The sequence below is a fragment of the Monodelphis domestica genome, chromosome 3, assembly GCF_027887165.1.
Source record: "Monodelphis domestica isolate mMonDom1 chromosome 3, mMonDom1.pri, whole genome shotgun sequence".
Classification (NCBI taxonomy): domain Eukaryota; kingdom Metazoa; phylum Chordata; class Mammalia; order Didelphimorphia; family Didelphidae; genus Monodelphis; species Monodelphis domestica.
In genome coordinates, this window is record NC_077229.1 from 146,574,920 (window position 1) to 146,647,008 (window position 72,089).

The following is a 72,089-nucleotide window of genomic DNA, read 5'->3' on the forward strand; positions in this document are numbered from 1 at the left end:
ATTCTGCGATAGCACTAGAAACACAATGTTCCTGAGGCCTTTCTACCTTACAGGGTTGAAGTGTGGATGAATAGCTTTGAGATTCATTTTTTAAGTGAGCAAAATGCTTTGGGAATTTTTGTTTGCTTTGGGGAGGGAGGGTGAACTCGGTATAAACCAGTAAATAAAGAATATTTTTAAGGATCTCATATGCTTTAAGTGCTGAGTTGGCTTTACCATGGAGCTGCTTTTTGCTGTTAAATTTTCTCAAAAGAATTTCTTCTTTGTACTTTCTGTATTTGTCTTCACACAACTAAGGATTTTTGTAAAAGGCTTTGCTTGGGAGACAAAGTTAAAAAAGCAACCAGGGCTGATGAGATAGCAATTTTTCAACTTAATAACAGCATGCCTCCAGCACACATAAATACAGGCGTTATAGCTTAAATTGGTGTTTCAGTGTTGTCAGATAAGGGACTATTCATTAAATATAAGTGTACAAACAACTTTTCAACCAAAATATGCTCATGGTTATTCTAAGGATAAAAGCTAGTTAGCTATTTCTTGCCTTTTATTGTACATTCAGTTGCTGGATGCACAAGGTTAGCAGGGCATTTTTCTCCCTATTCAAATGACCACAAAAAAAAATTTTTTTAAGGCATTAGCTTAGAGATAGGAGCTAAGAACTTCTGGCCCAGGCCATTCCCTGAATGATATTATCCCAGCTGTTTAGCATTTTAGACTTGGTTTCCTCCTCAGGGGGAAAAAAAAAAAGGTTCTAGGAGATTTGAAGTCCTTCTCTGTCTCAATCTCTCTCTGTCTTTCTGTCTCTATTTCTCTTCCCATTTCTGTCTCTCTTTCACCCCTTCCCTTTCTCTCTTCTTATTCCTCTCCCTCTCTCTCTGCTACTCCCTCTCTTCCTCTCTCCCTCTCCTACCTCTCCGTCTCCTCACTCCTCTTCTCTCCTTTCTTTATGTCCTTCTTTTCCTCTCCCTCTCCTTTCTCTCACTTTGCCTTACTCTTCCTCTCTTCCTTTTTAGCTTCTTCCTTTCTCTCTTTTCTCTCTCTCCCTCCTCTCACTCTACTTCTTCCTCTCTGCCTCTCCCTCTCTTTTTCCCTCTCTTCCTCTACCCACTCCATAGACTGAAAGTGTAGAGGCTATTCATCGCCCCAATCCCACTGCTGATTGTCACAAAGGAGAGTTTTTGCTCTTTCCAATCTGGACCAGTTCACCCCTCCTTAGATCGTTTAGTAGTTCCCCTCTCAGGGGATTGGTCCTGGGCTTACTGCAGATACTCAATCAATTTCAGCCAGTCTGAATTTTAGAATTTCCTTGTTCAAAAAATCCACTAATTATACTCTCCTCAAGAGCAGGTAAGCACCCCACACACACACCTATTGTGATGAGAAGTTCTGAAGTAAGCTTCTTCACCTTTATTTTCAAAAACAGATTTTGTTAGTCTAAATATCAGGCTAGACTTCAGGCAAGTATTTGCTATAAAAGGGCCATCTTGATATTTACCACACTTTAAACCACATCTCCACTGCATCTTATTTCAAAGCTCTTTCCACTCAGAAGTGACTTCAATAAAAAACTGGTAGAGATGGCAAAATCTAGAACACTAGGATGTGATTGATTGGGTCCTTCTTTAATAAAGCCCATTCAACTAAGTTTCTAAAGAAATCCATTTCTTATTTTTACAGTTTTGAAGTAGGAAAAAATAAAGATTTATAAAAGAATGTGGAAATCAGTAAATCAATAAATATTTATTAAATCCCTACTCTATACTTGGCACTGTATTAAAGCATTGTAATACAAAAAAGATAAAAAGGCTATATTCAGGACAAATTGGAAATAATCAATAGAAGGAAGTCAATAGAATTAAGGATTAGGAAAGGTTTCCTATATAAAGTAGCATTTTACTTGAAGGAAGTCAAGGAAGTCAAGAAATGGAGATGAGAAGGAAGAGCATTCCATGCAGAAGATCTAGATTACCTGAATCCAGTACAACTCCAAGAGACTCATAATGAAAAAGGTTATCCATTGACATAGAAGTGATAGATGGAGTCTAAATGCAGACTGAAATATACCATTCTTCATTTTATTTCCTCCATGAATTTTTCCTTACTGTAAGCAATATGTATTTTGTTTCACAAAATGATAAACAGGGAAGTATATATAATATGATATTTTATGTACAATCTATGTCATATTACCTTCCTTCTTAAGGAAAGTGCTGGGGAGGAAAGAGACCTGGGTTTTTGAACGTAGTTAATATGTATGGTCAAGGATCCAAGTTAATATGTATGGTCAAGGTCCAAGATGGAAGCTTAGCAGCAGGGAAAGCTGAAACCACTCTGACAATCCTTCCCAATCAATCATTTAAAAGTGTCTCAAAAGGACAGGAGTCAAAAACAAATAGTAACACAGAGTGAGGGGGCTCTCCCTCTTAACACAACTTGAAAGGTAGGCAGAAAGCATTGATTTTTGTGGGATAAGGGGGAAACTGGAAGCAAAACAGCCCAGTGTTAGCCAACCACCACCACCAATATCACCCCCCACAATTGCACCAGGTTTCCTGCCTAGGCATAGCCAACTTTGAAATCCCAGGACCTGGGCTACACCAACAAAAAAGCACCTCAAACCCACCCCTTTAAGTCCCAGGTCCTGGCGCCAGCCCACAGTGAAGCCCAAAAGTCCATAGCACTGAGCCCTTTCAATCCTGCATAGATGCAGTAAAGACCTAGCCCCAGAGCAAAATAGCTCACAATGCTGAGCCCTGTAATCCAGCAGCAGAGGAGACAGAATCATCAATTTTCAGAATTCCCAATCTACAGGGGGAAAGGCTAAAAAAAAAGAGCAAATAGCAAAAGAAACTTCTAACCCTCAAAAATGTCTATGATGGAAAAGAGCAAAACACAGAATTAATAGGGGACAGTGAGATCCAAGCAACCACATGCAAAACTTCAAAGAAAAAATGGAAATTTGTCTCGAGCATGGGAAGAACTCAAAAAAGAATTCAAGAGTCAAATAAGAAAAGTTGAAGAGAAATGGGTGGTGTGTAATTAAAGTAATGTAAAAAAAATAGTTTAAAAAGCAAAACTGGTCATCTGAAAAAAGAGGCAAAAAAATCCAATGAAGAAAAGAGTTAAAAAAAAGAAAGAAAGAATTGACCTACTGGGGAAAGAGACAAAAAAAAAATCCAATGACAAAAAGAGTTCAATGAAAAAGTAGAATGGTCCAAATAGAAAAGGAGGATCAAAAGGTCATGGAAGAAGTTCAGTCTTTGAAAATTAGAATTGGTCAAATGGAAGCTAATGACTTCAGGAGACCTCAAGAAAGAATAACACAAAATAAAAAGAAGAAAAGAAGAAAATATTAAATATCTCATTTGAAAAAACAACTGACCTGGAAAATAGATCCAGGAGAGATAATCTAAGAATTATTAGACTACCTGAAAAGTCACAACCAACAAAAAAAAAAGAGCTTAGACTTCATATTATAAGAAATTATCCAAGAAAATTGCCCTGATATTCGTAGAGTGTAAAATAAAAATTGAAAGAATCCACAGATCACCTCCTGTAATAAATAACCAAATGACAACTCTCAGGAATGTTATAGCCAAGTTTAAGAGTTCCCAGGTCAAGGAGAAAACACTGTAAGTAGTCAGAAAGAAATAATTCAAATACTATAGAGCTCCAGTCAGGATTATACAGGATCTGGCAGTTTCTGCATTGAAGGCTTGGAATATGATATTCCAGAAGGCAAGGGGCATAGCTAACATGTGAATTTGTTCTCTTGGATAAACATATTTATTATAACATAACAAATAATATATGTCATATTACTGTTATGGTAATATTATGTTATGTTAAATATTTTTAAATGGTAACCAAAATAAAATTATTTGCTTTCAAGGAAAGAAAAACAGTAGTAATACACAGTATAGAAAATTACTTTACTGTCATCCAGGTTCAAGGGTTAAGCTCAAAGCAGTCTCAAGAGAGATGGTTGGGGGCAGCTGGGTAACTCGATGGAATGAGAGCAAGTCCTAGAGACAAGAGGTCCTAGATTCAAATCTGGCCTCAGACATGATCCTGGGCAAGTCACTTAACCCCCATTACTTAGCCCTTACCACTCTTCTGCCTTAGAACCAATATCGAGTATTGGTTCAAAGACAGAAGGTAAGGGTTTTTCAAATAAATAAATGAATGGATGGATGAATGAATAAAAAAGAGAGATGGGTATAGGGATCCAAAATGAGCAAATTTTCTGATTTTAGTTTGTTTACACCTTATTGAAACAGTATTTGGAATTCATTATGTGGAGGGAAACATTCTTCATTCCTGAAGAGTTTTGGTTAAAATAAAATTTGAAATATATGTATATAGCTATAGATGACAAACATGTACATGTGTATTTGGAAATAGACAATATAGGTAGAAATTAAATAGATAGTCATGTCAGCTGGTCCCAGCCTGATATATCCTACTATTCTATTTTTCCAGTTAGCTCTTGTCATCCCAACACATTTTATTTTCATTTTCTATTTTAGTTGGCTCTTCAGTAGCTAAAAGGCAATATTTTAGAGTAAACATACAAAAGGGCATTATTTCCCAGCTGTGGAACACTGGATAACTCTCTTACCTTTTCTGATTTTTCTTTGCCTATCTATTAAAGGGATAATAATAGCACCTGCCTTACAGAAATGTTTGAGTCTCCAATGAGACCATATGCATGCTAGCCCATGGTCAGTTTGTTGAGTGGCATCAGGGTGGGGGTTAAGAATGGGTTCTCCTGCCCACCCCTGCTATGCATTATACATAAAGCACTTCATATATCTTAAGCATTCTACAAATTAATATATTATTATTATCAGCTGCTTCTTCAGGAGCTCCTATGCAAGCAAACTCTCATTTAAATTAAAGTTTTAGACATGAAATAATGATAAAAGCAATCTGATATTTTATTCATGATGCTGATGGTTGTTTTAAATGTTTTAATTACTGCATTGGTGCCCCAAGGCTGGTTAACAGAAGGAAGCAATTTTACATATAAAAGTAACAATCATACTAATAAAAAAGGAGAAAAAAAACATTTTTTCCTTTTTTTTTTTGGTCTGGACCTGTTATTTTCTTCATACGGAGAACTAGTATAGAAATACTCTCCACCAAAGTGAACAGACAACTCGATCATAATTCATAGGCTTATCCAGTTTCCCAGGGGCACTGAAGAGGCAGGATTTCAACTCTGGATATCGTGATAAAAAACTTATTCTTTTTTCTACTATGTCACCCAATCTAACTGAAAAATTCCACTAAACATTCTGAATTCCATAGAAGTTTTAACTGTAAATTCAGAGCTGGGGACTACAAAATACCAGTTAAAAACTTGAGAATAACCTAATTTACAACTGAGATATTAAAGTTAAATAAAGCAAAGTAGAAGCCTATAAAATTGATTTGGTTTTGTGGCATTGACTATGGATTATGAAGCTATCTAGGGAAAAAGTAATTATAGTCACTCTCAAGAACCAGCTATAAACTGTAGTTGATTTTTTTTTAAATGGGACATCTTCATGCTATAGATTATTTCACAGTCATTTTTAAAAGCATATTCAAGGAAGAACTGAGCAGATATTTGGAAGTTGGGCTTGAAGTTTAGATACCCAATCTCAATTTAGTTCTCTGATAGCAATGGATTGATGACTCATAGGAATGATGAGGCTAGGAGAGCTGGCAGACAATCACAGAGAGTGGATTAGAAAATCTGGCCCTAAATAATAAAACTCTGTACCAAGAGATAGTATTGTCTGCTCCCTTTAAATAACAACACTCATTTCTCTCTGGCATATGAATTTCATCTTCAATAATTGATCAGGGTGACAGAAAATCTGTTGCTGGCGATGTGTGTTTAAAATTACATTATTCAATCTTCCTCATCTTGGAGGCACTTTTCATCTGCTCTTCAAATCCAAGGCACATGGAAAAATACAGGTCTGTTTCATGGAGTAACTGATGGTGTGATTTTTTTGAAATTCATTTTATTTGAAAAGAACAAAGTCTGCCTTCCCTGTGAGCTCCCTGCTGCCTCTTTGTTGTACTTTAGTATTGAATTAAACACCGAGTCAAAATGACATCTGGTTTTGGGTGTTGTGTCTAATAGCCAGGAGCTCATTTAAACAATGACAATGTCCTGGCAAGAGTAGAACATCAGTAACAATCTGTTTATTTTGCAGGGTGGAAACAGAGAAACACAATAAAACGGAGTGGCTTATAGGGAAGGACCAAGAAGAGTAGGGGATTGGTGAAGTAGCCTGACGATACTCTGTCCTTTTCCATCGCTGGTCTTTTTGTGCCAAGGATCTAGAGTGAAACGTGTCCAAGTGGACCAAGTGACATATTCATCTGAAAGAAAGATGGAGGAAGTGGTAGGAATAAAAATAGACTTGATAACTCTGAAAATGCCTGATGATCCTGCCATAGGTAGGGCAAAAATCCCTCTGGAAATAAAGGAACTTCTTTGAGAGGCAGTATGGATGGTAGAAATGCAAAAAGGAATGAATGAATGTTTATTCAGCAACCACTTTGTTCCAGGCACTGTGCTAGGTGCTGAGGGTACAAATACAACAGTGAGAGAATCTCTACCCTCAAAAAAACGTTCATTCATTATAATAGGGAAGATAGCACAGATAGGGGAAGAATGACCAGGGAAAGGACTTTTGGCTAGAGGAGTCACCAGGGAGGGAAAGAGACCTATGGGGCAGAGAGTGAGATGTCCTAGTGGAGAGATGCTAATTATGGGTCTGGGCCAGTTAAATACAGTGGATTTGGTGAATTGGCACTGCCTTGCCAAACAGTTCAGCCCTAGGGTAGGAATTTCAAAGCTAAACAGATCCATTCCCCCAGGGAATAGAGCTGGGTTTCTGGATGTCCCATTCAGAGGGTGCTGTTCCAGATGGAGAGAGGGTTTTAAGGAGCAGGGCAGATAGTAAGAACTCCAAGATGGAAAGAGGCTAAATTCAAAATCAAAATATTTGAATTACAATTGCACTTTGGTTTTTGTTTCCCTGTATGACTGACCAAATCAAATCATCTCTGGACCAAAAGAAATGAAAAAGGGAAGTTGGGGAAGTGTGGACTGAATGGTCTTTTTTAAGGTCCTCGCAGCTCCTGACTATTTGATTTTTATAAAAATTTACCATTTAATAGATACACTTCAAAAAATTTCTAGAATTACAGGATGAGAATTTCAAGTATCAAACTCCATATTTTATATATGGGGAAACTGAGGTTTAGAGAGGTTAAGTGGAAAACAAATATAAAAGTGGGGGTTTCTACCATCACCATAATTAAGGTAACCACAGAAGACCTGGGGAACTAAATTTAACCATTTAATTAAAACTGTGAATTAGGTGTGGATAATTTCATAATTTGAGAGAAATAAAGGGATTGATCATTTCATAAAGAAAATTATGTAACACAGGAATATCTTATGATTGACTGGGTGATTCAGATGCACTCCTAGACCTATCTATAACAAAACAAGCCAGGGAGGCACCTGGATTTCCAGCAGTCAGACCAGTCTAGTGGTGGAAGAATTATAGCCAATAGTTCTCCAATTACCAACCGAGTTGAATTGGGAAGCTGGGAACCTGGGAATTGAAGGGAAATTGATGGGGGCAAGGAGAAATTGCCTTTCCTCCTCTATCCTACTCCTCTGGATGAACATGTGACCCTGTGAATTTGGGAAATTCCTCAGAGTCATTAGAAGTCCCATCAATAAATAGAATTAGTAGCAGAGACCACTAGAGCAAGTAACTTCCATTCAGGCTTTACTCTCTATCAGTATCATCAATCAATAAACATTTATTAAAAACCTACTCTATGCTAAACATTTCAAGTACAAAAAGAGCAAAAAGACAGTTGTCTTCAAAGAGCATACAATTTAATGAAAAAAGATTGATGGATCCCATGCACATATGAACATGAGTTTGGAAGTTATAGGAAATGGCACATTGGTAGGTGGGAAGGAATGTCAAACTACCCCTTCTCAACCTATGGGTTGGCAATGTTGCTGGATCCTGAGATCTTATGTTTTTTTTTTATTTAATTGATTAATTAAGAAAATTTTTTTCATGGTTACATGATTTATGTTCTTTCCCTCCTCTCTTCCAACTCCCCTCCTATAGGCAATGCACAATTCCACAGGGTTTTACATGTGTCATTGATCAAGACCTATTTCCATATTATTAATATGTGCACTAGGGTGATCATTTAGAGTCTATATCCCCAATTATATCCCCATCAACCCATGTGATCAAGCAGTTGTTTTTCTTCTGTATTTCTACTCCCACAGTTCTTTCTCTGGATGTAGATAGCATTCTTTGTCCTAAGTCCTTCAGAAATGTCTTGGATCATTGCTTTGCTGCTAGTAGAGAAGTCCACTACATTCAACTGTGCCACAGTGTATCCATCTCTGTGTATAAGGTTTTCCTGGTTCTGCTCCTTTCAATCTGCATCAATTCCTGGAGGTCATCCCAGTTCACAGGAATTCCTCCAGTTCATTATTCCTTTCAGCACAATAATATTCCATCACCATCATATACTACAATTTGTTTAGCCATTCCCCAATGGAAAGTTATGCCCTCATTTTCCAATTTTTTGTCACCATAAAGAGCCCAGCTATAAATATTTTTTGACATAGTTCCAAATTGCCATCCAGAATGGTTGGACCAATTCACAACTTCACCAGCAGTGGATTAATGTCCCAACTTTGCCACATCCTCTCCAGCATTCATTACTTTGCTGTCATATTAGCCAATCTGTTAGGTGTGAGATGGTATCTCAGAGTTGTTTTGATCTGAATTTCTCTAATTATAAGAGATTTAGAACATTTTTATGTGCTTATTGATAGTATTGATTTCTTTACTGAGATCTTGAGTTCTAACCAGACCCTGCATACTTGGATGATACCATATAGACACTTAGCAGCAGCTACTTGATACTTCTCTCTCTAGAGGAGTCACTCAGACAGTACCCACAGTACCCACTAGTGAGGCAACTGACTGAACTAGCCAGATGTTTGCTGGGGGGGGGGGCTATTAGGGGGAAGGAAATGTGCTAAAATTCTGTTGTTTTTACATTAGGGAAGACTTAAAGTCTTTTGTGAGCCTGCTAAATTTCCATGCCATGAGGCAAAAATCCAGTCTCCCCAACCTAGTTATCTCTTTGACCTGTCTATATCTTGGAGTCCCTTCACCTGGAGATGACACTTGACCCTATAAGAAAGGATCAAAATTCTGAAACTTCTCAGGAATACCCACTCCAAGGAAGCATTGGATAGATGATGAGCCAAGTGAACCTCAATATGAATTGTCAGTCAAATGGAAAGGACACCCAAAGAAAGAACACTGTCATAGAAGCCATATGAGGAAAGGTACCCAAGAAGAGGGGCTGGTTGACAGTGGCAAAATTGCAGAGAAGTAAGAAAAGGGCTGAGAAGACTTTGAAATAGAATTAGTAACTATGAAAATTTTGATTACAATGGAAAGAGCAATTTCTGCCAAGTGATGGAAGCAGAAGACCAAATGCAAAGTGGTGAGAAGTGAATAGGCATAGTTGTTGTTCAATCATTTTTCTGGTGTGTTCTACTCTTCATAAATCCATTTGGGATTTCCTTGGCAAAAATACTAGAATAGTTTGCCATTTCCTTCTCCAGCTCATTTTGTAGATGAGGAAACTGAGGCAGAGTTAAGTGACTTGACCAGGTTCATACAGGTAGTTAAGTGTTTGAAGGAACTCAGGAAGAGAAGTCTTCCTGATTCCAGGCACTCTATCCACTGCATCAATTAGCTGCCCAAATAGGTATAAAACAAATATAAATGATGTGCCTCTTTTTATCTAGGACTTCGTGAAAAGGAAGAGATTAATTAATTCAGTGGAAACTGACTTCCTACTTTGAACTCCCACATCACTATCTCTCCCCACTCATTTGACATTTGCCATTCCATGCCTTTTTTTCCATCATCTTTACCCATGGATATGCCATATGCCCAAGGAGACTAAAAGGACAGGGATGTGTTCCAAATCTCTTCATTTCCCCATTCCTATACAATGCTTTGTAGATGATAAATACTTAATAAAGCTTTCTTGACTGTTTCTTTCTGCTAGGAAGTCTTTCAAAAGGGAAATAGGCTGGGGAGGGAGACAAGCATTCTTAACTATATTCTATCATCCTTAATTGAATCCCTTTGCACCCTATCTAAGTAATTCCCCTCCCTTAGGTAGTGTTTACACCTTCCAAGCATTGTAATTGTAGACTATTATGATAGTCACTTCATAGAAGCATCGGCATTCTGCTCCTTTAATCTTTTTCAGAAACTAATCATCCTTCTTCATGGCTCTTTTCTGAACCTCCTCCAATAGCATAAATCTTTCTGCTGCTAAGGTAACAAAATTGAATATTATTTCCCCTAGAACCATATCACCCAAGTACAGAGAGACTATCACCTCCCTAGCTCATGACTCAGCGAGTCTTTGTGTACCATCCAAAAATGCCTCTTCATTTTCCCCTCACAGATCCTATTACAGTCTCAGTCTCTGCCTCACTGCCCATGAGTCCCTTGTCTCTCCTCCCGACAGCGTTCAAGGTTTCTTCTGCCCTCTTAGCATGTGCTCCAGATTGCCTTTCCACAGATGTTTTTGTTTTCCAAGCTGAGTCTTAACATTCTCTCCCTGCTTCCAACCCCATGAAGCTCTGCCTAACATTCTGAATTTTGTGGTTATCTGGGCATTTGATAAGACTCTCTATATCTTGTAACCCTACTAAGCTAAGATAGGTGTTCTAAAACTTCATCTTTCTAGTGTCCATACTTAGAAGAACTGAGAATCCTGAGTTCAAATTTGCTCTCAGACACTTCTAGCTGTGTGACCCTAGGCAAGTCACTTAACCCCTATTTCCTAACTCTAACTGCTCTTCCACCTTGAAACCAATACTTAGTATTGGTAAGGTTGTTGGGGGGAGGAGGTTATCAGAAAAATACATAAAATATTTTTTTATTTATGTTTTAAATCTGGGCCATTTTCCCAAGCAAGTGAAGTCTCATGGTAGTTTGTGCAATCATGCTTAAGTAGTGTTGGTGTGACTCATTACGTTGTTTTGCACCAAAAATTAGCCCCCACATCAGTCTTTTCCCAAAGTTTTCACTTGTAATGAATTGTGTCTGTTCCAGGACTGTGCTTCTCTTTGCTTCACTAGCACAATTTAGTTATTAATAATGGCCCCAAAGTACAAAAGTAGTGATGCTGGTAGCTCTGATAATTCTGAGAAAAGTCATAAAGTGTCTCAATATGTTCACATAAGAAATACATATTAAATAATGAGATTCTCTATTTTGCAAGAATTTCAAATTATAGGAAGGGTCTTAGAACATATCGGTCACATAAAATGAGGTTCTACTGCATTTTCCATTTTACCTTTCAAGCAATTTACTTGGAATGTAGTTCTCCTGGGACGAAGTAGAAGGGGTAGTGAAGGGAGGTGGCTTTCTGAACACTTGATCTTGATGATAATGATGCCTCAGAGAAGCAGCATGCCTTACTGATGTAATTCTACCCCAAACCACCCAAGCTTGGGCAGAAGCAGGGTTATAATGGTCAGAAAGCAGACTGTGCAATGGGGAAGGTTGAGGTTTAAGTCTCGCCTCTGACACATACTGGTTCTATTGACCTTGGCAAGTAATTTAAACTTTCAGTGTCCCAGTACAGTCTAAGATCCTAAATAATGGAAAAGTTGTTGATCTGTATTGGTAACAGAAGTAACTTATTCGGGGCTTCCTATGCCAATATAATTACACGTCTGGTAAAAATAATAATCCATATTTAAATAATATACTGTTGAACTTCTATAAGATTTTTTTCTCACAACAAACTTATTAGCATAAGGATTTTTCTCCTATTTTACCAATAAACAGAGACTCAAAATGGTAATCACAGGGTGGTTATTGAGTACTAAGGAGGAAAATGATGAAAGTATTGCTAAGAGTTGTCCATTTATATCACTGTCTTTCTCTTAAATAATCAAGCTTGCTGCTCATAATAAAATAGTTCATTGAGTTTCTCATTGTTTAATTTATTCTCCTCTTCTTCTCTAGTCTTGTAAATCCATATGATCCTGGAATTTTTCATCCCTTGGGAGCTTATTTATGACCAGCACTATTTATCTTTCTGAGATTCTTTTGTTTAGATTATCTATTTACTGTTCTATTAATTAAGGTCATTAAGATTATTGTGGATATTTGGGGGGGTTCAGGTTTATTGGCATTTCATTGAGTAGTTTCTGATACATTGCTTTATATTGTCTATTCATTGAGAATTCCCTTGTAATTTTTAATTTTGATCATTCATATTTCTTTTCTTATAAAAATCAAATTACCTAATGATTTGATCATTTCATAGGTCTTTCAAAAAGAGTTTATCTTGTTCAATTTTATTTCCAATTATTTTAATTTTTAATTTTTTTCAATTGTCTTAAAATCTCACTTTTTGTTTTTAAGATTTTTAAGATTTAAGATTTTTAAGATTTAAGATTCTTCTTAGAAACGTGTTTTGAAATTATTTTGAGATAATTCAGTTGTTGAGTTTCCACTATTTTTTGCTGGATTCTCATTAGTTTTCTGTTTTCCGCTTTTGTTAATATGTTAAGTGGCATAAATTTGCTTCTAAAGATTATAGTGTATGTAATAAATTTGTGACTACTGTACCATTATCATTTTTATTACTTCTATGATTTGGTCTTTGACTCATTTATTAGAATATCTTTGTTTAATTTCCATTTAGGTCTGTATCCGTTCACGTGTCCTTTATTAATTACCATTTTATTATGTTATATTTATAAAAAGTGTGTTCATGATTTCTGCATTTCTGAATAAATTATTTATGTCCTAAAGTATTATTTGCTATTTTGAAACAATGCATATGAAACTCAAAAATTATCACAATGTCTAAGATTATTATTCAATATTCTCATGATTCAGTTAAATTCAATTTCTCTTTAATTTTTTGTTTTGTTGTCTATAATTTGCTTCTCATATATCTTTCTATTACACTTGTCAAATTCCAAAATAATAATAATATTAAAGTCTCCTACTATTAATGCTTAGATCTTTCTTTGCATTTCAATTAATTCTTCAAAAACTTACTAGAAATGTGATCCTAGGCAAGTCACTTAATTTCTCTTGGCCTCAGGCGATTCATCTGTAAAATGCAAGGATTGGAGTCAATGTCTTCTAAAATTCCTTTGAGTCCTGAATGTATGCTCCCATGCTCCTTTCACTTAGTTTTTATTCTATTCAGTGAATATTATTCTTATTGACATTTCTGGTGGTCTATGGTGTCTTTAAATATAAGCATAGGTTAATAGACTCAATGTTGGAAAACACCTTGGGATTTATCTAGTCTTAACTCTTTCCATACCACCTGTTATAGATGTGGTAAAGTCCCAGAAAGTCCAAACAATTTGTGCAAAATCACATATGTAGTAAGTGATAGAGTCAGAATTTGAATCTACATCCTCCAACTCCAAATCATTTTTTCCAAAATTCATTTTTTTACTATTGCCTTATTTAAATTCATGCCTGCAACAAATTGGAACTATGTCCAAAGGGCACTAAAAGACTGTCTGCCCTTTCTTTGATCCAGCCATAGCATTGCTGGGTTTGTACCCCAAAGAGATAATGAAAAATACATGTACAAGAATATTCATAGCTGCGCTCTTTGTGGTGGCAAAAAATGGAAAAATGAGGGGATGCCCTTCAATTGGGGAATGGCTGAACGAATTGTGGTATATGTTGGTGATGAAATACTATTGTGCTAAAAGGAATAATAAAGTGGAGGAATTCCATGGAGACTGGAACAACCTCCAGGAATTGATGCAGAGTGAAAGGAGCAGAACCAGGAGAACATTGTACACAGAAACTGCTACACTGTGGTAGAATTGAACGTAATGGACTTCTCCATTAGTGTTAATGCAGTGTTCCAGAACAACCCAGAGGGATGTGTGAGAAAGAACACTATCCACATGCAGAGGAAAAACTGTGGGAGTAGAAACACAGAAGAAAAACAACTGCTTGAATACATGGGTCGAGGTGGATATGACTGGGGAGGTAGACTCTAAATGAACATCCCAGTGCAAACATCAACAACATGGAAATAGGTTCTGATCAAGAACACACGTAATACCCACTGGAATTGCGCATCAGCTATGGGAAGGACGGGGAGAGCGGAGAGAGGAATAGAATATGATTTTTGTAACCAAGGAATAATGTTTGAAATTGGCCAAATAAAAAATTGGGGAAAAAAAATAAAAAGTTTTAAAGACCTTAATAAAAAAGTAAATAATAAATTCATGCCTGAAACCCCTATTTTTAAATTCAGCTAAAATGTTATAAAATCCCTCACTTTAAATCAACTTCTGTTCTTATGTTTTAAGTATGTTTCCTACAAACAATTTATCATTAGTTAAAGTTTTCTAATCAATTCTTCAAAGCGGTTCTATTTTATAAACTTAATTAGTTTACATTCATGGTTATAATTTTATTCCTCCCCTTCAATCAATACTAGCATAATATTTTAATAGTTATATTTTATCAATAATAGATAATACATGTTTTGCTTTTATTAATTCAATCCTAGATTCTACCCAAATACTGAAATATAGGTGACTCTGTTCCACACAATATACAGATTTTAGAATTCTACTCTTTCTGAATTTGTAGATTTCACACACATAAACATATCTACACCCACATTTAAATTCCCTATCCATTTCGGAGAGAAATACAGTTTACAAATCACCTTTTATTTCTGTCCCTACAAACTTTATATTAATTTGATTGAAATGTAATGATCAAACTAAGGAGAAAAGAATTTACTCCTCCTGCTTTAACTACTTCCTAATCATCTCCTTTCATTATCTCTTCAATTCCCATGCTTTTTACCCTCAATGACATTTTTTATTGCTGGGGTATCAAAGAGACAATGTAATTATTCAGTCATCACTTATTAATTTCATTTTGTAAAGGCTTGTTTACTTTGTTATGGTTCTGTCTCATGGTGGATTTGTACATCAAAAGCCCTCATGAGCTCTGTATATTTTTTTTAGGGTAAAAATGAAAGTCTCTGATTTTATTTTTAAAACATCTTTTTTATGAATAAGTATGTTCAGTTTTGCAGACTAGACAATTTAGGAGTTAAAGCTGCTTTCTCTTGCTTTTCAGTACACATATTTCAATTTTATTTTGTTGAGTACATGATTATCTTCTTCCTGCCTACTTGTAACACACCTTTACATTGAAATTCTAAATTCATGACTGTATTTCTGGATGAGTTAAACTCAGGGATCCTATTTGATGGTAGCCTATGATTTCTCACAAGCTGTATTTTGTCCTCTGTTTCAATTTACTTGTGTGATTAACTGGAATATACTATTCAGACTCTTTTTTTACCAAAGTTTTTCTCAGAGATCAATAATTTCCATATTATCTTGACAAGTTCTATGCTTTAGATTTTGCTTTGATTCATAGGTATCAAAAAATATTTTTCTGATGGTTTTGTGTTTTGTATTTGTTTTATTACTTCTTGTACCATGTCTGCATTTTTGTTCTGCATCTGGAATATTCTGTTTCTCAAAGAAATTACTTCTTTATTTCAGTTTTTCATTAACTATTCCAAGCTATCAAGTTTTGTGCTTGTTTCTAGTTTTCTTCCTTCAAAAATCTTAGAGCCATTTTAATAGATATCATATTTTCCTCTACAACTATTAGTGTGCTTTAATTTCTATGTAGGTTACTGCAATAAATCTATTTTCTCTTCACTGGGATCCATTTGTAATTGTTGAATTATTCTTTTTCTGGAGATTTCTTCACATTTTCTTATAACTCAGAATGTTCATTTGATTTATTTAGATCTCTTTTTTACTTATTTGTTTCTTATTTTTTTTAATTATCCTTCTGAAGACTTCTTTTCTTTCTCCTTTCTTTTTGATATTATTCTGTTACTGTATTTGGCAAACATTTTTTATGTCTTGAGAATATGAAGGGAAACTGGATTTACTCACAATTTCTTATTCAATCATTCTGCTAAATCTCTGTTGGACCCTAATGTATGTGACCTGATTAGTAGTGGGAAGAATATAATGAACAGTGATATGGGAACTTTTCTCTACCTGTTGTATTAGAGGCTACAGCAGTCTTCATCATCTCTCCTGTCTGAGCATCTGACAAGAAAGTCATAACTTTTCATACTCTGTCACCAATATTTCCCAAGGGTATAATGCATCTTTGCAGAAGCTATCATATAGTTGATCTTTGAGGACCTGAATTCTGGAACTTCTGAATTTCTTGCTTTCTTTATTACAACACTCTATGAAGAAAATGCAGAAGATTCTGGAGAGAACAAGTTTGAAAGGGGAGGAGTCAAAGTGCATATTAATCTCCATTATTGCTGATAACAGAGCACCAGATATTCTGATAAAGGACTAGATTGATGAAAAGAGTTTTTGTAAACACTCATGAATTGGGCATCAGAATAAGCTTTTCACCTCTCCCTCTTCTTTCTCTTACAGAGCCCTACTTCTCTTCTGCACCATGATCTCCAATCCCTTTACCCCTCAGTTCTCTCTCAGATCATTTCCCTTTCCCTAGCAACTCTCTCCTCTTGACTCTACCTTGATTCCTTGGTGAAACAATTCAACTCTAGACACTGTCCTCCTCTCTTGAATCCTCTTTATCATATTTAATATTCATTTTTTCCTGCTAAGCCTCAGCCTTGGATCACTTCCATCATTCACCATTCTTATTCCTAAACACATACTGCTGAACAAAGGTAAAGAAAATTACCCAATTGTTCTCATGGGGCCGAATACAAATTTATGTTGCACAATCTCAACTGGGTCCTCACTGCTACTAGGCAATTGTGCTATATTTCCCCTGTCAATTCACTATGTCCACAGTGATTCTTCCAAATCTTTTCATCTTTTATACAACTTCCCATGGTTCCTCTTCCCACTACTTCTTAACTGAGATCTGTTTCATAGGGAAAAGTGAGGCTATTTGTCATTAATTTCTTTTGCTCCCATCTTCCTCATCTCCTGATCACTCAGATGCTTTTCATTAGTATCTCCTTCTTCATTTCAGTATCTCATGATAAAGATGCCTTACTCCTTAGTAAGGCCAACCCCACAACTTGTTCCAGTTATCCTATTCCTTCTGCTCTTCTCCAAAACATTGATCCCTCTGGCATCCCTTCTCTTTCACTTTAAATCTCTCCCTGTCTACTGCCTCATTCCTTACTACCTACAACATGTCCATCTCTCCTATCCTGAAAAAAACAAAAACTCACTTGATGCTTCCATTTCCACTATCACCCTGTATCTTTTCTGCCCTTTACAGCTAAATTCCTTGAAAAGGCTCTCTAAAATAGGTACCTCCACTTTCTCTCCTCCCATTCTCTTCTTTTTTAGAAAAAGTTATTTATATAGAATATTTTTCCATGGCTACATGATTCATGATCTTTTTCTCCCCTTTACTGTAGCTGACAAGCAATTCCACTGGGCTTTACATGTATCATTGTTCAAAACCTATTTCCATATTATTAATATTTGCAATAGAGTAATCTTTTAACCTCAATCATATTCCCATCAAACTATGTGATTAATCATATGTTTTCTTCTGCGTTTCTGTTCCCACAGTTCTTTCTCTAGATGTGGATAACATTCCTTTTCTGGATTGTCCTGGGTCATTTCATTGCTGCTAATAGAAAAGTCTATTGCATTCAATTGTGTCATAAGATATCAGTCTCTGCGTCTGCTGGTTCTGCTCCTTTCACTCTGCATCAATTCCTGGAGGTCTTTCCAGTTCACATAGAAATCCTCCAGTTCATCATTCCTTTCAGCACATTAGTACTCCATCACCATCAGATACCCCAATTTGTTCAGCCATTTCCAAATCGATGGATACCTCCCTCATTTTCCAATTTTTTGCCATCACAAAGAACATGGCTACAAATATTTTTACATGTGTTTTTCCTTATTATCTCTTTGGGGTACAAACCCAACAGTGGTACTCCTATTCTGCCTGCTTTAAGATTTTGCCCACTCCAATCCATCCTATATTAACCCATTAAAGTGATTTTCCTAACTTCCAATCATATCACATCACATCACACAACATAACCCCAACTCCAGTGGCTCCCATATTGCCTCCAGCAACAAATCGAAAATATTGCTTGGCATACAAAGCCCTTCAAAACCTAGATCCACCCTACCTTTCCAGTCTTCTTGTACCTTACTCCATGCCTGATACTCTTTAATTCAATGATATTAGCCTCCTGGCTGTTTCACAAACAAGACACTCCATTTCTTAGTTCTCAGCATTTTCTCTGGCTTTCATTCATGGAACACTTTTCCTCTTCTGCTCCAACTACTTACTGACTTCTCTGTCTTCCTTTAAGTTCCAACTAAAATTCCACCATTTATTGGAAATCATCCCCATGCCTTCATAATTCTTTTTTTTTTATTTTTTTTTAACCCTTACCTTCCATCTTGGAGTCAATACTGTGTATTGGCTCCAAGGCAGAAGAGTGGTAAGGGTAGGCAATGGGGGTCAAGTGACTTGCCCAGGGTCACACAGCTGGGAAGTGTCTGAGGCCAGATTTGAACCTAGGACCTCCCATCTCTAGGGCTAGCTCTCAATTCACTGAGCTACCCAGCTGCCCCCTGCCTTCATAATTCTAATGATTTCCCACTGTTAATTATTTCCTATTGTTCCCATATCTACATTGATTTGTTGTCTCACAGTTTAGATTGTTAGCTCCATGAGAGCAGACTATCTTTTACTTCTTTTTGTATCCCCTATGTTTAGCACAGTATTTGGCACATGGTAGGTACTTTTAAAATGTTTGGTGGTTATTATTAAACCTCTACTTTAGATAAACAAGAAAACAGAAATTTATTTTTATCTCTCATTGTTTATGTTACTCGTCCTGTAGATTTCCTAACAACTGTACCTGTGCTCAGCAAATCTGATTTTCAAAAAATAAGAATTGACCATGTCAAAGACAGAAAGTCATTGAGCTATCAAAATATTTATAAGAACACTTGCTGTGATAACAATAAACTGGACACAAATGGATGTCTATTAGTTGTGGGATGACTGAACAAAGTGTGGTATATGAATTAAGATTGGAATTTTCATGTACCATACATTATAAAAGGTAATTATGAATAATTCAGAAAAATGTAGCATGAAATTAAGAAAAGTGAAATGAATAGAACCAAGAGAACATTATAAACAGTTACAGAACTAAAGTTTAAAGAATAACTTGTCAATGTTTTCCTCTAGTGAAAGAATTGATAAATGTAAAAACAAAAGACAGTTTTTATTTATGTTTTTTTTTGTTAAGTGATATCATCTCTGATATGAGTAGGGAAAGGAAGAAAGTGAGAAAAGAAGGGAGAAGAAAGAAAGAAAGAAAGAAAGAAAGAAAGAAAGAAAGAAAGAAAGAAAGAAAGAAAGAAAGAAAGAAAGAAAGAAAGAAAGAAAGAAAGAAAGAAAGAAAGAAAGAAAGAAAGAAAGAAAGAAAGAAAGAAAGAAAGAAAGAAAGAAAGAAAGAAAGAAAGAAAGAAAGAAAGAAAGAAAGAAAGAAAGAAAGAAAGAAAAAAGAAAGAAAGAAAGAAAGAAAGAAAGAGAGAGAGAGAGAGAAAGAAAGAAAGAAAGAAAGAAAGAAAGAAAGAAAGAAAGAAAGAAAGAAAGAAAGAAAGAAAGAAAGAAAGAAAGAAAGAAAGAAAGAAAGAAAGAAAGAAAGAAAGAAAGAAAGAAAAAAGAAAGAAAGAAAGAAAGAGAGAAAGAGAGAGAGAGAGAGAAAGAAAGAAAGAAAGAAAGAAAGAAAGAAAGAAAGAAAGAAAGAAAGAAAGAAAGAAAGAAAGAAAGAAAGAAAGAAAGAAAGAAAGAAAGAAAGAAAGAAGGAAAGAAAGAAAGAAAGAAAGAAAGAAAGAAAGAAAGAAAGAAAGAAAGAAAGAAAGAAAGAAAGAAAGAAAGAAAGAAAGAAAGAAAGAAAGAAAGAAAGAAAGAAAGAAAGAAAGAAAGAAAGAGAGAAAGAGAGAGGGAGGAAGGAAGGAAGGAAGGAAGGAAGGAAGGAAGGAAGGAAGGAAGGAAGGAAGGAAGGAAGGAAGGAAGGAAGGAAGGAAGGAAGGAAGGAAGGAAGGAAGGAGGGAAGGAAGGAAGGAAGGAAGGAAGGAAGGAAGGAGGGAAGGAGGGAAGGAAGGAGGAAGGAAGGAGGGAAGGAAGGAAGGAAGAAAAGAAAGAAGGAACAAAGGAAGGAAAGAAGGAACAAAGGAAGGAAAAAAGAAAACTGGAATGAAAGTGGAATTAGGAGAACAATATAAATCATGATGACAATAATGTAAATATAATAAAAAACTAAAAGTTGTCAAATTCATATTAAATACTAAAAGTATTGATACAAATACAAAAATACTGAGGGGAGAAGACAAATGATAAAACAACCTCCCTACTCTGGAAAGAGAAGGTTGTATCTACTGATGCCATATTTTGCAAATTCTGCCTGACATGACAGCTAGGCAGTTGGTTCCTTTATAACAACTATTCTTTGTTATATGATCTTCCTCTTTGGATATGGAAAGTAAGAGATAAATAACTGATAAAAAGTGGAGCTGGGAATCAATAAAACTTAAGGAAGGAAGAGCATAAGAGAGGAAAAGAGAAAGGGTTAAGGTGTATTTTATGTTGTCAAGTCTGTCAGTTTCCAGTGACAAGGATAGAATCTCAGCCCCACACAAAGTAGTTGTTTATATCAGATATAACAGCAACAAACATTTGGGTCTGTTTTAGGACTTTCAAAGTGCTTTACAGTTATCCCATTTGATGCTCATCACATCCTTGAAAGGTAGGTGCTCTTACTATCTTCATTTTACACATGAGGAAACTAGAGCCAAAAGAGATTAAGAGACTTACCCAGATTTGTTCACATACACAGTTAGCAAGTGTCTAAAACAGGATTGGAACTCGGGTCTTTCTCATTCCAAAATCCTATCCTTTCCAACACTTAGCAGCCAATAAAGAAATATTACTATGTCCCAAGGGAAATGTTCATTTATGACATTTGCTTTACAGAAAGTTTCTAAATTAGATAATGATTAAATTGGGGGGGGGGGTTACACTGGGCACCAAAAAGAGCAATGGCAAGTCGAAATAGTCATGTGATTCATTCACAGAACTTCAGTTATCATTACCTGGAATTAATTTTCAGAGAAGTTCTATGTCTATTCCTATAGGTAGGAATTCCTGTACAAGTCTGAATACTGAATACAGTCCTGGAGTCAGGAACTCTTCCTAGTTGTGTAACCTTAGGCAAGTCACTTAACCCTAATTGCCTAGCCCTAACTGCTCTTCTGTCTTAGCATCCATTTAAATATGGATGCTAAGATAGGAGGTAAGGGATTTTTATTTTTTTATTTTATTAAATTTTATTAAATTATTTTATTAATTTTATGAATTATTTTTATTTTATTAATTATGTCTTAAATATAAGATACTGTTTCTTAATTACATGGGTCTCTTGCAAAAGCGTGGTGTTGGGGATAAAAAGAGGAAAGCAGAAATCAGGAGAGGGAACTTCTAGCAGGGAAGGACCTTGGAACCTTTTATTTTACCCCTTAACTATCAGGAATAACGATCCAAAGCAGGCCAGCTTAAGTACAGCAGAACAGGAAGTACTCCTGGAGAAACCAATGGGGACCCAGACTTTTATTTTCAGTGGAAAAATAGTGGCCAAGGGAAAGTACATAGACTGAGGGTGACCATTTTTCTCTGCTGAGCATAATGGGAAGCATAATGTTCCCTGATTCTAACATAGAAGGTTGGGTTGATTTAGCCCAACAGGGACAAACATTTACCAACACACAGGATGCCCAGGGATAAACACAAAAGTGGCCAGTCAGCTTGTAGGGGCTGCTGCTTCTGGTAACTCTCTAATGTTATTCACTAAGAGCATAATGACAGCATCAGACCAGTGGTAACTGGGTGGCTCAATGAATTGAGAGCCAGGGCTAGATAGGGGAGGTCCCTGGGTTCAAATCTGACCTTAGACACTTCCTAGCTGTGTGACCCTGGACAAGTCACTTGACCCCCATTGCCTAGCCCTTACCACTCTTCTGCCTTGGAACGAATACGCAGTATTGATTCTAAGACAGAAGGTAAGGTTTTTAAGGAAGAGAATGCAAAAAGACAGCATCAGAGCAGAGGTTAATGGTGGTGATTAGCAGACTAGCCTGTCTGGTTCTGGGGAAGTCAGAGAAACATTCTACATAGCACAGCAGAGCTCAATATAGCTCAACAGAACAAGATAATGATCTGAAATCCAGGGGGGATTTTATCTCAAAGTAGTCATATGATCCCATCATTATTCATCCTTATTTATAATTTAGCATAATTCCCTGGGATTTTTTCCCATTGTGTTTGGAGCTAAGCGATTGGTCCTATGTCAGCTTTGACAGAAACTGTGGCAGAAAGAAATTTGTTCTATCTTATCTATGAATTGTGGGAGCAAGATGAGGGAGAGGGGTCTAATTTTCTAGGGTCACAGGGAGAATCAGCTCTGTTAATGCCATTAATGATTAAAATATGCCATTGGAGACTTTCCCTTTCATCACTAAAAAGGGGTCTATGAAACTAAGGTGAAAGCTTAGTGTAAGGAACAGCTAGGTGGTACAACAGATAGAAGAGCACTAGACTTGGACTCGGGAAGACCTGAATTCAAATTCATCTTCAGACATTTACTATCTGGGTGACTCTGAGCAAGTTACTAAACCTGTTTGCCTCAGTTTCCTTAATTTTTAAATGAGGATAATAAAATCACCTATCTCACAAGACTGTTGTGAGGATCAAATGAGATAATATTTGTAAAGTGTTTAGCACAGTAGGCACTATGTGAATTTTATTTCCACCCTTTTCCCGTCCTTCCTCCAGCTTTCTCTCCCCTTTAAAACAAAAGACAATCAGTGGCTATCTATTCCCCAGTCAAATTCTTGTGATTCAGAGATAGTCTAAGTTATTTCTGGATGGTACACACTATCAACCCCAAACTGCATGGACATTTCTTGACATAATATTTGAAAGAAGCACTTAGTGTAATACCTGGCATAGAGTGGATGCTCTATACAAAGAGTTCTTCCCTTCCCTGCCCAGGACATGGGGGGAGAGGAGAAGAGAGAAGGGGAAATAAAAATATAGGAAGTAAAGTCATTTACATTCATTTTCAGTTTTCTGTTTAAGTTGTCCAAACCTATCCTACTATTATTTGACTTTGTGCCATCATTGACAGCATCACAGCAATAACAACAATAACAATATATTATGTTTATAGAGGTGTCATATACCTTACAAAGTGCCTGCATGTCCATTAATCTTATTTGATCACCAGACCAGCCCTGGGAGGCAGGCAGAGCAGTGACCAGCCAGGAATCACAGAATCTCAGGGAGGAGATTCTACCATTCAGTTAGTCCAACTTAAAACTAATAGGAGTATCTTCTAACACATATCTGACAAATAGTCATCTGTTTTCTCTTCAGAATTTGTTCCTTAGGAGCTTTTTCTAGATGGAGTAATTTCCCTTTTAGGTGGGATTCACTCCACTCAAACCCTGTACAAGGGGCTTTGGGGACTATTAACTATCCTTTCAATGAAGCCTTTGAAATCTGTTATTTAAAAATCTGTGGTTCTCTATGCCTGGTCTCCTGTCCTTTGTCCCAAATACTAAGATGGAGTGGTCACTTCTCCCCCTCCTGTCCCACCCCACAAAGTTCCCATAGTTTCTGCTTAAACAATTGATCCCTCTGTGGTTGATAAGTAACAGATCCAAAACAGTGATCCCTTAATCTTTTAAAAGATGAAATTATAATAAATGGGGGTAGGGAGGGCAGGTAGAAGGGGACATACAACTAGGCAGCTCAGTGAATAAAATAGCTAGGTTTGATGTCCAGAGGACCTGGGTTCAATTCAAGTCTCAGATACTTCCTAGCTGTTTAACCCTGGGAAAATCACTTAACTACAACTGTCTAGTCTTTACTGATAGTATTGATTCTAAGACAGAAGGAAAGAGTTAAAAAATTATAACAAGTTACTAGCTTCTTTGTCATAAAGTATCGAATATCTAGATAAATATCTAGTAGCTAGTAAATAATTGTTTCTCATTAGTACTATATAATCCTCTTTACCCAGGCTTGTGATTTGTTTCTAGAATCCCTCATCTATATCTTCTTTCTGTCCAAGTGGTCTGATGACAATAGCAGTTCTATATCCTCTCCTCTTCCTCATAGGACCATAGATTTAGAGCTGGAAGAGATGTCCAAAGCCATGTAATCCAAGCATCTTATTTTCTAGATGAGAAAAATGAGGCTCAGATTGGCAAATTAATTTGCCCAAGGATAGTAAGTAGTGGAGACAGATCTTTAGCCCAGGTCTTCTGACTGCAAATCTAGCATCCTTTCTCTGTGCCATGCTGCTTCCCTCATCCAATTGGAGATTATCAAACTGGCATGGGCCAGAGTACATAAGTCACACCGGATGAGAGATAAGAGAAGATGGATGGTTTGCAATAATCTGCCTTAATAGAGGGAATGCCCACATCATTGAAATCAAAGTATCAGATACTAAAAAGTATCTAAAAAGTGTCATTTTAAAAAAAATCTCTAACCAGCATATTAGAATCAGTACTATAGATTAGTTCCAAGGCAAAAGAGCATAAGGGTTAGGGAACAGGAATTAAGTGACTTGCCCAAGATCACACAGCTAAGAAGTATCTAAGGGCAGATTTAAACCCAGGATCTCCCCTCTCTAGACCTAGCTCTCAATCCACTGACCTCTTAGCTGTCCACTAAAAAGGGTTATCAGAACTATATAGCTCTTTTACTCTCTGGCCAGCAGAATTTTTCCAGAAAAAGAGCTATCTAAAAAAGTTTGGAGGTTTTACTACAGATATAGCCCAAGGGCAAATAATGAGACTACTTCTGTACTAGCATCTAATCCAAATCTTTCCATTTTACCCACAAGTAATTATAATTAAATGTATCACTATAATTGAAGGAGTCTATGGACCATTGTTTACATGGTATAAATCCTCAGATACTTCATGGCAGTTAACCTATTTCAGTAATTGACTCAAACTATTGATTCTTTTAAAGATGACCATATTTTTTCCTCTTAGTGGAACCTATTACTAGTTTACTGACTCTCCAAAGCCTGGCATATTATGATTCATAAGTGTGGGAAACCCAAATGTCTTCAATGCTTAGATTTGGTGTAGCTAGATTATATTTTCAGACCCTTAATGAAAATATAATAATAATAATGATGATTTACATAGCACTTTATGAATACAGTTTTGTTTCAAATGATCCTCACAATAATTTTGAGACATAGGTGCTATTATTATCCCTATTTTACAGATAAGGAAATTGAGGCAGACAGATATTAGATGACTTACTCGAGGTCAGGCTAGTAACTCTCTTGCCCAGGTTAATAAATGTCTGAGTTCAAAATATTTGCCAAGTACTCTATCTACTATACCATTTAGTGGGCATTAAACCCCAATTTCCTCCTCTGCAATATCGAGATGATAGTTCTGATATTTGTAAGGAAAGCATTTATAAACTTTTAACTACTTTACAAATGTATCAGGAGTCGAGAGGACCTGAGTTCAAATCAAGCTTCAGACACTTCCTAACTATGGAGCCCTGGACAAGTCACATAACCCCTCTTTCATAACTGGGATGTGCCACACAAGAACACCTCCCACATTCCTGGAGCCAGGTGTTTGTACTTCAAGCTTCACTGCTACAGGGATCCTGGAGAAAGAAAGACAAAAGGGAGAAAAGTCCCTTTTCCACTTATAGAATCCCAAGGAAAAGAAAATCTTGGAAAAGAAGGTGGATCTCTTTCCCTTCATTCATTTTGTGGACCATAGAGTTCCTCTCTGCAAGAGGAGAGCCTCCTGGCTTCATCTGTTGTCATTTTTAGCATCACTAGTCAGAGTCACCAATCAGGAATTCTCTGTGTCTTTCCAGAAAGACCTGACCCTCAGCAAGGAGTCAAGAGTGTAAGTCACCTTTGCTATATAAAGAAAAGCTATTGGTTTTCATTTGAATTGAGGATAAGCAGGAAAGGCTGCTAACTACAAGAAGAAGGAAAATCATGTCCCATATAATGTTTATCTACAACTTTGCCCCTAAAACAGTGACTTACCAATTGTACTTAGCAAGAGTTTACTTAATCTTGGTTGAATTGAATTGAATTGCATCATGTAAAATGCCATTGTATATCTTGCTTTGTTAACTCGCTATGTAATCACTTTTCCCAATACTCAAATTCAGGCAGCCCTGAAATGGAAAACAACCAGCAGCTTGAATGAAGGCATCAAGGTAGGCATAAATAAACTGGTTTAAACATCTGTTGGAAAGCCTTTCTTATATTGGTTCTCAGCATTCTTTTCTGCATAAAGGATGCAGATCCTTCAACAATACTGTCTAGAAAAAATTATATATGAGGAAGAGTACCTAGCAGTTGCCATTAGCAACAGAATATTAGAGAAGTCAACAAGGATTATATGCAAAAGTTCATTCTAACTAACTAAAGACCTTAAATATAGCTCATGGAAGGGTAAGGAGAGGGAGGGATAAAGTAAAAAGTACCCTTTTCTTATTAGAGAAATAAAAGCTTTTTTTTTTTCATTTTTTCAGGAACAGAATGCTTTATGCAATTTTTTTTCTTTCTATTGAAAGAAAATTTCTATCCCTTTTTGGGCTTTTACCCTGAATAATGAGGCAAATCTCAGGAATAAGAAAATTAAAGGAGTTTGTTAAAAATACACTAAGGAAGCAACACATTGACAGGCTGATCACTGGATATCATACCAGATTTCAGGGTGGGCCAGCTTTTTTATAATAATACTTTAGACAATTTGATAGGCTCCCATCAGCAAAAGAGGTGGTTCCATGCAGCTTAGTTCCTTCCCAAATACATGATACTTTGCACAGGTAGGGTTTTTAGTATTGGACACTTTCCAAACAGGTAAGACATCCCTTCTTCCTCCTACCCAACAGTGACTGACCAGCACACCTGGGAACAATAGGTCAGAGTCAAGATATCTTTCAATACTTCCTTCTCTCTTTTTCTTAAACTGCATTGGAAGAAAGAAGAGGAAGCTTGAAAGCAGGCAGATAAAAATGGTCAAGTTCTTCTCCCTGATTAAACCCAAAAACCTAAGCTGAGAAAATAAACCACTCAGATATACCACAGGCAAATTACCTAAACTTGCTTTTTGTTCTTTGTTTTGTGACTCCAAAGTCCAAAATGAATTGGTAAGAAAAAACTTAAACTTTACATAAATGTTTAAGGTTTGCACCATGAAAATATTATGTTATTACATGGTGGTTTAGTTTATTTTAATATCTATATAGTAATGAATTATTTGACCAGAGTAGGACAAACTATCTGCTAAGGCATAAAGGAACTGCCGACTGCATCGAATGGACAGAGAACTCATGGAAACCAATTCATGGATGCTTGGAATGTTACGTTTTATTTTTTAAATATGTATTTTTAACTTAGATACAATACTGACATCTGATAATATTTATATCAGTTCTTCAAGAATACATCAATTGATGCTGAAAGGAATAATGAACTGGAGGAATTCCATGTGAACTGGAAGAACCTCCAGGAATTTATGCTGAGTGAAAGGAGCAGAACCAATTATACACAGAGACTGATACACTGTGGCACAATCGAATGTAATGGACTTCTCTACTGGCAGCAGTACAAGGATCCAGGACAATCCTGAGGGACTTGTGAGAAAGAACACTATCCACATCCAGAAAAAGAACTGTGAGAGTAGAAACACAGAAGAAAAACAACTGCTTGATCACATGGGTTGATGGGGATATGATTGGAGATGTAGACTCTAAATGATCATCCTAATGCAAATATCAATAATATGGAAATTGGTCTTGATTAATGACACATGTAAAACCCAGTAGATTTGCTCATTGGCTATGTGACGGGGGGTTGGAGGAGGGGAGAGAAAGAACATGAATCATGTAACTATGGAAAAAATATTCTAAATTAATTAAAAAATATTTTCAAATAAAAAAAGAATACATTAATTGATCAATCTTCAAACAATGGGGATTTTTTCATTATTGTTGTTGGACCTTTGTGTGAAAAAGGAGCAATTAGCTACTATGTGATGGACCCTAAGTGAAGTGCTGGAGATACAAATACAAAAATGAGAAAACTGTCCTTCCTGTTCTCAAGAAGTTTATATTCTGTTGATGTGAGAATTCACTTCACTGAAGTGGATCATATTCCCTTGATATTTTAATAAACAATCTCCATGAATTAATGGGCAAAAAGTAAAAACTCTCGAGATGGGCATTTCCAAATTTTACTTGACTGGTCCTAGGACAATTACCATGTGGTCAAGCATTAGGACCTTTAGTTTAACAGGCTAGCTCTTCCTGAGCTCCCTCTCAGAGATCCTCTCCTTTCTATTAAAAGAGATCCAAGTAGGATCTTAGTAAAAGAAATAAAAGTTTTAGAAATAATATCTAAGAGAGGCAAAAAGTTTTAGAGGATCCATTATGATAGCCAATATCCTGATCAACACAAAAATGACCTATGGAAAAAAATTTTAATGATATATGATTTCATCAATGTGAAAATTCCATCCACTAACAAAATGAAAGTTTTCTGCAATTTAGAAAATAAGTCTTGAAAATTTGTCTGAGACTACAAGTGGTTAAGTGGTTTTCCCACAGTCACATATAAATTTGAGATATGAGATTGCAACCTAAGTCTCCCTGACTCCGGGTCCAGGATTCTATCCACTATACTTCTATACTGCCTTTAAAAGATCATAGTAGATCTAATGTCTGTTACATTTATGTATAACTGCAAGAGGAATTTTTGGAAAAAAACTAAGATCACCTATGAAAATTAAAAATGAGACTAGAGCTACATTTATTTTCTTTCAGGAACAGACATCAGTACTGACTTCCAGGTAGGAATCTCACTAGCCATTTCTGAGCACATAAATGCGCATACATGACCATTAGTGTTTCTCTCATGAAAAGCAGAATATAATATTGTTTACTGATTCATAAGTTCTTCTAACCTCAGAATGGCTTTTGCAGAGTAACCACTCTCCATCTCTGCTCTGTTTTTTACTGGATGTGAGCACTGGCCAAGATGGGAGGAATTGGGGCATAGAGGATGCTTTGCAACTTTCTTCATTTGCACTAACAATGAGCTATATTCATCAGGTTTTAAATTCTGAAACTTGAAGCATAAATAGGGGGATTCAAGCTCATATCTTTAAATCTTGTTTTGCCTCATCATGTTCCACTTTGGGTCTTACACACACACACACACACACACACACACACACACACACACACATCCATGTATGCAGGCACACTCACATGCACACACATCTGTTTCTTTGTCTCTCTCTTTATCCCTGTGTCTGTCTCTCTCTCTTCTCTTATTCTTCCTTGCTTTAAGTTTTCCTTTTCTGCCTTCTTCATGAGCAAAACAGTTACTTTTCCCACTGAGATTAAAATAATAATGACTCACATAGCACTTTAAGGTTAATAAATCACTTCCCTCCATCCCCTGAGATTAGTGCTATAGCCATCATTAATGAAAATTTACAGATAAGGTAACAAAGACTTCCATGTTGCCTCCTCTAGGACTATAAACTCCTTAAGGGCATGGAATTTTTCCTTTTGTCTTTCTTTCATCTGTTCTTGGCACATAGCCCTAACTACTTATTCCTTGACTGACTGAACAAATGCTATGTGCATCAGAGGCAAAATGTGAGCCCAGGTCTTCCTGACGGAAAGTCAGGAATGAGTGGGCAATGAGAGGAAAGGCGAATGGTTCCAAGTGCAATGGGGGAGAAGCCTGGAGGCTTGGGGACTCTTCTGTGTGAGATGAGGGAAAAGTCCAGGAAGAAGGGAATACCATGCAACATATGCCAATCTCATTTACTTTTATGTTTTATCTTAGCTCCCTAGAAGTCAGTCAATAAGCATTTATCACATACTTACTCTGTGCCGGCATACTAAAAAAAGGGAAAAGACAATCCCTGCCCTTTAGAGTCTCACAATCTGATGCAATATTCATGTGAATAAAATAGCAGTGCTTAAGAAAAATCCATGGGAAGAATTAGTGATACTCACCCTATTTATTGAATGTTATTGAATGCAACTGCACATCAGTATATCCTTTCCAAGCCTGGGATACCAGATCATTCTAAATTCTCTAAGTCGTGGAAACCATGGTGACTTTTTTTAAGCTGTACATTCTGAGAATGTACAGTAGTAGCTTGTTATCACCTTCTTCCCACTGTTGACAGCTGTCTCCTTCACTTCCTTATACTTTTCAGAATTCTCCTACCTCCTTGTCAGGGCGGGAAAGGGTCCTGCCAATTAATCCAGAGTTTTGATGCCCCCTGCTTGCCTCTTTTCTGCCAATGAGAACCAGTTACTCTAATTCCCAGGGGTGGAACCTGGGAGAGGGGCCACAGGAGCTGGGCCAGCTCCCCCTACTCTTGGTACTTGCTCTTCCTAATAGGTTAGCAATGACCTGAACCTGTTGGAGATTCCTCGAAGGTCACAGTCATCCTTTCTGCCATGGGAATTTGTGGTCCTAGTGAGTTCCTTCCCAATCCCCCCCCCCAATGACTTAAAAATAAACCTGAGAAGGAGCTGGTTCAGCCTCCAAGGTGAGAGGTTGCTTATTTTCAGCTGGGAGGAAAGGTGTTTTGATTGTTTCGTGAGAAATGCTATTGAAAAGGACAAATAGGTTTTCGGGAGGAATTTGAAAGAAGATGGTGACCTATTTAGTAGACAGAAAGGAAGTACTATTTGAGGAGCAGAAAGAACTAATAAAGAATAAGGAGACGGATGACACAAAAGCTCTGTGACTGACAAAACATTCCCAGTCTTTGGAGAAATGGGCAGCCGACCATGCCAAATTGCATCTGCATTTTTTAAAAAGTGCAAAAATGAACATTTTTCTAGTGCAGCCACAATAGTGGTTATTGAAATGCAGTAAAATGATCCAGAAATCAAAAGATTTCAATCAATCACAGCAGCAGGAATAAAATGCCAGACACTACACAGCTCTCACATCATACATAAATGTCAGCGACCATATATTTCATGTCCAGAGTTACTGTTAAATTTAATGGGAATTTTATATGCACAAGGACTCTAGAGTTTGGATACATAAAAGGAAGAGGAATTTAAATTGCTAATTTTTTTTTAAAAATAGGTCAGAATGGCCCCAAATGTCCTTGGGAAAGGAGGGTATTTTTTATGGTAGATTGTAAGGATGTTCTCAGTTAGGTTGCCTTGTTTGTATTCCCTAAATGTGGACACAGGCAAAAACTGCTTTTGTGGATGAGTCTCAAAAGAAAATATTGATGAATAAAGGGAATGACATAAGAAGTGAGGAAGGGAAAAGAAAATGATGCAGACTGGTTTAAGGGAGGAACCTACATGTCTAAGAACTCTGATATGAGCTGTGAGGGCAACTACATGGCAGTTCTTTTGCAATTTTATTGGGTGGAGCCTCTGAAATCTTGGTTAGAGGATATAGTCTTACATAAATGAACTGAAAGACATCCAAAGAAATTTTGTAACCCCAAGTGAGATAGTGGCTAAGATAGTTGCTTGGGTCAATAGCCTGAGAAAGAGCAGAAAGTCAAAAGGATCTATTTAATCGTGTCTGCTTAGGCATCTACATAGATCTGGAAGCATATAGAGTGTTGGACATGGAATCAGGAAGACCTAATTTTGATCCCTGCCTCAGACACGTATTATCTCTGTGTCCTTGGACAATTCAATCTCTGTTCGCTTCAGTTTCTTTATCTATAAAATGGGTGATAATTGGTGATAATAATGGGTGATAAACAGATGATCAAACTAAAAAATATATGTTAAGGTGTTAAATAAAAGCTAACTACTGTTATTATCTGCTGGATTTCTAGCTGCAGCTGTTATGGCCTTTAGTACTTTAGAATAAAAGAATTTTAGCCCTCCCCTGTGAGAAGCTTACTAACCATTGAACCTTTAATACATGGTACTTAAAATTTGTGTCACCTGGAGTAAGATCCTTAATTTCTCCAGGACTCATTTCATCATTTTTTAAATGCTAAGGTTTAGACTAGATAACTTTAAGAGTCCTTCCTAAAGTAAAGATAACATAATCAATATCTTTTGCATTAAACTAATGTAGCCTTGCCAGTTGGTATATGAAAAGGAACACATCACTGGTGGCATATGGACTCTAACTTTGAGTGCATGCTGTCCCACAGAGTAAGTACCTTGAAACCAAAATACCTTTTGGGCTCCCAACATGTGAGGAAAGACCTGAGTGCTTCATCAGAAATATTATCATTGTTTTGGTAAATTAGCAAGCTTAAGTTCATAAAAGTTCAGTTATTTGTCCAAGGGGACATAACTAGAAAACTTCAAAGTAGAATCAAGATCCAAGCTTTTCTTCCTATCCTGCTATTTTTTCTTTCTTAATATTCATATACCTCTTCAAAGGTTACAGAGTAGTTCACCTAAAGAAACTCTATGAAATAAGTTGTATAAGTATCATTATCCCTCATTATCCATGAGGAAACTGAGACTCAGGGAGACTATGACTGGAAAGTAATTCAATTCTCTACCCTCTACTCACTCACACACATACACAGAGTGATGGAGTAAACTGGTTTAGTCAAGCTAATTGGAACTAGGTGTTTCACTCTTTCAGAAAATAATCAAACTTAGGTTAAAATTATTAGAGAATTGTAAGTCAAAACAGAATTCATTGTAATTGACTACTTAAATTAGCAGGAAAATATATATATATGTATATATATATATATACATATATATATATTCCTCAATTTTAAGGAGAAAGTCAAGGTCATACAATGAAGATTCTTCCATAGCCTAATTAGACTGATGGACTTATGTGACTTATTGGACCCTTCTTAAAAGACTGCTTTCTGGTGTTATCAGCGGGGAACTCAGATGTTCCACAAGGTGATTAAAAGGGGGAAAAAAGCTCTTGAATAATTGGTTTATTTCATTTATATCCTCAAATATAGGTGGAGACAAAAACAAAGAAGATAAAAAATTTCTCCAATCCTTTTAAAAATTATAGATCTTGAGAAGAAAAAGAAGAAAGAGAATAGGAAGAAAAAAGAGACAGATACATTGATGAAAAACCAAGTTTGATTGTAGGATGAAAAAAGGAGAGAAAAATGAAATGAAAATAAGGAGAAAAACATGAAAGTGTGTGTCTATCTGAAGTCCAAACTGAGACATATAAGAAGGAGAAAATGAATGTGCTACTCGAAAACACATTAGGGCATAAGGGAAACCAGCAATGGACTCAGGAAGACCTGGAATCTGGGCAAAGGAAAAAAAAAAGGAATTAGGTTCACAAGAGATTTGACAATGTTGGTTCCATATTGACCATCATAGACAGTGCAATGGATAGAGTGCTAGACCTGGAATCAGAAAGAACTGGCTTCAAATCCTATTTAAAACATGAAATTAGGGGGAACAAGGTGACTCAGTAAACAGAGTGCCAAGTCTGAAGACAGGCAGTCCTGGGTTCAGGTCTGCTTTCAGACATTTTCTAACTGTGTGACTCTAGGCAAGTCACTTAACTGCAATTTCCCAACCCTTTCCTGTTCTTCAGCCCTAGATCCAATACTTAATATCCATTCTAAGACAGAAGATAAGGAAAAAATAAATTGATGTGAACCTAAGCAAATAATTTTTACTTTCTCATGCTTTAATTTCATCATCTTAAATAGAAACTATGGTACTTACCTTAGAGAGTTGTCTGGATTTATTTTGTTTGGGGTTTGTTTGTTTTTAAACAGATTTGTGATTTCATTGATTGAGTGAACTCTCTTCATGCTACTCTACGCTGTAACATAGAGTCCAGAGGAGTTGCTCAGAAGATTTCAAGGGTCAGTGACTTGGACTAGATAGCATGGACCATGTATATCAAAGGCAGAACTTGACGCCAACTCTTCCAGATTCTAAGACCATGTTTCCTACCAGGCTACCACACCTCCACAAGGTTGCTGTGAGACTAAAATGCAAAGAGTATAGAGTGTTTCACTAATGTTGTAATCTATTAAACATCAAGAATTATTACAGATTATAGCATTAAACAAAATGGCTTAATAAATTCTTGTTGACTGGACTTGTAATGTGCTTTAATTTCAAAAGTATGAATTTTACCCTCATATTCTCTAGCAGGGATGCAGGTCTCCTCATCAATATTTTCATATTTCAACTACTGTAATCTAGACCTACTTAAGCTAAAGGTTCTACTTAAACTGATAAATGGCCATCAGTCGCATTTAATTTAGTGCCTCTTATCTAATCCAAACTTAAGTTAGAAAAGAAATATGAAATGCAGCTCTAACCCTCAAGGATCCTAGAGTCTCGTGGGGAGACAAAATACAATATAAGAATATAAAACATGGTGTAGTTAAGTAACCTCTGTGTAGAGTTCAGACAGTAGGTACTACAGAAAAATAGCTTTTAAAAAGTTACATACTAGATTTTTTTTCAAAAAAGAAGCCCCTAAGGCAGCTGGGTGGGTCAACAGAAAGACTTGGAGACAGAAGGTCCTAGGTTCAAATCTGGCCTCAGACACTTCTTAACTGTGTCCTAATTGGGCAAGTCAGTTAACCCCCTTTGGCTAGCCCTTGCCACTCTTCTGCCTTGGAACCAATTCACAGTATTAATTGTAAGACCAAGGTTTAGCCAAGAAAATTATAAAAATGCATAGCATTATTAAGGTTATACTGTACAGTTATCACAATATTTTTTAAATCTCCTGGACTCCAGGTTAGGAAAACCCCAGCCCTAATGGTAAAAACCCAAAACAATGGATAGAAGTGGGAGAGAAATATTTTGGAAATACTTCCAAATAATGAGAACTATCAGTGAATGGGATGGGCTGACCTGAGATATAATGGGTTTCCCTTCATTAGAGGTCTTCCAGAAAAGCTTGGATGTCCTCTTGTCAGGTCCATTATAGAAGGGATTCTTTTCTGGGGATGAATCAGACTAGATGCCACTGAAACCCCTTCCAATTCATAAAATCTCTGATTCTGTGAAGTCTTCAGTGGCTGGCACCCTTCCACCATAGTCTCCAAGAGGCCAGAGTCTCCCCCACCTCTAGATGTGGCATTAGAGTAGGAACTGAGCCAAAGGAGTAGCTATTACAAGTATTTTCAGTTATCCATCATTTCCCACAGAAAGACAAGTCTAAGGGAGTTGTCTTGCCCTCATTTGCCTGCTGCTGCTCTTGGGCAGTGAGGCTCTCTTTTTCTATACTAGGCTCTGTCCCACAAGAGCTGACTCTTAGAACCCCTGAAGGAAAAATGGCACAGATGGCAGAAATTGGGTTCACATATAGTTTACAGCAATTCCTCCTGTTAATAGATAGAAATGTAATATTCATTAAACAGAATTCAAACTTCAGTCATTCTAATGATCATGAGGACTTCCTTCATCAATGCATAATAGAACAAAAGGCTGATTTTCATTAGGCATTAGTTTCAGCACTTTTTACTTTCTTTTATAAGGCACAACTTCTTCCAAAGAGTGTTGGGAGGCCCAAGCTCTCTCCAACCTGCTTGAAAATGGCAATTCTACACTTAGCCTGTGCCGTGTCAAGTAGTTACTTTATTGTCTGGAAAAATTTAGTCTTTCAGAAAATCTTCTTCAATTTGATGACATCTTAAGATTCAGCCTCTATCTCACTAAAATACCAGGAGAAAAGACCTTTGATATTTCGAAAGTAATTATTCTTTTCAATTCTTTCCTTTGTAGGTGGCAGAAAGGAAAGTGGAGACAGGGAGATGATTGGCTCTAAAATCATTCTGGCCAAATTATTTAGCTTTTCAAAAGTCAGACAGTGATCCTCTAACATTTACAAAGTGCCAATAGTGGTACTGGACAGATGGAGACACAGTCTAATATAATTAGAGAAAGTACTTATCCATGGGTCTCTCCAAGCTCAAATCAGCAAATTAATTGGAGAATGAGAAGTCTGTGTAAGGAAGGAGGAGTTCAGGACAGAGTGAGGAGCATTGAATCAAAATACCTTAAAATATGCCTAATCCCAAATCACTTGCACCATGGAAGGAGGATTGAGGCAAAGGAGGATTTGTGTGTCTAAGTCAACATTTAAGCACTAATTATGTATTGGACACTGTGCTAAGTTCTAGGAATAGAAATATAAACAGAAAGACTGCCCCTTCCCTAATGGAAGCTACATTCTAATGGAATACAATAAGTAGAAGGAACCTGAAAAGTGGAGGGGGGTTAGGAAAGGGGAAAATATCATTGTTTCAGGAAATAGTAGAGAAATCCAGGATAGTAAGGAGTACAAAATGGAGAAGAAAAAAGACTTAACTGGCCTAGGCATCCTTCTTAAATTGGAAATTCTAGGAGGAATTAGAGGAAGAGACCAAAGGGGTAGAAGGTATTTCTGATGCATGTAATCCAAGATGGAATGAGTTTTGAGGATGGGGAAATTTCTGGGGCATGTAAAGAAAGTCCAAAAAGTCTAAAGAAGAGTCCCAGAAATTGTGGTCACAGTCACACAAATATGAACATCATTTTAAAAGTTGAAATAGATTGTTTAAAAATTAGTCTATACTCTAAATGATCACTCTGATGGCAAATATTAATGATATGGAAATAGGTCTTGATCAATGATACATGCAAAACCTAGTTAAATTGCCTGTTAATTATGGGAGGGGGAAGAATAAGGGGAGGGAAAGAATATGAATCATGTAACCATGGAAAAATATTCTAAATTAAGTTAATTAAATAAATAAATTTTTAAAAAACTCATCTATATATTTATTATTTTAAATTTCTGAGCAAGAATTGAGGGAGAGATGATACATGACTAATAAACCCCAAAGTCTATGGGAAATCTCAGGAGAATATTACAAATTAACCACCTGGATGAGCCGGACAAATTTGGATAATGTTGGTCTCCCTCTTGACTGAGCACTTGCTTTCTGATAGAAGCTGACAACTAGAGGAGCAGCATGATAGAGTAGAAAATGAACTAGTTTTAGATCCAGAAGATCTGCATTCTGATCTTTCCTGTCATTTACTATCCATATGACCTTGGAAAAGTCACTTAACATTTCTGGGTCTTGGTTTTCCCATCTGTAAAATGAGGTGATTGAACTAGTTGGTCTTTAAGATCCCTTCTGGATCCTAACCTTTCCTTTTATGATCTATTATAGAATTTTCCATATAACATTCTTTCAAATACTTGAAGACAGATTATACTCTATTCCTTGAGTTTTCTCTTTTCTGAGCTAAACTTCATCAGTTCTTGCTATCCATCCTCATATGGCAAGAACTCAAGCCTTTTAAATCATCTGGGCTACTCTTCTCCCTGAACTTGCCACTTTATCTGGTCTAATCCTCTTCGAAATACATGAATGCCCCCTAAAACCTCCCTGACAAATGGTTAGACAGTTTCTGTTTGAGTCATAGTAGTAATAAGAAACACATTTCCTCACAACACAGCCCGTTTGATAGTTTTTAAGAGCACTTATTATTAGTAAGCATTTATTAAACACTTAATAGGTTTCAGGTACTATGCCAAGCTCTATGTACATAAAGAAAAAATAGAACCTGCCTTTACAGAGCTTACATTCTAATTAAATGAACAAATACAAATCATACAGAGCAAATGGAAGGTAACCTTACATGCAGTAGTGGAAAAGACCAGGTGGTCCTTGGATTTTTAAAGGAATCTAGGGATTCTATGAGTTAGAGATGAAAGGGGAGAACATCCCAGACAAAGAAAGAAAGATGGAATATCACATTTAAGGAATACCATGTAGGTGATTGATAGGTCACAGAGTGTGGGAAAGGGAATAATGGGTTAAAAGACAAGAAAACTAGAAAGAGCACAGGTTCTGAAGAGTGTTAAGTGCCAAACAGAGAAGTTTCAAATATAGCAGGGAGACAGAAATTATTGACTGGTAGGATGGTTAGATCTGCATTTCAGGAAAATCGCTTTGGCAGTAGCATGAAGAATGGATTGGAGTGGGGAGAGATATGAGGCAGGGATTCTAATTATAAAGCTATTGCAATAGCCCAGGAGACACGTGATGAGGGCCTGAATTAGCGTGGTAATTATGTGAGTGCAGAAAAGGGATAACATGAGAGACATAGAGAAAGAAATGAGATTTGGCAACTGACTGGATATGTAGTAACTGGGTGGGGGGATGAATCAGGAGGATAGTCAGGTTGTGGGTGACTAGAAAAATGATGGCACCCTCAAGTGTTTAGCTAGGTCTCAGTGAGAATGAATCCCCTGAAGTGGTAGCATTATTCGAACTTTACCTACACATATATTTCCATTGACCTAGACCAATTACCTTATTTTACATAATTATGAGTTAAAATAGTACAAATTCAAAAACAGTTGACCACTTCTAGGGATTCATTTTTTGTACTAATGATGTTGTAGCTGTCATAGGGAAGTTCGGAAAAGGGGAAAGAAAATACGTTCTCTTATGTATATGTCGATTATGAAGTGCCACAGGAAATCTAGTTCCAAATGTCCAATGGTGTCCAAAAAATACTTGATGATATGGGACTAGAGCTCAGGAAAGAGAGACCAGGGTTGATAAATGAAACTGAGGATTATATTCAAAGTGAAGATAACAGAGTCCACAAGAGCTGATGAGATCATCAAGTGAGTATAAACAGTTATCAAAAAGTTCATATATTAAATTGAAATCTGCCTACAACTTCCACCGAATAGTCTTAGTTCTACACTTAGGAACCAAGCAAAAGAAGAATAATTCCTCTTCCAAATGACAGTCTTTCTAAGATTGAAAATAGCTATTGCAATCCCATCCTCCCAAGTCTTCTTTTTTTCAGACAAAACAGCCTCAGGTTTTTCAACTGGTCCTTGTGTGGCCTATTTTCAGGTACCCTTATCATTCTAGCTTGTTTTTCACTGGACACACTCCAATTTGAAAATATTTCTTTTAAAATATGAGACTCAGAAAGAATATAATGCTACATTTATGGTCTGACCAAGGGAAGAGGACAGTAGACCTATTACCTCCACCATTTTCCCAAACACTCCTCTTATGAATATAATTTTGAATATAATTTATATATGAATATATTTTCCATTAACTTTGCACATGTTTTTGAGATATTGATCATGGGGAAGGAACAAATGATGAATAAAAAGAAACCCAGGAAACAGCCTCCTATCCTATCACCAAGAAGTTGTTTGGTTCCATGAGGAGAAAGGGGAAGGATATGCTGAGGGACTGATTATTAGAGGAAGGGGAAGCTGAAAGGTTAACGGGATTTTAATAGTCCCCTGTCTTGTAGCACATCTCTTTTGACCAGTCCCAGACCCCACATTCAAGGAGGTTTTCCTTTTCTTAAATGATTTCATTTAAAATTCATTCTTTCTATATTTAAAGACCAATAATGAAGCATGTTACCCATCTCTTGACAGAAGAGGTGGACTCATAGTTCAGAATGAGGTATTCATTTTTTGCATAGATACATGAGGGAATTTGTTTTATATAACTATATATATATATATATATTTATATCTGTTAGAAGGGTTTTACTTTTCTTCTCTTTTTTTATTGGGAGGAGAGGCAATAATTTGGGGAGGTAGAAGTTTCTACAGTGGTTAGAACATCAGGCTTGGAATCAGGAAGACCTGAGTTCAAATGTTGCCTCAGAACTAGCTATGTGACCCTGGGAAGATCACAACCTTAATTGTCTCAGTTTTCTCATCTGGAAAGAGTTGGAGGAAGAAATGGAAAACTATTCCCGTGTCTTTGCCAAGAAAACCCTAAACATTGTCATGAAAAGTCAAATATAACTGAAATAACTGAAAAAAACAAAGAGGAAAAGAAAATAAAATTTTGTTCAATAAAAAAATTAAATGATATCTTAAATCCATTGTGACTCATACTTTTCAGTAACTAGAAAAATGTCAGCAGCAGTAGGATGGGTCTTTGACCTTTTTCTATATTTATATCCAGATTGGGGGTAGCATCAGGCATGGGAGAAAGAGGGGGAATGCATCCTATTACTTAGATGGTATCTCCTCTACCATCAACTATTATCATCTCAACTCTAAATGATGTTAACATCTTGGCAGAAATCAATAGTCAACTGAGAGATAGAGTAGATCACAGGGTTGACTCCTAATGAACCTTAAGGAAGAGAAGAGCACCAGAAAGGAGAAGAATGCCATGGAGGTAGCAGGGCAGTCTATTCTTGATTTTATTATTAGGTCATTATAATAATAGCTTGCAGGGATAAGGCATTTTGCAAAGATTTTTCCTCAAAAAAATATTATGAGGTCGATAATAGTTTATATTTCTATTACTCTTCAAAGTTTGCAAAAAGCTCTTTAAGGCAGATTTTTATTTGTTACTTTTTTTTTTCATGTAGACCTTGATTTCACCTTTAGAGGATTTGAAAGTCCTCTGCTAATGTAGATCAGCAACACATCTGAAATTTATAGTCTTACTTGCCTTTGTCAATGTCTAAGCATTGACATTTGTCCGTAGTTATTCCAATAATCTATAATGTGTTTTAGGGTCAGGATTTGAACCCAGATCCTTTTAATTCAAGGTCTGGCTAGCCCTTTATCTACAATTCACTCTGCCACTAGATAATATAATGTGAGGAAGAGGCAAGTGATGTTTTCCCCATCTTATAGACATGGAAAAGGAAGTTTAGTATGAACCTTCACTATGACTGTATAGCAAGTTTCAGAGAAAGACTACCTTTTAAATGAGTATTCTCATACAACAATAACCAATATGGAAGTATGTTTTTGAAACATATTATACACATGTTTAATAACCCAGATCGAATTGCTTTGCATCTCTGAGATAAGGAGGGAAGGGAGGAAAGAAAAAAAATTGGACCTTATAATTTCTGAAAATGTTTGTTGAAAATTGATGTTACATTTAATTGAGAAAATTTTTTAAAAGATCCTAACAATTTTTTTAAAAGTCTAGCTTTTTATTAGTATAGCATTGTTAAGTCCTGCATGCTCTTCCCACTAAACCAACAATGCTTCTCTATATTCCTGTCCAAGTTTCACTTTTCAGTTAAAAGAAACTACCAAATCCAAACTGGCCTGGGAAGACAGACTAGTAACACTGCCTTTGTCTGTGAAAGACTGCATGTACCATTTTTTGTAAACATGGAAATTATCAGAGCTTGTTAGGTCAGATTTTTACTTGTAGCATCATATAAGTCTTAAATATAGAGGAGGACACTGTGAAGGTAGCATCTTTAATATCTCACCCAGTAACAAAGTCTCCTTTAAAATGAATAATCCCCAGAATACATTTTTATGTATGCCATGATTATTTCTTCTGAGAAGAGCCTCATTTTATAGTTGGTTCTTATTTTTAGGAATTATTTTCAGTGTGAAAATAAAGAAGCATCAGCACAGGATATAGATTTTTCCTGTTAAGTTCCATTTATCAGTTATGACAAAGTTGTAAAAATCCTCATCTTCTGTCTGACACTACTGACTAGATTTGTGCCTTCAGTGTATGCGTGTATGTATGAGTGGGCTCTGTATGTGCTTATATATGTTGTTTTAGGGTATTCAGAGGCTTACTGGAAATATTCAAGTGATCAGATTATTGCATCAATTTTCCCCATCATTAAGCTGGATATGCTTTCTAAATGAGTATTGATGTGGTAAGTCAGCAGCAAGCAGGGGGGCTGAAAAAAGAGTTACCATTAAATCTGTGTTTGTGCCCCCACATTTAAAAGGGATAAAAGGAAGGACTGATAAATGTTTAAATGATTTAAAGATCTTATTTTTCTATTTGGTGCTCTATGAGTGAACAATCAATTCAAGGTGGCAAAGCAAGTAGCTTTCAAGTAACTTCAATCACAAATGACAAGATCTAATTTAAATGGCAAAAGACTTGTCAATTTCTGCTATTCTTTCCATTGGTTATAACAACAAAAAAGACACTGGCTGTGGCATCTGAGCCAAAGAGAGGGCCTGCTGAGTAAAAACCTAAGAGATAAGAGCTGTAAAGAAATCTTCTAAATCATTACAGACGCAGCAAGCGTCAATTGCAATCTGATGGTGAGAGAAGCCGGAAGCACAAGGCGGGCGTTAAGATGAAGGTACTTGAAAATGAAGTTCATTTGGAACATATTCTTGTTTCCAAAATTTATTCTGAAATAAAAGAACAGAGATAAAGGCATGAAGAGCTGAGCTACCTAAAAAAGAATTGCTATAAAATATTTGGAAGTTTGATGGGGAAAGGGAATATTTTCCTTTAAAATATTTCTTTCTCAGTTTTTGATGGCTGGAGAGTATAGGTGGTAAAAGAAAGACATAACTGAGTAGACAGGGGATTTAAATCAAATCAGATTTGGGAAAAGCAAAATTGTCTCCAAGAGCTAGCAAGGAACAAAAGAGAACGAAAAAGTTTTATATAGTGCGTTAGGAGAACATTATTTACTTTTCTCGGGGGTGCTGACAAGGCTACCAAGGTAATGCAGTTTTTATTGCATATTTGCTGCTAGCTCCTTTTGTTTGTCTGCATCTGTATTTTGGTCATCTTCATGTATCTTTCATGTTCTTTGGGTTGTGTGTTTCCGTAATCTCCAGTGAACCAAACTTCTCTGACCCAGCTTCCCTAAAGCTGTCTTGCAGAATATGCACTCCCAGGCGACCTTCCCCAGCCCTTGCTGCTTTTTTTCTTTCTCCACTCGGATAATGTCCAAAAATCCTTTGCTTTGCTCATTCAGACTGTCTCCTATGAACCTTAGATCGACTTGCTCTAACTTTGCAAATGGGTCCCCAGTCTCCTCTTTTGCTGCTGACATAAAGACACCATGATAGTATCTATAATATGTCAAGTTGACAGGTTTTCCATTTCCCAGCTCTTGCCACCATATTGACTCAGTTAGTATCTTCTGCTATAAAGACTTACTCATTTTTATCTTATTAATGGAACTTCTCTTTTCAAATATTCTTCATAGTTATCATTTATAAACTTAATAGCTCATATGTGCATGGCATTTTAAGATTTACAAACTACTTTACAATCTCTTTTGATTATCACAACAACACTATAGGCTAGGTATTATTATTATTGTCATTTTACTGATAAGAAAACTGAAATTCAGAGTGTTTAAGTCACCAAATCACAGAATTTGAACATTTAAAAGGACTTTAGTAGTCATCTAATTAAAAGAAATGGAGAAGGAATCTCCCCTGACCCCCTGCCCCTAGAAGTCATGGCAAGGGTTCTTTCAGCCTTTGCTTAACAGTTTCCAACTCTCTATACAGTACATTTTGTTTCTGGAAAGCTCTGTTAGGAAGTGTTTCCCAACATCAAGCCTAAATTTTCCTCTTTGACCCCAAAGAGCTGAACCAAAAGTAATGTGCAGAAATTGCCAACAACCCAATTCTAATCACCCTTGCACATGATAGTCCTTCAAATATTTTACACTTATCATATTTCCCCTTGAGTCTTTTCTTCTCCAGACTAAATATACCTAGTTCTTCAACCAGTCCTCAAAGGACATTGAGTCAGCTCTTTGCCATTTGGACACTCTCCAGTTAAGCAATCACTCAGAAGTAAAAACAATAATCCAGATGAGATATGGTGAGGGCAGAGTGTAGTGAGACTCTCATCTCTTTAGTCCTGGAATTTCTGATCTTCTTAATGTTGTCCAAGATTTCATTAAAGACTTTTGGCTGCCACTGCTTATTTTTGATATTGCTTATTTATATTGCTGTTACAGTCTACTAAAAAACCCTGATCATTTCCCAAAGACTGCTATCAAACTATCCTGCCCCATCAAGTAGTTGTGAAGTTGGCTTTTTGTACCCAATTGTGAAATTTTACATTTTTCCCTATTGAATTTCCTTCTAGTAGAAATACTTCAGCCTCTTGAGATCCTTTTGGATCCTAATTGTCATCCATCAAGATAGCTAGTCCTCTCAACTTTGTATCACATATAAATTTAGGGAGTATGCCATCTATGCCTTTATCCAAGTCATTGATAAAAAATATTACATAGCATGAGATCAAACATAGATCTTTAGGGGTGGAAACACTAGAGACTTCCTACTATATTGATAGTAAAATACTAATCACTCTTCTTTTAGTCTGGCCACCAACAAGCTCTGATTCCATCTGATTATGTTACTATCTAATCTACATCTCTCTATTTTCTCCACCAGATTAGGATGAGATATTACACCAAAATTTTGCTGAAATCTAGATAAACTAGATCCATAGCAATTTCCTTAAGTGCTAGCTTCATAATTCTGTCAAAAAAGGAAATTAAGTTAATCTGGCATGACCTGTCCTTGATGGTCATGCTGTCTATTTGTAATCACCTTTTGTAACATGTTGAATAAAAAGACAAATTTTTTAAAGTATTTCTAAATGTTCATCGAACTATCACTTTATTTTCCCCAGGAATAGAAATCATACTCAGTGTATTTGCCATCTCCACTTTTGTGGTCCCTCTCCTTTTCCATGATCTTTCAAATATCATTGTTAATCACTCAGCATTTATATCTGCCAATTCTTCCACTTTCCAAAGAAAGTTCATATGGACATATGAATAGAATTCATCAAGGGCAATTTAATACACTCTTTTTAAAATAACCCTTACCTCCCATCTTAGAATCCTATCAATATTATGCATTGGTTCCAAGGCAGAAGAGTGATAAGGGCTAGGCAATGGGGGTCAAGGGATGTGCCCAGGGTCACATAGCTAGGAAGTATCTGAGCTCAGATTTGAACCCAGGACCTCCCCTCTTTAGGCCTGGTTCTCAATCCACTGAGTCACTTAGCTGCCCCCTTCATGCTTTCTTACCGTGTTCTTACTATCCCAAGCAAAGATACACTGCTGGTGTGTCTAAAGAAGGATTTGAACCCAGATATTCTTGACTCTAAGTTCAACAATAGCTAGAGTTGAAAGAATGAGTTTTTCAACTGTTTCCCCACAAGAATACCAAAGTTTCTTTTGAAATGTCTTCTAAATATTCATGATCTAATCTGATGCCTGTGCATTTCACATACTCAAATCCTTTGGTTTCAATTTTTCCCCCTAACCTTTCACCCTTGAAATAAAGATTGGGATGAGACTCTGACCTCCAGTCATTTCCTAAGAATATAAGTCTGGACTTGATCCATTAGAAAGTAAGCTCCTTGATGTCAGGGACTGCCTTTGGCCTCCTTTCCTATCCCAATAATTAGCTTAATGCCTAGAACACAGTAAACACTTAATAAATATTTATATAATATATAAGCTATATATATTATATAAATAATATAATATATAATAAATATAAATTGAATTGAATTGTATTTTCTGGAAAACTACTAAACTCACAAAGAACTATTAAAATACTGGTCAGTCCATTGAAATATATAACAACAACAATAAAAATAGCTAATATATAACACTTTAATATTTATATTACTCTTTCTTCTTTCTCTCTATAATATTTTTTTACCTGATTTGATCATTATACTGCAAGATAGATGCTATTATGGTCCTCTTTATATATGGGGAAACTGAGGAAAGATTAAGTGACTTGCCCAAGGTAACACAGATAATACAAGAGGCAGAGTTTGAACTTAAGTCTTCTTGACCTCAAGTTCAATGCTGGATCTACTACCCCAACCCAGCTACAGAAGTACAATGACAACATATGAGAAGCAAAGAGTGGTCTTTTGGAATGACCTTAGGCACCCATTTCAGAGGTAGATGAGAAAAGGATTCGCTCAGCACTTGGATATGAATTTGAAAGAACAAAGAATTTGTAGGAATCGACTTTAGTTTAACTCTACTCTCCCCAGAGATCAAGACCTTAGAATGTGTCCCTAGGATATGTGGAAGAACTATCTATACTTTTATTCTTGTTCAGTCTTCTAGGTGAAGTTAGCACATTGGACAGCGCACTAGGCCTAGAGTAAGGAGGATCTAAGATCAAAACTGGCCTCAAACACTTCCTAGTGTAATAGTTAAAGGGCTTGTAGGGATTGAAGAGGTACAGGGGATAAGGAAGGTTTTGTAACAGGGAATGGAGGAGTTGAAGGGATAGAGGGAATATGGATGCTGGTGATGTAAAAGGAGAGAGATACCCCCTGCTGAGAGGCTATCTGTAAAAAATTGGGTTCTGGAGAAATGGGCCAACTATGATAGCCTGAGGGAATGTTTTCTCTATTGATTGAAGTTGAAGATACCCCAGGGAAGGTAAGAATGGACACTCCTGAGGAACAAGCCTCCCCCCTACATCCCCACACCCTTCTTACCACTACACCCTCCACCAAGGTCTCCCGGCAAGGGTCCAATAAGGCCCATTACAGTTGAATAGCTGTCCTTAGGTTCTGATCTCTCTATGTTCCCCTGAAATGATAGTCCTCTTTTCTGACTGTGGGTTATTTAACTCAAGATGAATTTAATAACAAGTTTGTACTGGGAAGGTATCAGGGATACATAGAGGGAAGAAGGATTGCCCTATACTTTGCCACAGATTGGGTTTGAGTCTTTCTCAGCTTTTGAGCTGAGGCCAGGCCTCACAGGCTAGTGGAGAGTTTCTTTTATTCCTGTCTATGCTAATCTGTGCTACTTTTCTTAAGTTCAAAGTCTTAGCAATAGACAGCAAGAGGAAGAAACGGTTCTGACTTTCAGAGCTGGTTGGGCCTGTCTCTTCAGGCTAGCATCCCTAAAGACCAGCCTTAAATTCAAGCTACTCCCCTTAAATTTCTTTGTTCAATGACACAATCCACAGGAATCCAGGTAGAGCACACAATTGGTAAAAATCCAGGAATAGAGGTACTTCTATCCAAAGTCAGGGAGAGAGCCTCCTTCCAGTCTGAGGGCCAGGAAAGAATAACCACTTGAGAGTGACTGTCACTCTCCAAGTCCCCCTTCCCCCCACCAACAGTCATCATTGTCCATCAATCTTCACTTTAACATTCCAACTGCTATCTCCTTCACCTCAATAGCAGAAATGCCAAAGCTTGATTCAGTTTTTCTTTTCATACTAGCTATGTGGCCCTGGCCAAGTCACTTAACTCCCAATGCCTAGCCCTTACCATTCTTCCATCTTATATTTGATACTAGAGCAAAAGATAAGGGGGGAGGGGTTTGTGTTCTACATAAATACGTCTTTGTAAGAGCAAACTGAGGTTAAGTGGTTAAGTGAAACTGGGGTATTAATAATCTGTACCTCACAGTGGAAGGAAACATAGTCAGTGGGTACTTAAGTCAAGGGAAGGAAAGAAGAGCCTTAAATCCCTGAAATAATAACTCACCCAATATCTGAAGGATTGTCATGTGAAAGAGGAATTAAATTTGTTCTTTTTTGGCCCTCAAGGAAAGAACCAGAAGTAATGAGTAGAAGTTTCAAAGAGACAAATTTAAACTCATTGTCAAGGCAAGGAAAAAAAGAAGAGAACTCTCCATACAGAGAATGGGCTACCTTTCAAAGTAGTGGGTTTCCCTCATTAGAGGTCCTCTAAAAGAGGCTGGGTGACTACTTATCAAATTTGTCGAACTAAAAACATTTGTTTTCAGGTATAAGTTGGACACCAAAGTCCTTTCCAACTATAAATTCTCTAATTCTATGATAAATTAATTGGCCAGGGCAACTCACAAAACAAACAAATCTAATCTGGTCTTCCTTCCTATGCAATTTTCCCTCATTTCTGCAGTAATTGTAACACTTGCTATAAGTGGAGCCAAAAGGATAAAGAAAACTGGAGTCAAATGGATGACAGGTCACAGATGCATAAAAACATTGGTACAGTTGCTTTTTTTTCACATGTCCAAAAGCACTATAAAAAATGTTGTCATGGCATACATGGTTAACTTTTCCAGAAGTCAATATTCTTGATCAAAATATCCAAAAAGATTGGCATAGAGATCATTGCAGCTCGTGCATAAGTATCTATTACAGAAGATGGAGAAATATAATAATTCTATAAAGAATATGATTAAATCTTGAAAGTAATTTACATATTCATTAATGCTTCATGGCAAATTAGATTTTATATATTCTTTAATACTTCAAAGCAGTGTTCAGTATTGGGAGAATGGTGAGAGGAAAACAAATATGCTGGAAAACATGGCTCAGGAGGAGGCATGAGAAAACATAACACCTTGTAGATTGTATAGAATCTTCATGTGACTGTTTCATAAATACTTTCTTCAAGAAAATGGGCAGCTTATCAAAACTATCTGTACTGGCTAAGAAATAGAAAGGTAGATCATTGGAACAGAACAGACATACAACAAACAACAGTAAAATATTATAGTCATCTTGTTTTTTATGAAAACATAGATCCATGTTTGAGGGGATGAGAAATCACTAGGTTAGTAAAAATTTCTGGGACAGTGGAAGCTAGTTTGATAGAAATTAGGTATAGACCAACACCTTACACCATTCACTAAAATAAGATAAAAATAAATTCATGATATAGACATAAAAGGAGGTACCACAAGTAGAAGACCAGAGATCTATTACCTTTCAGATTTTTAGAGAGGAGAGGATTTATGAAGAGAAGAGGATTTATGGAGATGGAGAGTAATGTGAAATGTAAAATGGATCATTTTGAGTACATTAAATTGAAAAGATTTTGAACAAACAAAACAAATGCTGCCAAGATTAGAAGGAAAGCAGAAAACTGAGGGGAAATTTTTATAGACAGCCTCTTGGATAGAGGTCTCATATCTAAAATATAAAAAAAAATCTTTGCCAAACTTATAAAAATATTATTGATAAATTGATAAATTTGATTTATCAATTGATAAATGAACAAAAGATAAAAACAATTTTTGGATAAAGATATAAAAGCCATTCATAGGTATATGAAAAAATGCTCAAAGTTACTACTGGATAGAGATATTAAAAACAAAACAACTCTGAGAAACAGTATCATAGTGATCAGACTGACTAAAATGACAAAAGGGCAAAATTTCAAATGTTGGAGAGAATGTGGAAAAAATAGGGACACTAATACACTGTTGCTTGAGCTGTGAACTAATCCAACCATTTTGGAGAGCAATTTCGAATTACACCAAGAGAGTTACAAAACTGTGTATGCTCTGGAATCCATTAATACCTTATTGGGTCTGTTTCCCAAAGAGATCGGGGTAAAAAGAAAAAGCATCCTTATGTTCCAAAATTTTATAGCAGCTCTCTTTGTGGTGGCAAAGAACTGGAAATTGAGGGGATGCCCATCAATTGGGGAATATTCGGCAAAATAAATTGTTGTATGTAATTGTGATAGAATACTACTGCACCATAAGAAACGATGAACAGGCTAATTTAAGGGGGAAAAAAACCTTGGAAAGAACTACACTAGATAATGAATAGTAAAATGAGTAGAACCAAGAGAACATTATACTCAGCTACAGAATGAATGCTGGAAAAATAAATTGTGAATGTTGCCTTCAGAAAGTGAACTAAAAGGTGAAAACGTGAAAGACTTCATTTAGATGAGCATGTCAGTCTCCCAGACAATATCTTTTATGATGCAGGGAGGGTGGGAAGCAACTGAGTCACTTGTGGACTGGATTTATTATGTAGACATGAAGAAAAGTAGACTAAATAAGAGATTTGTGATTTCATTTATGTACAATCCTCTTTTTCTTTGTATATGGAAATGTTTGTTTTACTTGGTTTTGTAAAATTTGGACTTTTTTTAAGAAAACAGGTGACACAGACTTGATGAACATAGAATAGCAGCCCCTAAAATGAAATAAATGTTTTAATATACAAGGGGAGCAGCTGGGTGGATCAGTGGATTAAGAACCAGGACTAAAAACAGGAGGTCCTAGGTTCAAATGTGACCTCAGACACTTCCTAGCTGTGTGACCCTGGGTAAGTCACTTAACCCCCATTGCCTGGCCCTTATCACTTTTTTGCCTGGGAACCAATATATATTATTGATTCCAAGATGGAAGGTAAGATTTTTAAAAAATAAAATAAAATCAGTTGCATGCATATAGAATCAGGCTACCATAATGTTAGATCAAATTCAAGACTAAATTAGAACCTTCTGTGATAAAGGATGAAAAGGTTTGCAATTTGGAAAACTGTTGCAAAAACTGAGAAATGCAAACCTCAGGGAATGATTGGCATTAGCATGTGACCAAGGGTCACATGGGAGCCTGAGCCTGGGGATCTGGGAAGATTCTATGCCCAACAGTTGGTCTTCTCAGTGTCTGCTCTCCTTGAAGGACCTAGTCTGCTCTTCTGGAAGACCTTGAAGAGGAGTTTGTCTGTGACCAACAGAGGAAGGAGTTTTTCTGATTCTGGCTGCTGGCAGCATCAGTCTGGACTTACTTGGACATCTAACAACATAAGATCCTGACTCTATTTGATTTGGACTCCTGGTGTGAGATTGGGATATTTGAGAAGCTAATTTAGCTAATTTAGTTTAGTAATATAGCTTAGTTAGTTATAATCTTTTAAACTGAGTAGAAGAATAAGTATATTCCTAAATCCTTATTCCTTTCCTACCCTTCCCAAACAATAAAGCAGAATTTATTTATATGTTTTCCTCTTGTTTTTCCCTTACCCCAAATCCTACCTTAACACCTCAAGATGCAAAGAAATATGGTATTGGTGCATCTCCAATTTAATCTATTTAAATGGGCTACTGAAACCAACAACTGGGATACGGAAATAAAGACTGATTTTCCAAATAGAAACTTTCCTAAGGGAATGTAGTTACATTCAGATAGAAATCAATCACTAGAATAAGAAGACCAAGAGGCCACAAAATCTTCCTTAATTAGCAAGCATTTGATCTTCTTGCCAACAACAGAAACAAAGGCAACACTCAGAATCAAGATTTATTGTAAAATCTTACTAAGGAGAATGGTGGAAGGAAGAAGTGGAGAAAGGGCAACCAAGAAAAAAATCCATGCTGTAAGCTCTTTGAGGGCAGATATTGCTTTCACCTTTTATTTGTACCCCAGTGCATAGCACAGTGAATGCTTACTATCCTTGTTGATAGATTAACTAAGGACCTACTGTATTTCCTAATTTGATAAAACGTTTATGAGAATAACCCATTCACACATCAAGAACATCCTTGATAAATGTATGAAAAGGGAGAAAACAACTTTTGCTGTTGATTTGCTCTGGGAAATCCTATATGCATGAAACCCAAGAATTTTTGTCCAGCTGTTCCCTTAGACCTGCTTCTTCCTTTGTATAACTAGCAAGAAAAGGTAAAAATGACTTTTCTAGGGTCACATAGCTAGGACTCTAAGGTAGGCTGACCTTATTCAGAGTGCTGTTGCAGTCTATTCATTTGAACTCATGCTGTATTTTTGGTGGGATTCCTCATCAAGTGTCCACAGTTTCCTGCAATCCTGAGGCCATATGAAATAGTCTGTTGATGTTTCATTTGGAATTTACTGTTCATTATTTAATCTGATGCGTATTTTTTTAGAATATTGCTAGAGTTAGTGTTTGAAGAGGGATTCAAACTCAGGGTTTCCTGATTCCAGGTCCATCACTCTATCTAATACACCACATTTCTTCCCATGGCAACAGTATGACAGTGAGCCATACAATGCTCTAGTCTCTTTTCCCCCCTTCTTCAGGAAGATCCTTGCGTGGTTTTAATAGTGTGGAAGGTTGTTGGAAAGATGTACAAAATGCTGTCAGAACTAGATGACAAATGGAGAAGTAGTCTAACGACACATGAGTAATTTTTCAAAGCACTCTAACTAAAGAAAATGCTATAATGCTAATGAACTTAGGTGAAGGCTTTTCTTCCAAATGAATTTGCTTAAAATGATAAGGTGCTTAACATATTTCCCACTGTGAGAGAGAATGATTTAAATGTTATAAATGGAATTTCCAATATCTTGAAAAATTTTTATAATATCAAGGCAATAGGAAAATATATCTTACTCCTGGTTTCTTTCCACAGTCATGTCACATTTCTGTCTGCATATCATATCTTATAGATATTTTTCAAAGAACAATTGTACCATTTTACAGTGGTTTTTTTTTTTCTGGTTTACATTCAAAAATTCAATAGTCCAATTGCGTACAAGTCTATTTCTATTACTATACTTCTTATCCTAAATGTCTTCATCAAACTTAAACTATTTTATTGTTATAGGCATCATTTTAAAAATGTTATAGCTAGCATTTCCCCATAGCATTTTGCATCTTTTTCTGTTTATTCATATCACCAACTATAATTACTGAGTTAGGCTTTTGCCTCAGCCAGGTTCTCCCCTCTCCCACACACCTTGATGGATGGATGTCTTTGATCTTATCTTGATTTTCCGGGTTCCTTTTCCTGGCTTCCATCTTCCCTGATGTCTCTACACTCAAAGTGCTGGCAGACTCTGGTTTTCTCAGAGCAGGACTCTGAGGTCAGCTGACACTATTCAGAGAGCTGTTGCAGCCTATTCATTTGAGCTCCTGTTATATTTTTTGGTGGGATCCCTCATCAAGTGTCCATGGATGCTGAGTGCCTTTTCCTGCAATCCTAGGCTATATGAAATAGTCTATTGATGTTTCATTTGGAATTTACTGCTCATTATTCAGTCTGATGCCTGTTTTTTAGAATTTTACTAGGCTAACTGTAGGCAAGCCAATGTCCCTTATGATCTCTGATACTATTTTAACAGAAAACCCCATTGCCATATTTTCAAAGAATTAAAGTAGTGGGCCAGTCAGGGGACAATGGAAAGATTCATGGTAAGTATGAATAAGTTTCATTATATTACTAATGAAGAATTATCATGAGAGCTATGAGTGACCAGAATTAAAAAATAAGCAATGGACAGGTGGAAAATCCCATTAGTATTCATGCAATATCAAGAGATATTCATGCAATATCAAGAACCTTGACAAACTGGTTGGTACCTCTCTGGAAACTCTGTGGCACAGATAAGGCATAGAAGGGTTAGATGAGCACCATTTAAAGAAGTGCCCAGTCTATGAAATTGCATGTCCATTGAAGTTAACAGACATGTTTCTCAAGTTTGTATAGACCATATATTTATTTCAGACCTCATTGCAAACATTTAGATAATAAATCTATATTTAATTTCTACTAATGTAGCCAAAAAATTAAATCTCTTCAAAAGCAATGAAGTTCAATTGGACATCCAATTACCAAAAAATAGATATAATATTTTCCAAGGTTAAAAAGTTTATTAATAAAAAATATTAATCAGCCACATAAATTACTTTCAGAAAAAAAAAAACCCTCAAAATATATGTCATCAATACTAAGAACTTTGCTTTGCTCTTGAGGGTCTTAAAGTACTTTTCCCAGGTCCACCAATGAGTCTACCTTATGATATCTTGTTCAAAGACAATTTGTAAGAGTAATGTTATAGAGTGACATCTGGACACTTAAAATAGCTTGGAGGTTTATACATATATTTACATAAGATTTGCATATGCCTAAATAAGCTTGCTATCTACTAACAGGAATTTTCCCAGTTAAAATTTCAGCATTGCTTCCAGTTTTATGAAATTATAGATAAAACTGCCATGAAAATCTTTGAACATGTAGCTTTTTTATAATATTTTAGGGTATATTCTCAACAATGGAATTATTGGGTCAAAATATTTCAGCATTGCTATTCCAAGGTATGACTTTTTTTCTTTTAGCTATTATTTTTATTTTTATAAAAACTCTTACCTTCCATCTTGGAGTCAATACTGTGTATTGGTTCCAAGGCAGAAGATTGGTAAGGGCTACGCAATGGGGGTTGTTACTTGCCCAGGGGCACACAGCTAGGAAGTGTCTGAGGCCAGATTTGAACCTAGGACCTCCCCTCCTTAGGCCTGACTCTCAATCCACTGAGCCACCCAGCTGCCCAGCTGCCCCCTTTTTATCTATTATTTCTAACCTAACTGTGATAATTGACCTAAATTCACTGTATTAGAAGTATATACCAAAGGAAGAGAAGCTACAGAGACTAGGAAAAGGTGAATACATATGACAAATATCTTTATGAGGCCCAAAATGACCCACAAATATTATTTTAACACCCTTTCATAATGTTAAAATTGGTGTTGGGAAGAGAGAATCACATTTATGTCATAGGCTTTCCATATTATTAAAATCTGGGTTTTAATCTTGCCTCTAACACTCATCAAATCAATAAGTATTTATTAAGTACCTGTTATGTGCTAGGCACTGTATCAAGTGCTAGGGATACAAATAAAGGGGGGGAAAGATAATCCTTGCTCTCAGGATGCTTACAGTCTAATCAAGGAGGCAATGTATAAGTAACTGTACAAATAAGATACTTTCAGGATAACCTGGAGATAAGACACTAGTAGCTAGTTTAATCAAGTCGATTAACCTTTCTAGACTTCATTTGTCTCTTCTACAAAATGAAGAGAATTAGAAGATCCCTAAGTGCCTTCTAGTTCTAACATTCTATGATTCTATAATAGGAAATATATCCACATTCTTAGGAGATTCAGAAGAGAGACGGGTGAATTTGGGAAGTGAACAGGTAAGAAGATGGTGCCCAAACACGGAATTTGGTTTGAGGACCACCACTTAAAAAGTAAGGTTCATGGGTTTTAGGCCAGGATGAAAAGCACCTCACAGAATCAGTAAAAAAATATTTGAAGTCTTACAACTTGTAGAAGAGCTTTAAACTGACAAAAGAGAGGAGAAAAAGGGGGCGGGGGGGGTTGTTCAGCTAGATCTATCAAGCTTGATAACATAAACTGAGAGTTCTTAAGATTCTTTTGTGTGTCATGGACCTCTGGCAATCTGATGAAGCCCATGGATACATACCAGAATAATGTTTACAAATGCATTTTAAGCTACATAGGATTACAAAAGAAACTAATTATGTCAAAATGTAAATATCAAAATATTTTTGGAAAGTTCCCAAATCCTGGGTTAATAACTCCTATCATAGAGAACAATAGTTCTGACAAGGGAAGTCTAGCAAAAGAAAGAACTGGTCATTTGCAACCAAATAAATCCAGTAAAGAAAGAAAATCTATAAACTCAAATATCTATACATCAATGCACACTATGTGCATAAAAAAATAGGGCCAAGTAGAGATCCCTATGAAAACATTTAATTATACTCCATGGGTGTTGTTGAGATGAGATGGAATGAGATTCAATAATAAATGACAACTCTATATGATTAATATATGATGTGGTAGATAGAGCACTGGACTTGAAATCAGGAAGACTTGTCTTCATGAGTTCAGATCTGACCTCAGACACTTACTAGTTGTGTGATCCTGGAAAAGTCACTTAGTCTTGTTAGTCTCACTTCCTCATCTGTAAAATAAGCTGGAGAAGGAAATTACAGCCTATTCTAGTATTTTTGCCAAGAAAATAAGCTCACAGAGAGTCAGATATGACTAAAATAACTGAAAAGCAATTTATGACTTTAAGATTCTAACTGTGTTTACATATACTATTTCAATTGATCTTCATAATAACCTAGGGAGGTAGGCACTATTGTTACAGATTAGGAAATTAGGGCTCAGAGAAATTGTGTCTTACTGAAGATTTTCCAGCTACTCGGTGTCTAAAACAGGATTTGAACTCAGATTTTCTTGATTCCAAGTCTTATACTGTCTCCACTATTTCACTCTATCTCATGACTAGGTAGGAGCTGTGGAAGGGTATATCTTATTTAAATGTAAGCAAAGAGATAGAAAGGCATGTTAAAATAACATTGAGTATCATGAAAATATATTCATATTAGAAAATCTATATCAAAGAGGGGAGATATGATAGAGAGCATTTGAGGAAGGATCGTTGGAGAGATAAATAGAAACTGTCATCTTGGGAGTACAAGCCACCTTTACAGAAGGAAGAATTAGACAAAGAGTTCAGGAAACAGCTTACAAACCTGAATGACAAACTAAAAGCTGATTGAATTAATAAATAATTGTTGAATGGAAGCATGCTGTTGTAGAGGACACAAACTATCCAAATATCTGCTAGGGCACACTATTAAAATCAGAGCAGCTGGTATATTTTTACTTGCCTTAATGATAATTTAATCCTTCAAAGGTGGAAGAGGCAACAGGGGAATGTCTATGACAGAAATGATTCTAACAAACAAGGAAGAAGCAAAAATGTTTCTGAAGGAAAAAATGATGACTACATTAACTATCCCTCTAAGCTTCATATCCTTTTCAAGTTTAATACACGTGGCATCTGTGCCATCATCCAAGTCATTTGATGCAAAAGTGTTGAAGGACTATAGACAGGTCACTAGGGGCACTACATTAAAGACTTCCCTAAGTCAGTTATTCAATAAACATTTATTATGGGCCTATTATCTACCAGGTTTTTAAGTTATTTGTATTATTTATATTAAGTTTTTAAGGTATTTAATCTCTGGGGATACAAAAAAGAAAAAGAAAGACAATCCCTGTCTTCAAGGAGTTTATAATCTAATGGAAGAAAATAGCATACAAAAGGGAGCTGAAAAGAGGGTAGGGGACACCTAGGAAAGAAGGCAAGAGAGAATGGGCAAGTCTAGGCTAAGGAATGTCATCAGTGGGAAATGTAGAGGTGGTTGATCTGGGAGACCTTTTTTTTTTTCATTTGAATAAGTTTATTTAGTCAATTTAGAACATTATTCCTTGGTTACAACAATCACATTATTTCCCTCCCTCCCCTCCACCCACTCTTCCCACAGTCAACATGCAATTTCATTGGGTATTACATGTGTCCTTGATCAGAACTCATTTCCATGTTGTTGTTTACACTAGGATGTTCATTTAGAGTTTACATCCCCAACAATATGCCTTCAACCCATGTATTCAAGCAATTGTTTTTCTTTGGTGTTTTTACTGCCACAGTGTTTCCTCTGGATGTGGATAGTGGTTTTTCTCTTAGGTTCCTCCGAGTTATTCAGGGTCATTGCATTGCCACTAATGGAGAAGTCCATTACATTCAATTGTACCACAGTGTATCAGTCTCTGTGTACAATGTTTTCCTGGTTCTCCTCTCACTCTGCATGAATTCCTGGAGGTTGTTCCAGTCTCCATGGAATTCCTCCTCTTTATTATTCCTTTTAGCAGAATAGTATTCCATCACCAACATATACCACACTTTATTCAGCCATTTCCCAATTGAAGGGCATCCCCTCATTTTCCAATTTTTTGCCACCACAAAGAGCGCAGCTATGAATATTTTTGTACAAGTCTTTTTCCTTATTATCTCTTTGGGGTACAAACCCAGCAGTGCTATGACTGGATCAAAGGGCCGACAGTCTTTTACTGCCCTTTGGGCATAGTTCCAAATTGCTCTCCAGAATGGTTGGATCAATTCACAACTCCACCAGCAATGCATTAATGTCCCAACTTTGCCACATCCCCTCCAACATTCATTACTTTCCTTTGCTGTCATGTTAGCCAATCTGCTTGGTGGGAGGTGATACCTCAGAGTTGTTTTGATTTGCATTTCTCTGATTATAAGAGATTTAGAGCACTTTTTCATGTGCTTATTAATAGTTTTGATTTCTTTAACTGAAAATTGCCTATTCATGTCCCTTGCCCATTTTTCAATTGGAGAAGGGCTTGATTTTTGTACAACTGGTTTAGCTCTTTATAAATTTGAGTAATTAGACCTTTGTCAGAGGTTTTTGTAATGAAGATTGTTTCCCAATTTGTTGCTTCCCTTCTAATTTTGGATGCATTCATTTTGTTTGTATAAAAACTTTTTAATTTGATGTAATCAAATGGGAAACCTTTTTAAATAAATGTTTGGATAGCAATCAGAGAGACAGAATTCTGAAGATACTGAAGAGATCTGCGTACCAAAACTGAGCCATTCTCATAGGATAATGAGTTTCCTGGTAAAGAAAATCTTTCCAAGTTGACATTGACCCATCAATTCTGGTTATTCTTGAACTTTTAAGTTTACCTGTTTATATTATCATCTTGTCTATATCTTTCCATAAGGCAAGAATAGCATTAGAGATGTTGAATTCTAGATATTATTTCTAAAGTATATTCCTTAACAACCAACCTATGTTTTTTGGATCATACTCATAATTTTTTGGTATGAGAATTTGGGAGGGGGGGATTTCTTCCACTGAATTAGACTGTCAAATCATTTGTAACTTTCAGTCTTAAAAAGTTGCTTGTACATCTTTCACATCAGTGTATCTTCGCTTTTATTTTGGGGTTTTGGTTATGTATGAATGTGCTCTTACAATAATGACCAATATGGAAGTGTGTTTTGCATGACAATAAAAAGGGGGGAAAAGTTGCTTATGGAAATCAGTGTTTAAACAACTTGCCTAACCTCACATGGTTAACTGTGTTAAAGGCAAAATTTAAACCCAGGTCTTTCTGATCTCCCTGATTCCATCATCTTCTTTCACCTATTTCCTTAAAACTCTCCTAACTTTTTTTAGCTTCTTTTCATGTATTGTCTTCCTTGATTAGATTGTAACTTCATTGGAGCAGTTCGGTAGCATAGAATACCAGGACTGCAGTCAGAATGATCTGGGTTCAAATTTGACTTCAGATACTTCCTAGCTGTGTGACCCTGAGCAAGGCACTTAACCCAGATTGCCTAGCCTTTGCTGCTCTTCTTTCTTAGAGTTGGTGGTTTGGGGAGATTTTTTTTACTTTTATTTTTAAAAAAAGACCATAACCTCCTTGAGTGCAGGGATTGCCTTTATTTTTCTTATCCATATCTCAAGAGCTGAGCACAGTACTTGGCATATAATAAGACACGTCCTTTTTCACTACACTATGCTGCCTTTCCATCTGTTTGTTTGTTTGGGTTTTTTTTTTTTAGGAAATAGAACCAATATGTATTGACTTGTTCATGATGATACCATGTTATTTTTAGTGATCTCTTCTTCCCTTACCAAGTAGTTACTTAGAATTCCCCTTAAAAATATATTCAATAATTTTGTCAAAAATCACAATCAAGCTCAGTGATCTATCATTTGAAGTGTAATTTCTTCCTCTTAGTCATATGACCCCTCTCTCATTCCTCCAGCACTTCCAAGATCTTATATCCCTGGAATAAAAACTAGGATTTCTGAGTCGGAATCCATTGATCTAACCAATGAGTCATCTGCTCATGAACTCCTAAACTCTAACAAAAGAAATATGGAGAAAAGTTCTGAGCTTCTAAATCAAGAAGAGAGATCAAGATGATCCTATGGTAGGTTCTGTACCTACAAGGGATTGCTTCAGTCATCATGGAAAAGAGATTGCCCATTAATTTTACCCTTAAAAGATTTTAGGACATCTATGATCTCCTTCATAGAAGAGATTTACCTGTAAAAAGGTCATGCTAAATCAGGTTGAGAGCTGCCTGTTCCAAGTTCCCAGCACAGTTTGCATTTATATAACATTTAAAGATTTGCAAAGTGTTTTAAGTGGTATGCCATCTGATCCTTACAATTCTCTGAGAAAGAGATGCATTTATTATCCATATTTTACACATGAGGAAACTGAGGCCAAAAAAGATTTAAGTGATTGCCCAATGTTATATAGCTACTAAGCAAGTAAGACAGAGTTAGAATTCAAGTCTTTCTGACTCTTAAGTCCTGCATACTATTCCCAACACCAACTTGTAATAAATCAATCATTTCAATTAAGTCTGATTCTTCATGACCCCAATTGGGTTTTCTTGGCAAAAATACTGGAGTGATTTGCCATTTCTTTCTCCAACTCATTTTACAGATGAGAAAACTGAGGCAAGCAGGATTAAAGGGACTTTCCCAGAGTCACACACCTAGTCAGTGTCTGAAAGTGATTTGAACTCAGGAAGATGAGTCTTTCTGATTCCAGGCAAGGGACTTACCACTGTGCCATCCTGTTATACCAAATAAATACCTACAATATAAAATAAAGCAGAAGAGAAACAGCCTCTGTCCTGGAAGTGACTTTTTGTTGTTGCTATTTTTTTTTCAGATTCCTCCTGACACTTCTCTGCAATCAGAATCCCCTCATTCACTCTCCCCTTCCTCACCACCCTTTTCTATGATTCTTTTTTTCCATAGGGTCTATATACCTTGTAGTACTGAGATTTAACTACCTTCTCCTCCAGTGTGCTTCATGTTTGAACTTTATTACCAATCTAACTTGGATTATGTTCCTTCAGGGCTAGAATCCTGCCTGTGCCTGTTCAGCAGAGCTCTGTCAATGCTCAATAAATAAGAATGATAATAAGCTTTAAAGTGGGTCATGTTTGCATACCCAAGCCCCATTGACAAGTTCCCAGTAATTGGAGCCTTTGAGTGTTGTTGGAATAGAGAAAGTCTGACATTCCACTTTATTCTGAATAAGATTTAAACTACAGCTATGGGCAGTCAAGACAAGGAGACAATTAGGATTCATTCTTGTGAACTTAGTCCTAAATAAGTTATACTAATCTATACTTCAATAACCATTAGGTATATAGAGAATTTTCCACTCTCTGTTCCAACATCTAAGTCTCCATGACTATGCATGAGATAGTGGATAAAGTATTAGATCTGGAATCAGGAAGGCATGGGTTCAAGTTCTGTCTCACTCTTTAGCTACCCAAGCTGACCCAATGTCCTCATCTATAAATGGTGCATAATAATATCTATAGATTCATAACCTCAGTCACCCTTAACTCCTCACTGTCTTGTCTATCCAATCTACCTTCATGAAACTTCTCATATCTCTTCCTTTTTCTCCACGCACCCAGTCACCCTAGCTCAGGTCCTCATTATCTCATGGTTTGCCTCCTTGCTTCAAGCAATTGCTCCCTTAATCAATCTATCCTTCACACTCTGTCAAAATGATTTTCCTAACGCACAAGCCTGATTATGTCAGTCTTGTTGTTGTTCAGTCATTTTCAGTCAGTTCTGACTCTCTGATCCCATTTAGGGTTTTCTTGGCAAAGATACTGGAGTAGTTTGCATTTCCTTAGCTGGTTCACTTTACAGAGGAGGAACTGAGGCAAACTGGGTTTAATGGCCTGCCTCGTAGTCTGAGGCCAGATCTGAACTCATGAAAACGAGTCCTCCTGATTCCAAGTCCAGTGCTCTACCCACTGTACTACTCTAATGCTCAATAAATTCCAGTAGCTCCCTAATATTTCTTGGGTTAGGGTTAGGTCAAACATAAACTTCTATGTTTTTCATTTAAAGCTCTTTACAATTCGATTCCAACCAACTTGCCTTTCCAATTTTATTACATATTGCTCCCCTTTTTACATTCTGTAAGTTCAGACATCCTGATGTATTTAATTCTATCTCCCCCATTGGAGGATAATTTTACATTATCCCTTCTGAGCTCACTTTTCCATCTTGAACTTGGAAGTAGTAGTCAGTTGACTACTACAACTCTGGGTTCTCTGGGTAATGCTAATGGGTTGTGGTTCTAGTACTGCTGCTCACTAGTTTATTTCCCATTGATTATCAACTAGTAGTCTCAATTAGTTTTTGTGCAAAAGTATTTACTCCAATGGTATAATAAGAAGAGTTGATACAAACCATTCCCCTAAAACAAAAGCACACCCTCTCCCCAAACACTCAAGGACCTTGGAGAGATTGGGCCTACATTTAAAGACTGTTGGTTTCTATGGAATCCAGGCACAGGTATAGAGAACACATATAGAAAAGGGATAACTCTGAAATCCTTTTTCTTGAGTTGTCAGCATTTTTCTCTGGTGCAAACAAGTGAAGTTCCTTGAAACTGCTTCCTCCTTCAGGTGGCTCTCTTTCTTTGTGTTTGACCTTGTTGAATCTCTTGCTGCTCCCAGATGAATGCATTCCTCCTAACTGGATCAGTCTCTAATAAAATGACTACTGTGGTGGCAAGAAGGGGTGGAGGAAGGAAAGGGACAGACTCTGGGAGAGAAGGAAAGAGAGAAGCTCTATCCACGCTTCAAGAGAATCCCCTTAGGCAAATGGCTTTCTAGAATCCCCTGCCAATGTGTTCTCTGCCAAGACACCAAGTCAAGTACCAAGATTTCTCTGCCATTTAAAGCCTTCTGGGATTTGGTTTGATTCTTTGGTCAGCCAGTCATACTGTCCTTCTTGACCCAATGGAAAAGTAGTTCATACCTATAAGGATGCCATAAAACCATCTTATTTATAGATTTAGAATTTCATGTGTGACCTCTCTTACACTTACCACCCATCCTTAAACATGTAAGTACAATGGTTGTTTCCCTACAAGAGAATGTAAGTGTCTGAGGATGAGACTATTTCATGTCTGTCTTCCTGTACTATATATATGCTGAGTATACCATCTGCCACTTGGTACTTAATATATGTTTATTGATTGATTAATTGATATTTCTCCGAGTTGTTACAAACCTCAAATAAGATACTTGTGTGTAACCTAAGCTTCAACAGCCCTTTCCACAGAGGTTACGAATCCTGTTACTGTATCTTTTAGAGAGAATGGAATGAAAGAATAGAAGTTAAACCCTCCGTCTTCACCCAGCCTCCTTACAGATGACAGGTAAATTATAACTCCCTGAGATTCAATTTCCTCTTAAAGATATAGTAACAATAGCCAATTTCTAAGGGATGGGCTACTAAAGCTGAGGTTACATATCTAAAGTACTTTGAAAGCTTGAATTTTTTTGATAAATGTCAAAAATTATTATACATATTTTGTAAAGTCTGACATATTGAGGGTAGATTAGCCTCATGCCAGTTCTAGGAAGATGGGTAGAGAAAGATTCCTTCTTTGTTTCCATTGCAAATGACCAAAAGGAAGCCTGGACTAAGTGTACTACTAGTGCCAGCCATTATAATTCAGGAATTCACCATGGGAGATTACAAAGAGTTCTCTTATTGTCTACAGAGATAGAAGAATTAAAATTAGAATTTATATCTAAATAATCTAATCTAAGAAAAGAAATAAATCTAAAAATAGAATTAACTACAGAGATAGAAGAATTAAAAAATAGAAGAAGATAACTATGGACTTTTTTTATGAGCCACAATTCAATAAGCACAGAAGAAGAAAAAGGCTTGCTCCTCTAATGCCCTTTCCTTCCTGATGATGAGTGAGAGCAGACTACTTAAAAGGTTGTCTCAATAATTAGATGAGAAGGCAGATGGGGGATGGGGGAATCCCTGTCTCCCACAGGGACACACAGGAAAAATAAATAAATAAATAAATAGCCATCCTTTTTACTATGTAGTGTTTATTTCTCATCTTAGGCAAATAACTATCCCAAGTTAGAAGTATACAGAAATCTTTTTGAGTTTGAAAGATCTACAGGTTCCATTAGGAATCCTATAGAAGGTTATAATTTAACGAGAACAGTAGCTTGGCCATCATGGAGTGAAGCTGGATGGTGGCAGAAGAATCATCTTCAGTGGGAGTAGGGAGACAAATGAAGGACAGAAATTGATGCAAAGCAACGCTCACCTGAGGAAAGGCAACTTCAGGGAGCACAATCCATTGTAGAGGAGAGGAATTCTAGCAATTGTGATAAAGGATGGAAAAGAATGGTTTACCTTTCCATCCTTTATCACAATCTGGACTCTAAGAAGATACCAATGCTCAGAGTGCAACAGAAAACTACATCTAAGAACGTATGAGAATTTTACAAAAGGAAGAAAGTATTCCCAGGGTAGAAATGATCCTTCCTCTATATGTGTACCTTCACCACTATCTCCATGGGCATTGTGTTTATTGTAGAAGAGTAAGTCCCAAATTAATAGGAGAATGTTTTGTACTAACTGTATTTTCCATATCTTTTTAGAAAATGTCTTTTCTAAAAAAAAGGAAGTCAAGGTTCATGGGCCACAAATCTAGGAGCTCAGTCTCCTCAATGTTGCCCCCACAACCCTGAGAGGAATAATACTCAACAATCATATGAGGACCCCATTCTGTGTATGGGAGTAATGGTTGGGGAGAATCCTCAGGAGTGGTAGGGGAGACAGGTAAGTGGCTCAGTGAATAGAGAGACAGGCTTTGAGATGTAAGGCCTAGGATTCAAATCTGGTCTCAGATACATCCTATTTGTGTGACCCTGGGCAATTAACTACATTTGCCCTTTCCACTCTTCTGCCTTGAAACCAATACTTAGCATTTATTCTAAGATGGAAGTTAAGGATTTTTGTTTGTTTGTTTGTTTTTTAAGAAAAGAGTGTTAAGTGGTATCTCTCTCTCTTCATCTGTCAGTCTAGCAATCAATCTGCCTGTTAGGAAATAGAAGTTGATCTACTCTTGGGCAGGCACAGACACTAATACAGTGTTCTCCTTTATCTATTTAGGAAGGGGCAGCTAGATAATATAGTGGATAGAGTACTGAGCCTAAAGTCAAGGAGATGAGTTCAAATCCAGCCTTTGGTACCTATTAGCTCTATGACCCTGGATAGTCGCTTAATCTCCATTTGCCTCAGTTTCCTCATCTATAAAATGGAGATCTACCTCCCATGTAGGAACACATACATCTTAAGTTGTTAAGATAAAATGAGAAAAAAAATTATAAAATGCCTAGCATGATGTTTGGTAAATAGTAAGCATTATAATAAATGTTAGTTATAAATATGTAAATATATGCACTGAATACAAATGTGAGTATCCGTATACATGCCCACATTATGGGCTAGAATTTTTTTTAACCCTTACCTCCTATCTTTTAATTAATGCTGGATCTAAGGCAGAAGGGCAGTAAGGGCTAGGCAATGGGACTGAAGTGACTTACCCAGAGCTACACAGCTAAGAACTATTTAAGACCAGAACTGGAAATTTTTTTTATCCTGATTTGTGGTTGAATTGGGGTAAAGAATTATGAGAATGAAATGCATATATATATATATGTATGTATGAAACTTATAGTCTTAAAGAATCATCATAGGCTCTGAGAGGTTACTTACTCACACAACTAATATGTTTCCTAAGCAGTGTTTGAACCTGTGACTTCCAGGCTCCAAAGCCAGCCCTTGATTTATTATGCTAGAATGCCTCTCACATACATCAGGTTAATAATAACATATTCCTTTCTTTAAGCTGTCAGGTCATGTAGTCTCCTCAAAATGACCAAGACAAGCTCCATTGTACCAGAAATGAAACCCTACAATGCTGATCACAGCAAGATGAGGGTCAAAAGAATATAGAAAAGGAAACACTAATTGGAGAAAAAAATGAATGAGGAACACAGTTTATGTGACACTCAGAGACTAAATCAAAATGACATTGAAAAAGAGACCAGAGCAGGGAGCCTGCTGGTCTTGTGATTGCTGCTACTGATATTAGGAATTGAGCTAGTCAGCCAAAGAACTAACTGCTGCTGTCTTAGAGGGAACCAATTTAGGATTTCCTTCAGTGGCTGTAATTTAAGATTCAGCACTTGGGAACTGGAAACTGAGAACTTGACATGCATGCCACCAAGGAGATTTCTATGAGAACCACAAAACCTTGGGACTCATCCTGAAGCTCTTCTCTTCTCTGCCATATTTTGTCAATTATGGAATACACCAAATAGGCAGGAATAATAGGCTACTAATCCTGTCAGAAAATTATCACCAGTGAAGCGTTTGCTTTCTGAGCTCCATTCCCCGGAGAGTGGCCCGGCAAATGGACATTTTCTGAGCACTGATTAAAGCTCATTATAATCCATGAGGTGCTATATATCAATTTTCTCCACTCCATTTAAGTGATGACAGAATTAAATGCTCAATATTGTTGAATGTCTTGCTCCAGGTCTCAGAACTTTTGACCCCCTAGAGCTTTAAGTCACAGAAGAAAATCTGTTATTTTTCTCTAAAAGTTAATTCAGAGACTCAAATTCATACATTTCTTAAGATCTGTTGGGAGGGGAGAAGTCAGGTAAGAATTTGGTTAAATACTTAGAGTTCAGGAATTAGAGTGTATAAGAAATGACATGGTTAACTTTGTTATTAAAAATATGTTTCTTGTCCTTCTGGTGAATTGAAGACAATGGTTTGTATTGAAATGATTACTGTGTGCTCATAGGATAACAGATGTAGAGTTGGAAGGGATTTTAAAGGTCATCTAATCCAATCTCCCTCTCCATTTTAAAGATGAGGAAGACTGAGGTCCAGTGGTTAAATTGATTATCCAACATCACACAAATAATAAGTGAAACTCTATGACTCCAAGTACAGTAATCCAAGTTTAACACTCTTTCCATTATTGCCAGCTGATTACAAATTCCTACCACTCAGTTCATTTTTCCTGATATATTTCCCATTTAAATAATGTTAGCCTGAGCTCTAATATTATTCTCTCTTTCCCTGAGGTGTTAAATTCAGTATCATAAAAGGTAAACTGATTTCTCACCAGCCATAACTAGAAACTAACTAGTTGTAAATACACACTGACATGCCAGTAGCTATTACTACTTAGGGATCTCACCATCATCCTCTATCCACTTAAACATAAAAAGAATCATAGAATCTCAGAACGCTGAGTTGAAAGGGATCATTTCACATGCAAAAAGAATACCCACTATAACATAATTGAGACGTGGTCAGCTAATTCCTATAGAAGACCCCTCAAGATGGGGAATCTCTCAAGGCATCCTACTCTACTTCTGAGTAGCTTTAATTAAGGAAGATAGAAATATGGAGGAGTGCTAGACTCTGGGTTCAAATTTTGGCTGTGCACTTAGTATGTGGGTAACCTTGGGTAAGTCATTTGACCTTATGGGACCTCAACTTCCTGAACTGTAAAATGAGAAGTTTGGACTGAGACACCTCTACAATCCCTTCTAGTTCTAAATCTATGAAACTGTCAAGTTTTTATGACATTAAGCCTCAATTTTCTTCTGCAATCTCTGGCCTTGGCCCTTGTTTCTGCCCTTTAAGGCCAAACTGAAGAAGTATAATCCCTCTTCTATGTGACAGCTCTTTAAACACTTCCACATTATCATGTCTCTTCCCCATTAGCCCCAACAAAATTCCTTTTCTCCATGCTGAACATCCTTTGTTCATTCAACTGATCCTCAAATGACAAGGAATTTATCATTTGTCACCATCCTGGCTGCCCTCCTCTGGACACTCTCCAGCTTATCAATGTCTTTAAGCAGTGGTGTTCAGGACATAATAACAACAGCAAAGATTATGATAGCATTTATATAGTTCTTTAAGGTTTACAAAGCACATTACAAACATTTTCCTATTTGATTCTCACAGTTGTGGAAAGGAAACTAGACTAACAGTTTGTGTGGGGGAAGGGCCAACTGGGAGTGGCAGTTGGGTCTTGTGACTAGCACTTCCTTCCTGCGGTGTAGGACTTGCGTCCTGGTGTTGGAGGAGAGAGGAGCTTGTTCAGCCCAGTCTGGAGTGGCATGCTCTTCTTGGTTCAGCCCGAAGACACAGGCTTCTGAAGGTTAGAATTGTTCTTATTTGCTTTCTGTCTATGGCTGAAATTCTGAATTAGAACAACAAGAGTAGAAGGAGTGGGACAAACCCTCCGCCAGCCTCTAGGGCCTGGCCCTATACTCTGAAGCTAAGGAAAAACTCCAATTCCAACTGGTTATTAAACTTTATATTATTTAAATTCGCAGTCAGATAAGTGGACTATCTTTTCTGGTCATAGAGGGAGCTGAACTTCAGTTTCAGTCATTCAAAGATAAACCGTCCTTATTGGACCCCTGCTGTTTCCTCTCAGCAGGGGGCATCTCCCTCCCTTGCCTCACCTAGCACTACTCCCTCTCTCTCCTTACCCCTATACAAACCTCCCATTAAATCCCCATTTTTCCAATCCTATTTCCTTTCCCAATAAATATTACACAGTGGACCGAAAAAGTTGATGCTATTATTATCCCCATTTCATAGATGAAGAAACTGAAGCAGACAGAATTCAAGTGACTTGCCCACATCTGGGAAGTAGCTTAAGATAGATTTTAATTCATATCTTCCCAACTACAGGGCCAGCACTATGTCCACCATTCCACTTAAATGCCTTTAGATGAATAATAGTAATAATAACAAATAATACTTATATAGCCCCTACAATGTGCTAGACACAGTATTAAGTGCTTTACAAGTTTCTCATTTAACCTTCACAACATTTCTGTGAGGGCAAGGTACTACTATTATCCCCATTTTACAGTTGAGGAAACTGAGTCCTGCCATCAGTGTCTGAGACCAGATATGAACTCAGGTCTTCCTGACTCCAGGTACAGAGTTCTATCCACTGGGCCACCTCACTGAAAACAATACTCCAGATGTGGTATGTCCAGAGCAGAGTACTTAATTGTTCCCTTCATGAAAAGCCTACTAGGAGAAGAAGTGGAGGCAAACATCCATTTTTGCCCTTTATACACAGTTCTGATAAGAAGACAGTAGTCAGAGAAGCCATTTCTGAAGGAGGTCTATGATTATCTGTGGCTACCATTTAACTAAATCATTGCTTTCTGAAAATCAAAGCATCTTGGAGTTGGAAGGGACCTTAAAGGTCATCTAGCCCTTGCCTGATGCCTAAATCTCTCATTCAGACAGAAAATTGAGACCTACCTGTGCCTGATAGAGCTAACAGGAACAGTCCCCAGTGTCACGTTCACTACTCGTCAATACTGCAACTGTTGATCAATTTGGAACAAATATTTCAAACAACCTCTCATGGTAACTGTGACCTTCTCAACCATAATTTTGCACTGGTGGCTGAGCTAATGACAAACATACTCTGAGATGATAAAGTATCATCAGGGCCACAGGCTCATCCAGTCAAGGGACGAGATGAATTCAGTGCTTTTTGTCTTACTCCTTTGCAGAGATGTGACCGGCAGTGTAATAAAAAGTAACGATGTGGAAGAGATCATGCTGTTGCCTTCTAAGGGTCAAGTCAGTACAATTTGTGCAAGGTCCTGACATTTTCACTCCTAGAAATACTGTATGTATTAAAAAGATGATGACCTGGGTCACCTCAAATACTTTAAAAAACACTGTGTATGTGGCCTCCCGATATATCACCAAAATTACTCTTGAGAGCAAAGAAAATATAGCTTTCAGATACTGCTACAAATCTCTTCTTTGCCTTTCTTGACTTCTAAGAAACCATTCCCTTCTCTCTAGCTAATATTTTTCTCTCTGCTTCCCTGGATCCCTTTCAGCTTTCCAACCCAGCAACCCATCAGTGCTACTTTTTCCCAAGGTTCTGCCATCACCTTTCTCTCCTTGGAAACAATAAGGTATATGTAATTGATAAATTGATAAAAGATAGACTTAGAGAAAGGAAAAGAGGTTTTAATCCTGTCTTGGGCATTGACTGTTAGAGTCAATCTCTTTTGGTCTAATATTCCTCATTTGTAAAATGGGGGAAGAGAACAGGGTAGACTTGGTGGCCTTGAAGGTCCCATTCTCCAAATCAATTGTCCTTAGAATATAGAATCATTGAATATTAGAAGACAATTTAATCAATCATCAGGTTTTGAATTAAAGACCTATGTTCCAGGATCAATGTGAGGTAGACACTAGAGATACAAAGACAAAAATTAAAAATAGTCCCTACTCTTGAGGATCATCTATATCAGGAGAAACAATATGTACTTATACAAGCATATAGAAAATACCTACAAAGTGCAAAGGGAGTCGCTAGCACCAGCAGGGATCAGAAACAGATTCATGGAGGAGGTGGTCTCAGTGGCTTGGTTTTATAGATAAAAGAAACTGAAACCTTGAATTAGAGGTAACTTTACTAATGAGCCGCATGTCAGTAGCAAAGATGGAATTCAAACTCTTGCCTGCTAACTTATAGGCTATGTTTTTATCACCATGCCATGAAGATCTTCATCTCTGCATCCTCTCCCTTGGCAATCTCACTCTGTCCTTCACCTTCGACTGTCAACAGTGCATAGACAATTTCGCAATCTTTATCCTGGCCTTACATATGAGCTCCAAATCCATTAATATAAGACATTATCCTCCAAATGTCCTATAAGCTCTTTTAACTCAACATTGGAAAATCCAAACATATATCCCTCAAAATACAATCCTCACACTGACTTCTCTAACTCTGTATATGACAAAGGCATCATCTGCCATTCACTTTGTTACTAATGTTTGCATCCTTGTAGTTTTGGAGATAGGCAATTAGTATTTATTTCATTATTGCCAATGTAGTATTTGATGATCACAAAAACTTTGGAAGATAGATATTATTATTCTCTCCAGTTTACAGTTGATGAAAGTGAGGCAAAAAATGAACAAGTGATTTGTCCAGCATCACACAGTTAGTAAGTGTCTGAGGTCAGATTTGACTTCAGGTTTTTGTGACTCCGGGTCCAATACTCCACCCACTGTTCAGCTTAGCTAATCCTGTGTAAATTCTTCTTCCCCTCACCTCTCATATTGTCTCTAAATTCTTAAATCAATCTCAAAGTTCAACTGCTTCAGCTTCTATAATATCTTTCCTGTTTTCCCCTTACTGTTTCTACCTTCCCACCTTCCTAGGAGGCAACAGCCTCCCCCTTTCAAAGGAATTCCATATTCTACTATCAAATTCATTTTCCTTATTTATGTAAGGATGCATCATTGCATTCCTTTACTCAAAATCCTTCCAAAGCTATCTATTGCCTAGACAAGAAAATTCAAACTCCTTTCATTCAAACTATCTTATTTTTCAGGGTCCTTCATTCTCAATTCAAATTTTCATCTTAATAAACATTTATTAAGTGCATAACATAAAAGTTTGTTTACAATCAACATGGGCTACAAGCCCTCCATAACTTTACAGATTATTGTCGAGTCTGAAAAATGCATCACCATCCAGTCAAACAGGTGATGAGCTTTTCAATTTAGCAAGGCATGCCAAAACATGATACTTATATTGCGGGCGGCTTCCCTCTGCCCTTGTACAGGTGCTTCAATGTCTGCTCTGGAGACTTGTACTACTGACAATAAGAACTAGCCATATCAAGATACTTGCAGAACGCTTTGCATTCAAGACATCTTACGACCATGAACCTCCCTTTCTCCCCTGACCCCTCATACTACAGAAATATACTGAAATCAATATTACTGGAAAGGAATTGCACTGACATGCCTTGTTACTTCTAAAACCAACCCCACACACACATACACACCATTCCCCTATACACGTTCTCTTTGTTCTATTTGAATGAAAGCTCTTAAGGTGTGGAGACTGTCTGGCATTTGTTTATTTATTATCACTCCCCCCCCCCAACCTTAACACAGTGCCTGGCATATAATAAACAGTTAATGAATATTTTTTTCATTCATCACTGTGCCCAAATTCGAAGCATTTCCATCTTGGTCAGATATGTGTGTTCCAAATGGCAGAGAATATGAGGTAATAATCATAAAACAGTGAGGCATCAAAGTAGTGGAAGGATTCAAGATGTAGGTACTTTTAAATAATACTGTGAAAAAGGCCAAAATCATTGGAGTTTTAATCATGCTTTAAAAAAAAATAAAGTGCGATGATCCTTATACTCTTATGACAGCCAAGAGTACACTTCTCAGTTCCTTTTCCCCATCCCCGTTCAATAAAAGAAGTGAACCTTCCATTTGCTTAAATTTAAGCACTGACTAGTGCAAAATTTTTAGCCCAAAGGGAAATATTGCTAAAGCAATGGTCTTTGTGAGACTCCTAGTCTTATTTTAGCAACCAAAGTGAAGTGTTTAGGTTGGAGAATCATTTGAGTTTGAATCAATAGAATAGTCTGAGCCAATCAACTAAGCCAGTAAGGAACAAGAAGGATGGGAAAATCAGGTCAGGCTGGCTTGGGATTGTGAAAGATAATCAGAAACAGTAGGATCTTGGTGAAAACTGATCTAATTCTTTAAAAAGCGGAGAGGCAGGGTGAATTTTCTGCTATATGCTCTTGGGTACATTCTAAAAAAGTAATTATAATGATGGGGCTTGTGGGGAAAAATGCATCATGGGCACAATGGGGGAAAAAAAACTATAGTAAGACCAGTATGGAGTAGGTGGGGACTAGGGAGGGA

At 36.7% G+C, this 72,089-nt stretch overlaps 1 long non-coding RNA gene across 2 annotated transcripts; it reads left to right on the forward strand.

The window, feature by feature from the left end:
• Positions 1 to 5,324: 5,324 nt before the first annotated feature.
• LOC103105806 (uncharacterized) lies at positions 5,325 to 34,412 on the forward strand. Of its 2 annotated transcripts, none has more exons than XR_465354.3 (3): positions 5,325 to 5,973; positions 6,216 to 6,462; positions 34,007 to 34,412. It is a non-coding gene; the product is annotated as an uncharacterized LOC103105806 (long non-coding RNA). The 2 variants fall into 2 exon arrangements; XR_465353.3 differs by having other exon boundaries at positions 6,216 to 6,407; positions 34,007 to 34,410.
• The last annotated feature ends 37,677 nt before the right edge of the window (positions 34,413 to 72,089 follow it).